Genomic DNA, 72,089 nt, shown 5'->3' with positions numbered 1-72,089 from the left:
TCAGGGTCCAGGGTTTAGACTTGTGTTTACTGGGTAGAGTTGTACAGTTCCTTTACACAACAACAGTAACCATAGAAAAGCAGTCTGACCTCATAAATAAAGAGTAGGAAAGCTGGGGTTAATATGCTTTACAGTATTAGAGGACCCAAACTTACCTTTTCTTTGTTCAAACTGAATGTCCCAATCCCTGGATAGCAAGACCAGGGTGCACAGTGATCCTAGTTCTCTCAAAAGGCAGCATAAAAAAAAAAACAAGTTTTGGCTGCAGTTTGAGTTTAATTCTGCATACGGAATATTTAGACTTGATTTCAAGGTGGGAATCGTGGCTGCTAACCCTGTGATACTGCCTACATATCAAATAACATGAATAAATTTTAGCAAATTAAATTACTTACAATAAATTGGATCTAAAAAATAACCATAGTTGTCCTGAGACACAGACTGAAACTTAACATTTATCTGAGAGTCCTCTTAAATTGTAGTTTAAACCAAATGAAGTTATTGGGAAGTGTAGAAAGGAAAAACTTTTCTTTGTGGCATAATGTGTCATTCCTTGTCATCTATTTATTTATTACTCATAGCAATGCATATATTTAAAATACACATAATAATAAGTGAATAGATAACTCAGAATATATCCACTTTAGACACACCAAGAAAGCCAAAATTATATTCAAGGTTTCTATTACCGACCACACACAGGAACCATGCTGTTCACACCAGCAAATATCTTTCTAGATGTGTTATTTTATTTTATTAGAAATGCAAATACCCTCATGCTGAGTAGCCAGTGGTGTTATAAATACTGTAAAACCAATTTATAGAGTACATTGCAACTTTGATACAAAATTAGGTAAGGAAATTTTCTCACAAATACTACTGAGGCTAACAAACTCTCATGCAAGGCTGGAGAGAAGGAAAATAGGAAAATAGGGAGGTGAGGCTACAGAAGGTTAGAAATGGAAGAAAAAGATCTTAGTCTAACTTACAGTTTTGAGAGATTTGGGGTTCTGAGTTATTGTAAACCATACATTTTTGAGAACTCCTGCCTGAGCTTCATGACTCTTTGTCATTCCACACTTCAAACCACTTTGGTAAATGAAGAGTTACTGACTTCACTAGTTCCTGGATTGTCACCTACATGCATTCCAAGGACACAAATGCTAAGTCATTGAGGTTGGGGGAGTGCCATATTGAGGTTGGGGGATATAGCCTATAGAAAACATGCAGTTTATTCCCTAAGAAATAGGGAAAAGTTTGGTTTTGGAAGCAATAATTTAATTTCTGATTAAGGATTTAAATTACCCCTTTCTGAACAACTTAACTGATATTTTTTGTTGCTGAATTGTATCCAAACATCACACTCTTCTGTTGTCTCTCATAATCAGGTTGTCTGCATTTCAGAGACTATTTTTCTAATCTGGAACCATCTGAAACAATTATGGCAACAGCTGTTGGTTGTGTTTAGTTATAAAACTCTCTCCAATGGGCTTTCGTGACTAAGACTTAGTTCAGTTCTTTCCTCTTCTTTTTATTCCTTTCAGCCAAATGAAAGTCAAATTTATACCAAGAAACATTTAATCACTTGCTCATCTCTGCTGTCTGGTCTTTGTCCAGTTATAAGCTGCTCCTTATCTTAAGAAGTGATCATTAAACCAACCACAATGCTGACTTACTATCCAAAGAGAGAAACAGGCTTCTGTTCCACAACACTGAAGTAGAACTTCAGTAACTGAGTGCAATTATTGACTCTCATCAATCTCCTGTGATAAATTACGTATCTGCATGACATAACTCTAGCAGTAAAAGTACTAAGACATTTATGAAGGGCAGTAGCTTTTGTATGTGTTTGCTACATGAAAAAAATGTTACTACCAGTAGACATTTAAAGAAATAATCCTTTCTTATTTATTTGGGCTATATTAAAATAATGTTTGTGATCCTCAAATTATGCTGGTCATAAACACTACATGGCTCCATAGAATCCTCACTGCACTCAAGAGAATCCCCACTGACATTTCCTTTCCATAGGAGTGCTCCTGGGACACCTGTGGAGAACAGCCTTTCAGACTTCTAGTGTTTGAAGCACACCCTCCAAGGTACAAGGACTTGTGCAGTGAATGGGTCTCAGATGATCATCTATTGTTTCTGCTTTTCCAGTGAAAAAGCTTCCAGAGCCAGAAATCTGACAGAGGTCCTGAGGTCTTCCTTAAAACTGCAGGCAGCTTCATCCCAAACTCAGGTGGCCAGGAGAGATGATACAGGAATGTGGGCAAAGCCTCTAAGGCTCCCAAGTACTCAAAGCATTCCTGGGATCCCCAAGAAAAGTGTGATCAAAATTCAAATATAATTAAAAAAAAATTATGATGTTGCACTAAAGATATACTGGATATCTTTCTACCATCTCCCTTCACCTCTTCTACCGTGGAAATTAATGCAGTTGAGTTGAATAACCGGAGACAAAATCAGAAGACTTGTCAGCACCTACTTTGTGTTAGACCCACAAAGTTGCAAAATTCATTGTCAGTCTGTCAAAAAACTTTATTTCCAGAAACAAAATGAAGTTATACAGTTAGATTATTGAAAATTTTGCAAGCAGAGTTGGTCATGGCTCCAGGGCTTATCTCTTGTCTGCCAAGCTCCTGCCTAGGGCAAAGACATATGCACAGAGAAAAAAGCCCCAAGGTTCATAATGACCCATCCTTAGCTATTGCACTGTGCATCACACTACTATTATCAGCTCAATGCTTTTCACTTATACCTGACAACATACCACTCAATGACAGCTGTTTTATTATTGCCTTTAATGGCCATAAAGCAGAAAATATTGCATAATGCAGAGGAAACATCCTGACAGTTCTGGCTGAGTGCGAGTATGTCAATTTTATAGCACCGTTTGGCTTCTGAGGGATTCCTTGACTAACAGGTGCATCATTATACACATCAGCAATTCACTAAGTAGAACAATAATACAATGCACATTATGATACTATAACTGACACCAAAATGAACTCTCTGAAGAACAATAGGTTGTCACTTTGCTTGTACAAGTGCTGCTTGAATTGACACTGTCTTTGAGGTTAGAATTTTTTTTTTTTATATCATTGTAAATATCTGTGGGCTGGTTTACCCTGATCAATGGCATAAAAGAAAGAAAAGAAGGAAGTGACAACCCTCTATTAAGACAAACCAACAAACAATGCTTGTCAGACATTTGTCCAATTTGGCCTCTGTTTTAATTTACTTTATACTATCACATGCTTTGTCAGGAAATGTCAAGGGACATCAATTTTACAAAGATACTTAATCAAGTCAATGCCTTTCCAATCTCAGTACTCTTTCTTCCAGTTAACAAGCAAGTCATACTGCCAGCTGAAAACAATAAACAGATGGACAAGTCTGCAAAGAAATACTACCTCCAAACCGCATCCTGGATCCAAATAAACAAATAAAAATAAAAATCTCCTGAACTTTTTAGGATTAGGCTATATTCTGGCAAAATTCTGACATTGGCAGGAGGGCAAAACACATCTTGGGGTGCATTACATGCAACATAACCAACCAGCCAAAGGAGTTGATTATCCTGCTGTATTTGGCATTGCTGCAGATTCACACTGAATAGTGTGTGCAGTTCTGGGCCCTACAAGTTAAGAAAAATCTGAAGGTCCTTGAATGCATCCAGAGGAGGACAACAAAGCTGATGAAAGGGCTGTTATGAATGTCGTATAATGGGTGGCTAAGGAATTTGGGTTTGCCTAGTTTGGAGGGTGAGGGGTGACCTCATTACTCTCTACAGCTTCCTGAGGAGGGGAAGTGGTTTGGGAAGTGCTGAGCTCTTCTCCTTGGGATCTAGGGGTGGGACACATGGGAATGGTTCAAACACATACTAGTGGAGGTTTAGACTGGTCACTAGGAAGCATTTCATTACTGAGAGGGTGGTGAAACCCTGGAACAGGCTTCCTAGATCAGTGGTCAATGCCAGTCAGCCCTGAACTGGTCTGGCAGTTGGATCAGATGATCAATGTCCGAAAGAATGCAGTGAGAGATAACATCAAAAGCCTTATTAAATTCCCAAGACTGTATCCACTCTCTTCTTTCCATCCACTATGAAGGGGACATTATTATAAAAACATATCAAATTATTTAAAAAGGGACTTTCCCTTTGTGAACCTATGTTCACTGTACCTGTTGATTGCATTACTCATTAATGCCTTTCAGTAATACCATGTATGATCTTCTCCATAATTTCTCCAGGAACTGTGGTTAGACTAACAAGTCATAGTGCTCTGGGTCTTCCCTTGAGCCTTTTTTGTAGACTGGAATAACATAGGATACCTTCCAGTCAACAGGGACCTCTCCAGACAACCAAGACCTTTGCTAGGCGATCAGAAGGGGTCCTGCCATACCATCCACTAAGTATGGCACTCCTTCAGCACTCTGGAACGAGTTCCATCAGGCCCCATGGGCTTGGGAACATTCAGCTGGTCCTTTACAATTTCAGTGTCTACAAGTGCAAAGTCACTGTTCCCACAGTTGTGGCCCTCCGACTCAGGGGACCAGGCAGCCAAATGTCTACCAGTATTATTAAAGACTGAGGCAAAAAAAAAATATCATTGAATGCCTCCACTTTCTTCATCCTTAAGTATTACTGGTATTCCTTTGCCTTTGTCTGTTTGCACAGGAGCAAACTTGGAGATAAGTGACTTGTAACATGAAGGCAGTAAAAAATTCTGGGTATTGGCATTCATGTCTTTACAATTTGGATGAGCAAAAATGACTCTACAAATTGTTCAGCTAAACATTCATCACCAGAAAGGCAGAAGACTTCATTTTCAGGTGTAGCAAATCTGGCTCTTATGAAGTACCCCAAAAGCAGCACTATGATCTGACTCAGTCTTGCAGACTATTGTGCTTCATTGTCCTTCCAACAAAAGTGACAGGAGAATCTTAATGCTTCTTGTAGTTCTGACCTTCCCATCTGGCCTCCAGTCAGGAAATGCACACATTACTGTTGGGACTGTGCAGCATGTTTCAGCCACAGATATTCCTCACTGACTCCCACCATAACACCATTGCTTACCCACCACTGTTCATGAATTACAGGTTCCACAGCCTATTATCCTATATGCTGGAGGCTAATATTAGTTATCAGGGAAAACCTGTTCGCTAGATGGAAAATAATAGCAAAATGTATTCAATGAAATGAACAAGGTCATCTCAGACACATGGAAAGACAGTAATTATGAACAGCATAAAAAATGTGAGCAAGAGGTCTAGAGCAGGTATCTGTACCTTTCTTGGGCTAATTCACCACTAAAAATTAATTTAAGAGATATGAGCAGCCTGCACACTGGAAAATCTACTTACATTTTGTCCAGAACTAAATTCTAGTACTACAAAGAACTCAAAACTAGAATAACAGTCCTTTACCTTTAAAATACACTTTCTAGATGACCGATCAGCCCAAAAGTTCTCTTGCATAGCAAAGCCCTATTCAATAATCCAGTAAGTTTTGACTGTGTCTATTTCACAGATGTGCAAGACATCTAACCTGGGTGGTAAAGCCACAAATAACACTCATATGTTCCAAGTACCTTGCCTGAACCTTTACTGTAACCACACACACACACTCATTAAAACAATATTTATCAAAGTCCAGAGCCATTTAATAAAGCAAAGAGCAGTTTATAGCCTAGTTAAAAAAGAATTTTTAGACCATATAAGATGTACTTAGAAATGGGAATGGTAAAGCTGCAGCAATAATGCGATTTGCAGAGGTTTACTAGAAACCTGACAATTATTTACATGTATTTCTGGTTTCTAAGAAGCTCAGCCAAGAGCCGGCAGACATGTGTGCTAGGCCCATAGCAACACACAACTGAGGCAGTTTGTTCCCAAAACTTTTAAAATCTAAATACGAGACAAGAACCAACAGATGAATACAGGCAGGCAAGGAGAAATAAAAGGAAACAAAAGGAAAACGAGCAGCAGTGGCTGTTTCTGTAAGTAACTGTTGGATTCAAGGAATACCCTGAAATATCCAAGATCCTCATATGTATGTTTTTTTACATAAACTCCAGACAGTCTGTGTGTCTATTGCTTACGTGACATTTGCATGACATAAGGAACCAAGACAGCTGTATTGTACTGAAACCATTAACAAACCTGTCTGGCAGCTGAAATGAAGAAAAGGCTAACTAGGTCTGCCTACAAATGCCGAGTATGCAAAACAATGATGAAGATGGCAAAGAACCTCACTGTCACCCAAGTATACATGCAAGCACGGAGATCGGTTGTGCAGCTTTGATGGAAGACTGCCAAATAAAAAGTGTAGGCTGTTATGCAGCCAAGGAAACGATCACTATTTCAAGTTATCAGCCTCTACCAGACTTGCTACTTTCTGCAAGGACACAAAGAGTTATCCTTCACAATGGAAAAAAAGATGTAAATTGTGGGGGATTTAACATAAAAAGGGAGCTCTTGTTAAGCTACAATAGAGAATGCCGCTCTAATGATAATTTTGAAATACCTGTGCCAGTTTCTCTTTTATCTAATAGCACACTTTGATCTTTTAATGAAAGATTGAGTAGACAAATTAAGGTATAAAAAGCCCTGGGTTTTAAGGCTTAGGTAAGTAGGCAAGACTAACACATTTGTTCAATATTCATGCCCCCTAGGAGACCATTACTTTGAAATCATTACCTTTATTTATTCTCTGGTCTCATGGATCCTGTAAACTTTTAATGAAATAATACATAAAAGTGGTTTCCATTCAGCTACAAATGCTCATTAATTGTTTGCTAATGCAACACATTTTTTTTCCTATTTGCTCTGCTGGCATTATTATAATGAAGAGCAATCGCTTCATAAAGAAAGTTGTGCAAATACTCCAAATCATGACTTCTCTACCATTCTACTAACCTGCCCTGCAGTGAATATTTTTTTTAATTTTTTGTTAGTTAACTTTCTACTCTTTGTCATTCCAACTTAATAGAGTAACGCAATTACTTAAAGTGTTACATGAAGAGCCTGCCGCCAAAAAACTAAAAACAACCAAAACCTAAATGCCTTTGAAAGCTTACAGAAAGAGCTACAAAAGTTAGTAAGAAAAAACCTCACTAATCCAAAACCCAGGAAATAATGAAAAAAAAAAAAAACCCAACAAAATGAAAACAAGCAGATAAAATCACCTGTCCTGTGTTCAGATCAGTCAGAAAGACCTGAATAAAGTTTATTATTGTTCACAGTAGAAGTACACAGTATTTGCTCTCCCAGCTTTCTGTCTAATTGCAGTGCTGATAAAGACAGGCATAAAAAAATTCTGGCATCTGTGGCAATTTATTGACTTCATTCTGCCAGTAAACTCTACACTGACCTCTCCACAAAACTCTTCTTTTGTGTTTCATACCAACATTCAAATTTTATTGTTAAGATCTACAGTAGACTGCTTTCAATAAATTCTAAGAACAGGCACGTACCTAAATTCAAATAACTTTAAGAGAATGTAATGCATATTTAAAGCACAGCATGCATCTGTTTGCGGTCATGAGTGGTAACTTCAATATTTTGGAGCTTAAAGTGGTTATCTAATTATCCAGCTAAACAAAACAAAGTATATTGACAAAATATTATGGAAAAAAAATACAGCTCATTAATTCAGAAATCAAAGGAGCACAAGTTTATCATTCTAACAAACAAACACCTGATTTATTTAAAATTTTGCCAGAATCTCACTTTTGACCTCCAGAGATAAAGCAACATAGCACATTCCTGAATTAGCTCAATTTTCTTACCAGTTAATTTCATTCAGAAAAGAGGAAATATTTTTTATAACACTTTACTGCTACATTTACAGGGAAATCCTATCACAAATGAATTATGGATTACAGTGCATGTGAATAAAACAAATAATCATGACCATCAAATTTATTACACAGTTGCCACAGTTTCCCCAAAGTCATGAACTTAGCAAAGGCATTGAAAAGCTGTCTTGGATGACTTAAAAGGATTTTTTTGCTTTCTTGCTTTCTTGCTTCAACAAAGCAATTAAGAAATTTTTGGTGTAACAAGGCACTATCTCTTTAAAAAATAATTCTGAGTACAGTGTCAGCAAAATAGAAAAATCAGATCATGTCAATAAGAAATCTCAATATGATGAATTTCATTTAAAAAAACTATCAGCTTGGATGCTTTCACACTAAAATACTTACCTTCTTTGGTTCTAAAGATTCTTTACAGGAATAAAGCCAAATGCTGACCCGTCCAATCTGGAGTTCCTAAAGAGCAGAGCTATACAGGTTATTACTGCTTCTGAATTAAAGAGAAAAAATGGACTACCTCCATTAAATTAAGTGTAGCGAGCCCATACCAACCACAGTGACAATGAATGTTGATTATTAATCATTGCAAATTTGATTTGCAATGAATTAGTAACCTGCAAAAAATACTGTCCTATTTTAGTAATAACAAGAGTGAGAATATGCAACACCCTTCAATTAATTTCCCAAAACCAGCCTTTACTTTGAAATTGATAGAAGATTTACTTGGTAAAGACTGACTAAATATGGAGGACCTTAGGATATAATTCATTAGAAGTATGCAACTGAAACACTGTAAGTGTTATTTCATTTAAAGTCTAATGCAATTGAAATGTTACCTTCACTCTAAGAATCACTTTTCAAAATGCATTATTAAATATGAAAGAGAGAACCAAGGTATAATTTTCCCTTCCATAATATGACTCAAGATCCCAGGAATAATAGCTACAAAAGAGCTTACACGGGAAGATGAATTAATTCTTGCTCAATCAGGTTCAGGTGGTAAGGCTGAAAACACCTGTACAGAGCAGCATCAAAAAAAGGTGGGTGAACATTTCATAACTGACAGCATGAAGGAACAGCTGAAGCTCAATTAAAATAAAGGAGTAGGAAAGGTGACATGAAGTTTGGGAAAGTGAAAAAAAAGGAATAGAATAAATGTGGGATGCAGGCTGGAACTAAGACTGAAACATCAGAAGCATTAACTAAAATCCTCAGATTGTGGGAAAGCATGAGTTCAAATTATTAATGCGTAAGAAAGTTTTCTTCAGTTCAGTCTTTCTTACATAAACATCTGTGTAACATCCAGAAATTTGCTATTAATAAAATATTATAATCACCATATTTCTCTGTACCAAGGAGAAGTGAGGTTCTGAAACATTAAGCATTTCCAGCATTAAGCTGTGAGAGCAAAAAACTTGCTCAAGAGATACAAGTCAAGTCCATGGTAGAAATTTTTGGGATTGTGATACTATATGACTGTGAAACTGAGATTATTCAATCAGTAATTTTTTGCATTATGAATGATATATTGAATTAATCTCATGCCTCAAGATTCCTCTGACATCCTAGAAGGAACAAGAAGGGACTTTTACTTTTCTTAGTGCATTTTAATACATCTCTGGGTGTCAGCTGTGTTGTGTAGTTTTTCATTTTCCACCAGTGCATGAATGGGTGCCACAGGACATAACGCTTACTGGTTGGCCCAGCAACTTTAAATTCTTGGAAACGCAGCTGAGATTTTTTTCTTCACGTATGACTTTAAAGTAACATCACTCAGTATCCAGCAGAAATATTTCATTCATGACATTATTAGGTATTGTAAAATAACGCATGGCTTGCTTCCTTAGGTCCTCTGCGTTTTTTTAATAGAAATACCTTCCAGGGATCTGACTCCTGGGTTTCTTCCTGACACATAAAATAGTCATGGCTTGGGGAAGGGTGACAGTATAAGTCAAAAGTTTATTTATTTGAAGATCTTGGGCCATCTGGAATAGTTCTATAAATCCATTCTAGGTGGACATTTATTGGGTTTCCTGCTCTAGCAGAGGAGTAGATTCAGTGGCACAGACCCTTACAGGCCTCGAGCCGCCTTTGACTCACCTTTCCTTAAAACAAGGATCATGGTTCAATTGGAACTATTGCAAGTATTTCATTCAAACAGAAATATATTATTAGGAACTAAAAGAAACAAAGAATCTCAACCAACACATGTTTAGTCAAAAGTTATGGAGAATAATAGAAAGTTCATTGGTTAAATTGAAGCTCTGTACACAATTTTTTTCTTGTACTGTAGAAATAATGAAAGATAACTGAATTACTTTTAAAATAATGTAGGATTTCATTTAAGCACTCAAAATCTCAGTCCTTCCTCCGAGATCCCCAAACCAAATTCTTTGAAACTGCTTCATTATAAGATTCCCTGTCACTAAGAAGATTTAGTATGTTAGAGAGAAACTTAATTTTCAGAGCTTGAAGGTCTGGCTTTTAAGGAAAGATTCTTAGACCTAAAAGCATACTCCAAAAACCGAAAAAGTCAGTAAAAAGATTTGTGCTGACTCAGGCAAAGATGATAGAAAAGATGATACATACATGAGCTAAAAAGAAAAGTGAGATATTATCTAACAAAGGATAAGAACCAAAAGGATAACTTCAGGAAGCTGATAGATGTCAAGCTATAAAGGATAATCCACATAGTACCACAAAAAAAATCCCAACCAAAACAAACCAAAATACTGTTTGATTGTTTGTTTGTTTAAGTGAATAATACAGTAGCAATCTACATGAGAACAGGCAATCTTAACACAGATTTTTGGAGATTCAGGTGTTGTTCCAATGACTGTTTGCCTCACTGACAGAAATCATGTCAAAAGGAGACATAATAGACATTTCTGACATTTTACAATGGAATTACACTCATTGCAAGTCTAAAGCAATGGGACAAAGCTCTGATGCTTCAGTAGAGGAATACTACTTTCTGGACTACATTTGTAGATTATATTAGAACTGATTTTGAAATGTGATTTCTATTAAATTTCCTGATAGCTTCTGCATCATTCTAAAATGTGTTCATTTGTACTTCTCAAAGTTATTTGATCTGTAACTGCTGAAGCAAAAAAATTTCTCTTAAAAGAGAGAAGCTTGTGGGAAGCCATTGACTTTGGACTACTGGAAAAATATTTTGTGGCCCATATTTACATCCGAGCCTAAGGACATTCCCTTCCTCTGAACTCTGTATCCAAATGTGAAAGGAAAGCAAATAAGAGCAAAGAAGTCCTGAAAAAATAAAAGGTAGCATAAATGGGCAGAGAGTGGAAAAAAATTCTCCTTATTTGAAATCTGTGCATAAATGTTGGACTACAGAAGAGACCATTTTTCTGTTTTATTCTATTCATTTAAATTACTTTGTGCAAGTCATGCTTTCTTACTTCTATTTTTCATAGTGTGAAATGCACCCATAAAGTCTTGTAAAGACTCTATAAAACAGATGACAAATCTTCAGCTTCAGGTCCTCAAGAAAATTGAAACATATGTAAGTTCTTAAAATAGCAATGAAATGTAGGGAGTTTTAACAACTTATTTTATTCTACTTACAGGTAAGAATATATAAAGCTTTACAAAATTATTCAAAGACCATAAGTTCCCTCAGCACTGGTCCCTGTCCAGCTCGAGTGACTGCTGGACAACTGACATGCCAGTGATAGTATTGTTTATTTCAATAAATTTCATGTAACAGTACAAGGAAGCAATAAAAAAAGCAAAAACAAGGGGTATATTTCCCAATGCATTAGTATCCATGAATTTACTGATATTTAAAATAGGATCATAGGATAACTGAATTGGAAAAGACCTCCTGAGATCCCAAGTGCAACTTCCTGCTCAGATCAGGGTCAGTTATGAGATTAGACAAAGTTGTTCAAGGCTTTATCCAGTCTGGTCTTGAAAACCACTTAGAATGGATAGACTAAAATGTCCCTAGGCAACTTCCTCCAATGTTTCACACTCTTAATATTGAAAAAAATAATTTCTTTTTATCCATTCAGAGTCTCCCTTGTTTCAATGTACAGCCTCAATGAATTTCCAAGATGGTTGATAGCCCATTCTTCTAGCCTGTCTGGCTCAATCTGGATGGCAGCCCAGCCCTCTATAATGCAGAATACAGTCACTAACTGCAGCTATACAAGGAGGAAGGACAAAGTGCTATCTAAAAGTCCTTCTGTAATAAAATACATAAATAAACAAATAAAAGACATTGGTGCTGATGATCCATATATTCTGTGGCTCTTTCTACTCCATTTCATGGCTCACAAAGGGACAAACATTGCTCCATTTGTCTCTGGCTTCATTAGAAGAGTAATTGCAAAACTCTTGCATCCTGCCTTTCAACATGAAGAGTCTGGTAAAGTTCTGGAAACAAACACATCATGTTCAGTACCTACTTGGGGAATAGTAGCAATCCCTTATTGAATACAGTGTCAAAGATGATACTTCACATACTGCAAAAGAGACAGCATATTTTCATCCAAAACACACATACCTTGCATGACACAATTTTTTTGCTCTTTTCAACTAGCCGTTTTCTGGCAAAATGTCAGGAGCTAAGGAGACAGACATAGGAGTAAAATTATGCATCCCCTTTAATAATTATTTTCATTTGAACAACAAAGTGCTTCCTTGTAAACTAATCAGACCTTTCAAAAACGCCTATAAATAATCCGGTCCACATAATCTGCTAGTCATGGACACACCCCACAACATCAACCTGACAAGGCCAATTCGACAGTAATGAATCATTAAAAAGAACTGAAGATGTGCCTTTTATTTTTTCTTTTAACATAGATATTTCATTTTTGAGCTTGATGGGCCTATTTTTCATAAAAGGCAGTGAGAGAAAACAGAGGGCTTTTTTCTAAAAATTATGGCAAATGCACTGATGGTGTTCATTACACTCCATTTGCTGCCATCTCAGATGGATGGGGAGACTCACGACAAAACACCTAAACTCACCATTAATAAAGAGGAATCTAAGTTGGAGGATGAGTGCAGCGAAACCTGTCCTGGTTGCATGACAAATGTAGGAGATTGATTTGGGAAATATTAGTATGTAGCCCAAATGAAAGGCAAACCTACATCTGAAGTCTCTCTGAAAGGTAAGCTTTCAGTTCAGTTCTTCACTGATGCATAATTTCAGCACACAGAATTGCTTAATTTTTACAATTAAAGTAGTGCTTGCATCAGTCAGTGGCTAGCCAAAAGATGATCAATAGTCAAAACACAGGGGTGGGTGCACCCATGTCAATAGATACTCAATCTTACCAGAGCAGAACAGGGTCAGAAGCTCAAGTGATTAGTCATTCTGCCTACCACAAGCTCTATTAAGCCTACATTTAATACCTGGAGGCAGTGAAACATAAACAGGGGTTATACAAGAATCATGGATCACAGCACAGTTTTCCTGAGGAGAAAGGAAAGTCAATCTCACTTACATTGCCCTGATAACTGATTATTGTACTCTTTAACAGTAGCTTTAGATAAATATTTATCCTCTCTACTTCTTTTAAAGAATCTTAACTGATTAGCAACTTGAAGAAAAAGCAGTCTACAATATATCATCTTATTCCTTAAACACAATTCTTACTGCTCCAAATGTAAAATTATACTCCATAGCTTTGCACATTTTTAGCATGTCCTAGAGACTAATCTTTGTAAATCAGAAATAGAATCAGGGAAGGCTGTTTTTATTAATACTACAGACCACAGTGGCATGTCAAAGATTTGTAAGATGGTTTCTCCTAGAAGGTGCAAGTTGTCACAATATGGTTCAATGAGGTTTTATGACTTTCATTATTCTCACTCTATGCTCAGTTGTATGTTAAAATGCCTTGGATTTCACAAACCTACTGATTTTTGAGAAATTCTTTCTCCCATTTGCAGCTCAGAGCTGTTTAACTAAATCATTAAAACATATCTTAAAAAGCAGGAGAGCTCAGATGGTATTTCTCCTTTGACTCCGGAAAAGGTGGATGTTTCCTTACCTCTCCACTAAAGCTGCACAACCAGGCAAAAGCCCTGGCTTCTACAGCATGATTCTCTATGCCAAAGCAGGGCAGAAAACTGTGCGACAGTCCAGAGTACTTTGGGGAAGTAAGAAAGGCACCCATACAGATTCAGTGGTACAGAGCACCCTGACAAACTGCTGTGCAAGATATACACCTGCATTCCTAACTCACAGAAGTTGCCTGTATGTTGCCTATGGAAAGACATTGAATAGATCTGGCCACCAGGTCATCTTCTAGAAATAGGACTGTAAAACAAAGCATCGAAATTATAAAATAAAAGAGTATTTTTATTTTATTGCAAGGGCTCACAAATGATGGGATTATAAAGTACAAAATAGTCTTGCAAAATGGTTGCATCACAGTTTTCCTGAGACTTTTGTGACACACCTTACAAATCTGTATCCATTATTTAAAGCGCATTGCCAAAATAGTCTTGTTTAAACTTTGATCTTTCCAGTTCCCATATACCCACAAAAAATATAAGGGGAAAAAATCCAAGATCCTTCACTGTCTGTTAAACTGTTTTAAGGTATTTCTATGTAATCACAGTTGTTGGGGAACTTTGAAATATCCATCACTTGTGAATAGGTTAAATAGGGCTTCAATCTGATGTTGCTCAGGAGCAACCCCACAGCAGACTACACAAGTCAGAAGGCAGGGGTCTCTCTTTCCATTTATTAAAGCCATGTTGGTGTGAATGATACTGCGTTGTATGTATCTTCCATTGCTACCCTTGAGTTATCACACATTCATAACAGTTAGTATTTACAGGTCGCAGGACAAATATGGAAGCTGCACTGTCATTCACAAGCAAGCATATGAAACTATCCTATTATTATGAGTAATCGTAACACTCTTCCTGTGTTGCATTTTTTGCATTCTTATGTTGTTTTCCTCTCCTTTTTTCCCCTTTACTAAACTGACAAAAAGGGGATAGAAAATCTCCGGATTATAGCTCTAGAGAGCTATAATCTGCTGAAAAGCCTTCTCAGCTCTTTTGGTTTTCCCCACAGAACAAAAATAGATCTGAGTTTAGTTAATTTAACTTTTTCATGAGAATATTAGACTTTGAAGGCATGATTTTTTATTTTACTCTACTGGGAGAAGAGGCTGTAGAATGTGAAAAGCATCATTATCACTGACTTTCCATTCTTCATGAAATTTCAGAATAATAGAAAGATACTGCAACACCAAGTTATTTCACTTACTTTTTTCTTCAGTGGATTTAAAGGGAAAGAACATTAAGATTTCCTGCTCTATTAAGAAAACGGAGAAAATTCCAGAAGAATCATCAAGTAAACCTAAATAGTAAACCAGTCCAACCAAATCAAACCAATATAATCTGAAATTCTAGTTAATTTTTTTGTCTTGGCTTCTGACAGCAAAGATTTGACTTTTTTTTTTTCTTTTTTTTTTTTTCCCCAATAGTGCTATTATATGTTTCTGGTCCCATTCACAAGTGCTTATTTCAAAAAGGGGATCTTTTTCTCATAGTTCAGTCTCTCAATATTGGTCACAGGAAATATAATGTCAATCTTTTGACATCATAATCATTCCTCTGCTACTTGATAGTAGTGTCAGAAATACAGCTTTATATATATATATATATATATATATATATATACAACAGATTTGTGTATTTGAATTCTCCAGACTACATAAAATTAGGTCATAGAAACAGCCTTTATGAATTGTCCTTAGCCTTCCATATATACAAAAATTTACATTTATTAACCAAGAAGATGGATGAGTGAGGTTCAGGAAGCAGCATGACAGACCTGCAGACCAATCCCTTATAAACACAGACATCCAGTTCCTACAATTAGATCCTTCAAACCCCCAATGTTCATTCCTGTACAATGATTTAAATCATCTAATGCCAGCCTCCATACTATAGTATGTCCAGGGGTAGTACTGGTTTATTACATACACACTTAAAATTCAACTACATTTTGTGCAGACCTCTGTCTTTAGGATGGCTTATTATTAACCAGATCAGTTTCCATTGGAAAGCCCAGCTCTGTGAAGGGTTTTGCCAAACCAAGCAACAGACTAAATGCTGGTGTCAAGCAGAAGTGAGCAATAGGCATAGGAAACGAAACACTTCAGCTAGAATCATCACACCACATGAAACCGACTTCGTAGAGATAAGTTCACACGAAAGCTACCTCAAGCAATTAATCACATGCTTCAGTGACAATAATTTCATACTCATATACAGGTATCACCTTGCAGGCAGATTTAAGATCAGAAGCTCCAGGGAGTGGCAAGACTAAGTTATAGAATCGTAACAGTTTGGGTTGGATGGGACCTTGAAGATCATCTAGTTCCAAACCACTTACCATGGGCAGAGACACTTTACACTAGACCTAATTGCTCAAAGCCCTATCCAAACTGATCTTGAACACTTCCAGGATGGGGCATCCATGACTTCTCTGGGAAATCTGTTCCAGTGCCTCACCACCCTCACGGTAAAGAATTTCTTCCTTATATCTAATCTAAATCTACCCTCTTTCAGTTTAAAGCCATTGCCCCTTATCCTATCACTACATCCCCCTGTGGAAAGTCCCTCATTGGCCTTCTTGTAGACCCCTTTGTAGATCCAGTACCTCATAGGCACTGGAAGGCTGCTCTAAGGTCTCCTCAGAGCATTTTCTGCTTCAGGTTGAACAAGCCCAACTCTCTCAGCCTGTCTCCATAACAGAGGTGCTCCAGCCCTCTGATCAACTTTGTGGCCCTCCTCTGGACTCAATTCAACAGGTCCATATCCCTCTTGTGTTGGGGGCCCCATGTTTATGGCATTATTCAAGCCAATATACCACTTCAAATAAAAATGTATCTTGTATAAATTCAAGTACTGAAAACATGCTTTTCAAACAGCAATAGAACAGAGCTTTTATTTCTGAAACAGTGTGTGTATTTCCTTTCCAGTACTTGTGTCTGTAATAGCATTGCCTACTTCTGACTTTAAGAAATAAACTCCCAGTCTTCCCTGTGGCACATAAGATTCCAGGATAACCAATATAGGAATATCCAATCCTTACAGCAGTGGAAACTCTTAAAGAGGAGGATGCTAAGCATTTCTAGATTTCCAGTATCCCAATTCACTTCTGTAAGGTTACAAAAAAATTGTAGGATGAACCCTCACACAGGTGCACAGATATTTGCAAACATATATCTGCACTTTAGCAGATATATAAAAGAAACACCTCTTGACCCCTGCAAACCAGATAGGCTCTCCTATGGTAGCCCATTGCTGCACACAACTGAAGTGCACTCAAAGTATCTAAAGCCATAAGGGTATTTAACTTTAACATTTGGTTCCACTTTCTATGTCTCCTGTAGGGAGTAAGGCACCAAGTCAAGCTTTCAATCCCATTAGGCACACAGGAGTCTTAAAGTTAGATACTTTGGGTTTTACGCCACATTTTAGTTACCACGCTTTTCAGAAATCTTATATTGTCTTTACACAAGCCCTGATATTTGATATATTTCCATTTACCTTAGAAGATCAATTTCTTCACTTGTTCTAAAGGCCTCCAAGTTTTGTTTTTGACAGTACAATATAATAGTGATACAGTAGTCTCGAGAACGTAGTTTCTACCACTTACAGAACACCTGTATTCATGGGGGAAGAACCATCTGAATTCATATTACATAAAGCTATAAATTCAAGTCTCAGGACTGTTTCCTATGGGTTTCGGGAATAAGTTTCATGAGGAGATGCTTATAAAATATTGAGATAGCTCAGTACATGTCTGGAAAACTTCACAGTTCTGCAAATCTATTACAGAAAATACACTGCATTCACCCAGCTGACCAGAGTACTCATGTATAAGGCTCAAGCCTCAACGCAAGTCTGGTAGCACTGTTCATTCAAGGAATAGTGTAGTAAGAACTACTAAATCTGAGTTAGTAGTATAAGAATTATCTTTCTACAGCACAATTTAAGTTCAGCTTATCATTGTTTAAGAATTGGGTGTTCCAGGATGTGGAATATGCCTTCACCCTCACAGAGTGCTTAGAAATCCACATGAAGAGCTTCAGTTCTCTAGCTGTTTTACAACACAACCAGTAAACATCCATCTCTGTTATGATGGAGCTGATAATTTGAAACCGCAAGTGAAAGCTGTGATAAACACAGAAGTGCTGCTGACAGTTAATGGAAAGTAATTTTCAAAAGTACCCAAGAATATAAGGAATTCCAGAGACTGATGGCCTTGCTAAGATGCTCAAGTGTCTGGCCTAGCATCAAATGGAGCTTTCAACAGCTTTGAGAGTTGAACTCAGATTTCCCAAGATCCCTTTGCTGGTACTTTAACAACAACATCCTGTCTCGATATTACTGCTTCAGGCTGTCATGTCTTCTGCTTATGTTATGAGACATTTTGAGCAAGGTATGTCCCAAAACATGTGTTTTCACTAGATTAATTGGCATCAGTATGTGTATTACAAATACTGTATATGTAAAGATATGGAATTAGAGAAAAAGGTTTATAACATATAGCAAATACATAAAGATAAATATTCCATTTCCCTTCTCTCCCATACAGGCATTCTTTCATTTCAACACTGACCTCATGCACTTATCCACAGGTCCATCACTTAATATGCAATTTTAAGACACACTTCATTATTCATTTGATTCACTTGACTGTCCTCTTGAAAACTGAGTCGTTAGCATTTGAGTATTAATTCCATTTCCAAGTGTTCTACCTCTGTTTTCTTCCCCCTTGTGTCTACTTAGGGAGACCATTAATTAACGAATGGCTATGGATAATAGGTTTATATTTAAGTACTCGGTGGTGCAAATGCCTGATTCTATTCATTAGGAAAGGCTACTTTTTCATTCACTGAATATGCACAAAAAAGGTCAGTATTGATTTTATCACTTTGAATTTATTTCCATTCATTCTTAAGAAGTATAAAACATCTGGCTAGGCAGCAGGCTTATGGAACAATGGTGCAGTTACAAGGGCCACAATATACTTTTTACTTTTAAATTCATAATTTTGGAAGTAGTAAATAGTTTTAAGCAAGACAGAAGATACTTTATCAGAAGAAACACTTTAAGTGACTACCCCTGGAACACTAAGAGTTTTAGCTCTCCCACTGTTCACACAATGAGAAGAATCAGGCCCTGTATCTCAGAATTAGGCCTGCCAAGTCAAAACGCTATTTGTTCCTTAGAACATTTTACTTTGCAAAGTCTCTAAAGAGCAGCATCTCTCAAAATCTGTTATTCACAACTTCAAAGGAAAATGAAATACTGAAAGTTTCGGATTATTGATATTATTTCACTGGCAATGAAAGCAAGCTGGCATATTCAATGTCAATCAAAAAAAAAAAAAAAAAGAAAACAATTAGATAAAAACTAGGGCTTGTTTGGAACTCTGTGTGAACTATTCCAAGGCAGCAAAGTCTTATATCAGTTAGAGGTTACAGAAGAACTGATTAGATATTCAAATTGCAGACTGGAGGCTGAAAAATAGAACAATTAATGCTTCATTTTCTCTTTACTAAATGCAGTCATGGCTTGCCAATCTTAATTTCAAGCCCAAATGATTTTAGAACCATAACAGAAGAGTCTATAATGTGTTTGATTTGTTTATACTTTTAACAGTTCAATGGTTTTTATTATTATTTTCAACAGATTACTTAAAATTATTTTGCTGATATTTTGGCAAAGATGAAGAAATATTTAGAATAACAAGCTGTTCTAGCAAAGAAGGGTCAGTTCCATTTCCTCATACTGCATGTAAACAAATTGCCGAAGGTAAAACCTGCGGGCTTGGCTTTCAAGTTTGGTTTGGTTAGGTGGTTGGTTTGTTTGCTTAGTTTTGGTTTGGTTGGGTTTTGTGGTTTTTTTGTTGGTTGGTTGGGTTTTTGATGATTCTTTTGGTGCAACCAATGGATTAGTAACACATGACACTAAAAAAAAAGCAAAACAGTAAGCAGTAATCCAGAGACTGTAGTAAATATCTTTGGTATTTTACTGCTTAAACCAGATTTCACCCAGGTGCTGGGCAGCAACTAGTACTGCTAGAGATGTACAGGTCCTGAAGTAGCTCTAAATCCTCCTGTCTCCCAGGTCAGTAAGCAGCATATAGTACCCTCTTTTGTATTCAGAGTTCCAGTTCAGTTTGAGGTTGCGAGACACAGGATGTCCTGGTCACATCCTCTTGGCTGTGCGCACAGCCTCTACACTGATAGGATGGGTGGGGAGGGACAGAGAACAAGAGTCCCAGGCCACCCCACAATAATTAAAGGCTATAAGAAGACCTGTAGAAAAAACATAAGTTCAATCCTAAACAATGCACAAAAATGGGTGTGCCACAGGACTACATTGCCCAAATATTTCAGAGGACCTGGAAGCACTGTAGTTTCTAGACAGAAATGTTTTTCCTTTGCCATTGGTTTACTATTTTGGTTCGTTACAACTACATTTTCAATTTTGCATCACCAAAACGAAAACGTCTAGGGGTATTTACCAAATACCCCTATATATATATATATATATATATATATATATATATATATATAAACCAAATACTGCTGTATCATTCATATAGAATATAATCTGATAAAAATTAAACAAATATTTATACAAAGCAGAATGGCGTTAAGCTGTCAGCTCCTCCTGATCATGAGGAGACAATTGTTGTTTATGAGAAAGGTAAAAGAAAACCTCCACCTTTGTTTTCCCTCTCCAGAATACTGTTTTCATTAATCTCTCTGTACAATACCATTTTTTTAACAACTGAAATAAACCACACACACACAAAGGTAGTATTATTGCTTGACAGATTCCTTTCTATTCCCTCAAACACAAGCTTAGGTATATGTGGAATTTATTACAGTAATATAAGGAACATTTAATTTTGCTACTCCTTTCATCGCATCTTCCTGGGCACAAGAGTATAAGAAGGAAATGGATTCAGAACACAGAAGAATAATTTTATTTATCAAATCTTCATTTCACATTTACTCATGTGAAACTTTCACTGACATGAGAAGTTCTGCTTAACCAGGCTATGTAACAGCCAAGAATAGGTTTCAATATTCTGTCTTGGATGAAAGACATTACCTATAAGGGGCACACTATAATTCAAGTCAATTTACCTAGTAGCCAACTTCTGCTGCATACTTCACAGGCAAATATGTGACTTTGGCCCTGAGCCACACAGCTTGAAATTTAACCAAAGACAATATGAATGAAGATAAATGCCCCAAAAGCTTATGAAGGGAGCGAAATTGTAAGAGTCTGCTCTATGTGTGACTCAAAGATGCTGATTTCCACACCCGTGTCAAATAGTAGCTATGCGTAGCATAACACTTAAAATATTCCTATTTTCCTTTACTTTTTCTCTCCCTTGCTTTTTATGAAAGCTTTATGGCAATGTGCTCACTGTTAGTGAGAAGGATTTGTGCTTTTGTGCCAGCAATATTCAATAAAATTGTCTGTTAAGTGTGAGCTTTTAACAAATTTTAAAAGAACTCTTGTAATCAATGATATCTTGACCAATGTGACTGTAAAAAGCTCCATTTCAAGAAAGAAGAGCTGGGTCATTTTGACATTTCATTTCCTACTCAGTGTCACCACTCATTTTTTAAAACATCCAGATAGTTCCTGTTTATCACTCTGCTCAGATGTTCATAGTGATTAACTGCAAACCTGAAAAAAGAGAAAACTGCAGGAAGGGCTCTGTGTTCCCAGTGTTTTTAATGAGCAATTATGATATAAAAGTTCTTCTAGAAATATGAAAAATTTGTCACTAACAGAAAAAAAGTCTTGCGCTTCCTTTAATCTCTTTTCCTTTCCCTCAAAAAAAAAAAAAAAAAAAAAAAGATTAAAGTGATCTAATGCTATACTTTTATTTTAAGAAAATTTTCAGTTACAGATACCTGACATGTTAGGGACAGATTTCGAAGAAGGTCATAAGGGCCCAAAACCACTTTGCGTTCTAAAACCCATCATTTAGGAAACTTGGCTTTTTAAAGTCTACCATATCTTTCCCTTTTACAGTCCCAGTATTATCAGTACATCAGCCGCAGAGTAGAACCAAGTACTTAGTAATTCCTCAGGTTCTATGGGATGCTTAGTAGAGTACCACAGTTCAAATCACATATTAACCCACCTGACAAAGACATGCCTTCTTTCACATTCAGAAACCTAACTATTTAAGTCTTCACCTGGCACATAGGGGGCCAACATACTAATTCTTTTTTCTGCTTGATCTGTGGCAGAAGTCTGAACTTAGGTCTGTGCTTAATTATGAGTCTGGGTGATGTACTTAGGAAAAACTCTCTTGTGGTCTACCTATGGAGCTGTTCTGCTTTTTAAGAAACACTTAGCTGCTCAAGGAGAAATAGAGAAGGCAAAAAGAGAATTCTGCAGACCACTTGTTAGGGCATTCACCAGAGAGACTCAAACCCTAATCCCTATTCTGATAAATATTTAAGGATCTTCTCTCTCTTGTTGAAGCTTCTCTATTTCATATAAAATCCTTAAATATTCATTTGAACTGGGATAAGTATCCAAGTATCTCAAGTGGCCTTATTTCTGACTGCAGAACTATTATCTCTTCAGGCCAGTAAGTAGCTGACTGCTTACCCAAAGCAAAATATCCCCAACAAGAAGAGCTTCTAAAGCTTTCATGGTCAAAAAATCTACAACAGTTTAAGAAAACAGATGCTTAACCCCTCTGTTGTGATCTCTGTTGTGATATCCTACAACATATGTGAATGTTTGAGTTAGATAAGAAAGGCAGTTTTCTCCTTTTTTTTTTTTTTTTTTCCCCAGGAAAAGACCACCTTGATTTAAGTATTATTGATACTAGTTAAAAAATACACAACCCTTAATATGGGAGAAGTGGCATTCATTTAATTTAACTTTATTCAGTAAAAGGAGGCCAGAGTCACATCTTGTCTCAGTCTTTTGTGACAGATTCCTAAATCTATACTTATACATGCTGCCTATAATTCTGCCTGCTGGAAATGCAATTGTCTGGGCAATAACACCCGTTCATGCTTGACCAACCTGATAACCTTCTACTGCAATAACTGGCATGGTAGCTAAAGGGAGAGTTGTGGACATTATCTACCTCAGTTTCAGTAAGGCTTCTGACACTGTCTCCCATTACATCCACACAGAAAAGCAGATGAAGCATGGGCTGGAGGAGCCCATACTGAGCAAGGCAGATTGGAAACTGGCTGAATGTCTGGGCCTAGAGGGTGATGATCAGTGGCATGAATTCTGTTTGGAGGCCAGTAACTATCAGTGTACCCTAGGGGTCAATACTGGGCCTGATCCCATTGAAGATCTTCATTCATTATCTGGATGATGAGGCAGACTGTACTTTAGAAGTAGAAGGTTTATTGGTGATGTAAAACTTGAAGGGGTGGCTGATATATCAGAGGGTTGTGCCACCATCCAGAGGGATCTCAACAGGCTGAAGAAATGGGCTGGCAGCTACCTCGTGAAATTCAACAAGAAGTGCAGAGTCCTGCACCTGGGAATGAACAACCCCATGCACAGTACATGCTGGGGGGCACTCAGCTGCAAAGCAGTTTTGCAGTAAATGACCTGGGGTTCATGGTGGACACAGCTGAAAAGGAGTCAGCAATGTGCCATCAAGGCCAAGAAGGCTGACAGTATCCTGGGATGCATTGATGATGAGTGTTGCCAGCAGGCTGAGTGGGGTGAGAGGTGACACTAGTCAGCACTGGTGAGGCCACACCTAAGTACTGGGTCCAATTCTGTGCTCCCCAGTACAAGAAAGATATGGGTCTACTGAGAGCTGGAGTCGATGATGTTTATGAGTCCCTTCCAACTAGAGATATTCTAAGATTCTATGATACTGGAAAGGGTCCAAAAAAAGGGCCACAAAGATGGTAAAGTTATATCTCTTGTAAGTAAAGGCTGAAGTGCCACGTACAGCATATTATTCTGAGATGCTGGGATGTCTAAATTGTTCCTATGGATTTCTAAGTTGAGTATAACCACAATCTAGCCAAATGAGTTATCTTGCAGTGGTTCAAAGCCCTGTGTGTTCTTTTGGTTTTTATTTATGAATTTCAACCGTACTTACAGATCTGGGAACTGAAGTTACAATTGACACAGAAATATCTGTTCTTTTAACACTGCCAGTTTGCTAGCTGAGAAACACTATTGTCACTAGAGGACCTAAGGTCTTGTGAGTATCTAGCTCAGTGTCAAAGACCATCTGTGACAATCTGACCAAGAGTATCTGTAAGAAAAATACCCCTTAAAATGTATGAAAAGAGCATGATGTCTGAAATATACCTACCTGGAAGAATAATTCTTAAAAATGAAAGATTTGAAAGAACAGAGACCTACTAGAGTTGCTGAAGCATGCTTGCCAGTGGAGGTTCAAAGCCAAATTCAAGCTGATTCTGAAGATCCAAATAATCAATCTTTATCTGCATGAAGTAATGTCTTCATTCCATCAGCCCTAATAAAATGAATAGGACATCTTGGATGGTGAGGCCATGGCCAGGCAGGAAGCAAGTACACTCTGCTTAGAAATACTCAAAATCGTTATTCTACCTTCTACATTAACTTCATGTCCTTTTCTGTGTATATGCACTGCTGAAGAGATCACACGTGCATTTCCTAATCCTTCTGCTTTTGGCTATCTCAACTATGCATGTTGGTGACATGGACAGTGGGATTGAGTGCGCCCTCAGCAAGTTTGCCGATGACACCAAGCTGTGCTGTTAGGTTGATACGCTGGAGGGAAAGAATGCCATCCAGAGGGACCTCGACACGCTTGTGAGGTGGGCTGATGCCAGCCTGATGAAGTTTAACCATAACAAGTGCAAGGTCCTACACCTGGTTCAGGGTAATCCCAGGCACAACAACAGGTTGGGCAGAGAAGAGATTCAGAGCAGCCCAGTGGAGAAGGACTTTGGGGTGCTGGTCAATGAGAAAATGAACATGAGCCGGCAGTGTGCACTCGCAGCCCAGAAAGCCAACTGTATCCTGGGCTGCATCAAAAGGAGCGTGACCAGCAGGTCGAAGGAGGTGATCCTGCCCCTCTACTCTGTTTCTTGTGAGACCACACCTGGAGTATTGTGTGCAGTTCTGGTGTCCTCAACATAAAAAGGACATGGAACTGTTGGAACAAGCCCAGAGGAGGGCCACGAGGATGATCAGGGGACTGGAGCACCTCCCCTGTGAAGACAGGCTGAGGAAGTTGGGTCTGTTGGGCCTGGAGAAGAGAAGGCTGCGTGGAGACCTCGTAGCAGCCTTCCAATACCTGAAGGGGGCCTATGTGGATGCTAGGGAGGGACTCTTCATCAGGGACTGTAGTGACAGGACAAGGGATAATGGGTTCAAACTTAAACAGGGGAAGTTTAAATTGGATATAAGGAAGAAATTCTTTTCTGTTAGGGTGGTGAGACACTGGAATCGGTTGCCCAGGGAAGCTGTGAATGCTCCATCCCTGGCAGTGTTCAAGACCACGTTGGATGAAGCCTTGGGTGGCATGGTTTAATGTGAGGTGTCCCTGCCCATGGCAGGGGGGTTGGAACTAGATGATCTTGAGGTCCTTTCCAACCCTAACTATTCTATGATTCTACCTATGTCACAAAACGGATTGTAAGGTTATATTTAAACCTGCATCCTTCCTATCTAGCCTTGACTTCAGACTTCAGCTCCAAGAACCAACCCTGGTGCATTTCTATTGCTCTGTGGGGAAATCTTGAGTCTGAGCTAGGTCACATTCTTTTGCAATTTCCCAGGCTGGAGAGTCTGTCAGCAGTGAGAACAGAGTATGAGGCCAACAGTAAGTGTGGTAGATCATTAGGTAGAGTGGGAGCACTCTAGCTCTTTGCATACAGGACATATCTTTAAAACTCTGATTAGTCTACAGCAAGGGGATTCATATTCCAATGAGTCTAGATCATGGCAAGGAAGAGAAGCAAGAAAACAGGAAATAAAGCAGACTCTCTCACAGAGAGGAACAGAGAAATAGAAAGAGAATTAACTATAATGAAGTTTTATATCCTTAGATTTGCAGATTTTAGTTTACAGAAAGAGACATAATAGTTTTAAAGGGTCTTAAAACTTATTTGTTGTTAAGCAGAGAATGTTTTTATGAAGATGGGTATTGCAGATGCAGCTTTAAGTTTGCTAAGTATATTTTCCCTCAATAATGTTCCTATGGCAAGAGGCGAAGTGAGGGGTTAGAGGGGAATCTGACAAATGTAATGTGATGGCATTGGTGAGATCTAATTGTGCCTGATGAGGTTGCTGTCATTAACATATTTTTAATGAGCACCTGGATAGCTTCAGCCCTAGCTTGGACAAAATAATTTTGCTGTCATTTCCATACCACATGTCTTTCAGCATGGAGCAACATTTCTCTACATTTTCCTATCTTGGTAGAAGTTTCTAGTAATGATCAATTCAAGTTTACAAATACGTTCTCTTTGGTCTTTATGTTTCAGCGCTGGACGGAATACTACCTAGGTCATGGAAATGTCAAGGAGCAGTCAAGGACAAGGAAGTACAAGAACCACACTAAAGCTATTTCTGTGGATACCTTAAGTTGTTACTGCTAAGGCAGCAAGAAGATCCAGGCAGAAATTGCAGCCATGTTGAGAAGTCTATGTGAAAGTAAACAGGGAGTACAGTTTTGGACCCTAACAATCTGCAAAAATACCTTTTTTTTTCCCTTCCTTTTATTTCTTTTTCTTAAGCAAAAAGGGAATCACCTGCAAGAAGAGGGTTGCAGGTCTTCAGATTTCCATTTACAAGTCTGTGCTAGTTATTTTATATTGACTGCTTAAGTAGGAATTTTAACCCTTTTAAATAGTTCACTGCCTGGATAAACTGACAGTGAGACACAGATATTTTTCAGTTTCTTTCTCCATTTCCCTCTTCATTCTCTTCTCGTATTAACAAATACAAATAAAGAGATAAATCAAAATCTAATTTGTTACTTGCGATCAAAAGACCAAATAGGAGAAATTTATTAGGGAAAATACCGTATGTAAATGAATTAATACTACAGTCATTAGCCTTGTCTAAGAAATTGACTCATGGAAGCTGTTCCTAAATTTTCAAAAGCAACTGTAATAAATGACTTAAAAGTTAATGCCAGTAATCTAGGGGAAAATTAATTTATCCTTAATAGAAAAAAAGCAGAAGTTTCATTGTAATTCTAGGCAAGGTAAAGAATGAATGCTCGTGAAATTGAAGTGATTATGAATCATTTGCCACAATGTTTAAATGAGAACTGTAATGGACTTTAAGAGAAAAAAAAGGAATTGACTGAAACTGCTTCATCAGTGAAATGCCTCTAAGATTTATGCATTAGAAATAAATATTTATCTGAAATAGGATTGTTTTTCTATGAAACAAATAAGAATCTTTAAAAGCTTTTCATAAAAGCAGCAGTAATGTGTCTACCCCTACCTGTTGCTCATTACCATCATGAAACTAAAAGTATAATGGGCTCACTGAGGGGTTGTCCCAAACACTGGACAAGCATTTCAGGCAGACATCACACATAGTTCAACACCTCAGATCAAATTCAGCAAAGCACTGGAGCCCAGATTTATTTTGAACGTTCACATCAGTATCTACCAATTTGGCAGAGCACACCTAATTCCACTTTGACTCATTCTGTTTCTTTGTCTGATTCCAGCCTAAATCCATTTTGCCTACTACGCCTTCGCAGGGTGGTTATGTGCATATTTATGACCTATATAAAGGTTTAAAAGAAATTCATCTTTTCAGGTTCCAAGATACATATTTACATTTTAAAAAAGACAGCTATTTAAAAGCTCAAGCCATTTGCACAAAAGCATAGCAGATCATTTGGAAATTAAGTATATTCGCTTTTCTTTCTGTTATAGTTCTGCTAGAATTACATAACTGAGAATAGCAATATAGTTAATGCACATGATAATTATCATGATTACAACTAGTAGGATCCAGAGACATATTGCTCTAATTTCCTGGAATTTTTCATGTTTAGTGATTCTCTGAGAAATTCTTAAAATGGCACTGCAGATTTCTATCTAATTTCCAGAACAATATTTTATCTGCTTATGAAATATGCATTTTCATATATGTATTTACTTAACGTCTTAAACTTATTTCACTTTCTCACTTGTAGAACACATTCACAGACTTACGACACTTCTACAAATCCTAAAATCAATTACACTGAAAGAAAAATAATTGCTATTATCATTCTACTTATTCTAATAGAAGCAGCATTTAATCTAATAAAAGTAGAACAACATCAAACAATTTCAAAGAAGGTCCTAAATTCTTCCCAGAAATCCCATCCTGTAGTGGTCTTCTGCAGTGTGACATTAAGATCTTCACATTGAGGATCTTTTAAGTTAAAGTAGGAATGACTCCCAGAGACAACAAATCCATATTGTGATGGCTCTACTCTCACTTCCCGTATTCAGAGAGCAATCCAACTCAAACTGCTCTGTTTGTTTCATCTGTGACATAATACATGGGAATTCTGAAAGTAAATCACTACCACATTCAAAACCTTACCTACTAAAATTATTGCCCCAAAATCTCAGCTACTCCAATACTTCAAATATTTTATTTCTTTGACTCATACATTCTACTGTGTCAGAAATACTTTGCCGTCTTGTAGACAGGACAGCTAATTCTGGGATATGAAGTCCTTTACAGCTGAAATGTGCGAAACCACCATCTGTCAGACAGCCAATAACCTGTATATAAGCCAATATCCTATCTTTCTAAAATTCTCTCCCCAGTTTGTAATTTCACTTCCTTAAAGGCTGCTTGTCCAGCTAGAAGCGAATTGACAGAGCAATGGATATTCTGCCCAGAAAAAAAAAAAAAAATACATTCTTCTTAATCATTCAGCAAACCAAATAAGAATTCTATGATTTTCTAGTGAAAAGTGATAGGAGATGATCTATTTGCATTCAAATAGATAAATTCTTGCAGGAAAGTAGAGGCAGATTAAAACCAACTATATGCAACTTGCTGCACATTGAAATGACACTAAAAATTACATAAACATATTTGTTGCTTCATCAGGAAAAACATCTTAACAATTACCACAAAAGTATGAGGGTATACATAAGAAAACCTTAAGGCCATACTAAAAGATGCTTAGAGATTGTTTCTGTAATTGACATAACAACTGGCATTTCACACATATGCAAAATACAGTATTTCATAGTGTGACTGGAACAGCTTATAGTCTGGGGAGGTTTTTGTCTCCTGCATTTAAAAGAAAAATTCTTACAGCATACTTACCATTTGCTTCAGTCCTCCTTGATGTCTCAACTCTACTCTACACGTCCTTCAATACAGCTTATGTATTACAGAGTCATAGAATTGTTAGGGTTGGAAAGGACCTTAAGATCATCTAGTTCCAATCCCCTGCCACGGGCAGGGATGCCTCGCACTAAACCATGTCACACAAGGCTCTCTCCAACCTGGCCTTGAACACCACCAGAGATGAAGCATTCACAACTTCCCTGGGCAACCCACTCCAGTGCCTCACCACCCTCACAGTAAAGAACTTCTTCCTTATATCTAATCTAAACTTCCCCTGTTTAAGTTTTAACCCGTTACGCCTTGTCCTACCACTACAGTCCCTAATGAAGAGTCCCTCCCCAGAATCCTTATGGGTCCAATCACCGTTCTTGTTGCTGTTCCTTATGAACTGTTGGTTAAATGTCACTGGGGCCTCACTGATTTATAGATACTTTAAATTATTGAAGCATTCTTTTACTTTCTTGAGTCTGTTTCCTTATATTCATGGACCTTCGTTCACATTTATCTCGCTTAGCTGACTCCCATCTTCTTTCTCTTCTCCTTTTGTTGAAGACTGAAACAAAGTAGATGCTGAGAATGTCATCTATCTTCATGAAATCTATTATTTAGATTCTTCATTTTAAAGAGACTGCATGACTCAGGGATTTTTAGTTGGATGTAACTGTCCCTGCTTGGTTGATAGGACATGTCCATTATAGGTCACCAATGACTGAAATCTCTCCTCTGCACAGCAGGTCAATGATTTCAGGTGTTTACAAAGAGATGACGGAGGAATAACTTTTATTATGCCACCAACCTAGATTTTGCACAGTTCAGTGAAGATTAAAAGTGTTCTGCTCAGTCAGACCTCTCACTGAAAGTCTGAGCTGAATATTAATCAAACCAAGATCAGCTGAATAAAAACTTGACAAATTGAGTTAATTGTATTTTAACATACAAAATTTTTTACCCATAGTCCTTCCTTGAAGGAGAGAATTCACTTGCTAAATGGAAAACTACACAAATTTGCAAAACAGAATAAAGGATATTCAGATACTTACATGAATGGTTAAACTAGTATCATTCATATTGCATGATACATATATATACATAAAGAATTTTATTTACAACAGCTGAAAGTCTGGAATCTATGCCCTAACCCTTTTGTATTAATTTTTATTGCGGGTATAACAGCTCTGAATGCAACACTATGCAACACCATGGCAACGATGAATGCCAAAGTCCTTTGTACACCTAGAACTATATAAAGAGACCACCAGATAAAGTTGGGGGAATAATTACAGGTAAGCAGATGCTGTGAGAAAGGATCATGAGAAGGGATCACTCTGCAGGAGAACACATACTGAGCTTGGACAGAGGCAGAATCCAGAAAACCTGTTCTCAAATCTGCTTCTATGTACGCAACTATTTCCATGATAATGGAAATTCAGCTTTGCACCCCTGAATTTTCAGCTAAATACCATCCCTGTCAAGAATTATAGCACTGAAATACGAATATATTTCTTCTTTAACCGTTATATTATATTATCTTTGTTTCCCATACAAATAACAGTGTGCTTTTACTTTTCTTTACCATTTGAAAGCAGAGTAGAAGCAGGCTTAACCACATTTGTTTAAAAATACAGAATCAGTGACCAAACCTCAATCATACAAAAACCTGAGAGCTACATTGCTTTTCTGAGACGAAGTAATCTTCATGAGTATCAATACATTATATTTTTTTTATGTCTGCAAATTTCCATCAGCAAAAGGAAACTGTATGTATTTTTCAAAAATACACAGAATTAATCATATTACAGAGTTTTGGGAGGAGAGCAGTTTCCTGGACAACAGCTAAACAAATTACTTATTTTGCAATATTAACATTTTGTCAGTTTTATCATTTATGCAGAATCTATTTTCTCACTTAAGGTGTTAAAAGTGATTTTTGGAGTATTCTGTAACCTTTTCATAAAAAGAACACATTTTGAATATACAGTTGAAAATGAAAGCTGGTATTATAAAAAATGACACTACAAAATTTAAATCTCTCTACTTTCTTCTTTCATTATTCGATAAATTCACAATGAGAAATAGCTCTGTTGGGTCAACAGATCAAATAGTGGCCAAACTGCTAACATTATAAATGAGTGTACTATCATTGTTATCATTAGTATACCTTTCTTAAGATAGGAAGTAGAGGAAACAAATATTTTTTTTACTATTTGAACTGAGGTCTGATCCTTACAAATTTCATATAGGTTACTGTTAAAGAAATATTGCATTACTTCTGCTGGTAAAATATCTAGACTTTAACAGCTTGTTCCTATACACTGCTTTCATATTAATGTTTTCTCAAAGTATGTTACAAAGACCATTATCTTTATAGCCATTCTAAAGACAAGAGAGCAAGGTATAAAAAGATGAACCTCTATAGCCATTGTCACCCAGTGGTCATAGAATAATAAAAGCCCCCTAGACCTGTGCTGTCTCCACTAAACAGCACTTCTCCGTTAGAACCATTGTTAGTTTCATACCTACCAATTTGAAAAATACCAGCAAGATGGTGATTTTTAAATGTGCCTTATAGGAAAAAAAACCCTCTCAGAACAGGAACGTAAATATACACAAAAGTTAGCCTACAGCAGTGAATCCGTCACCCATGCAAAATGTCAAATTGAGAAGGCAGCAGTAACACTTTTCTAGATCTAGCTACCAGACATTTCTCCCCTAGAAAATCAGTCTCCAGTACTTGTCCTGCTTCACAGGATATTATGATAACATCAGGAGGGTGCCTTCTCTGTTTGTCTGAGAAAAAAACAAGAAATGGAAGCTTTCAATTACCTCAGTCTTTGTAAAATTAGAAGATTTTACAAGGTTTAAAGAAAATAAAAGTAGAAAGGAATTGGGTAAAATCAGAGGCAGTAGCAGAGTGAAAATGTGAAACCAAGGCAGTGACCAGTTCTAGTTGTCACACTTCCTGTGACATTCTTTGTCTCATAATCCTGGCCAAAGTTTTAATTTAGATAATTACAATCTTTTCAGCTAAAATTCTCCCTCCAGTTTCCATTAGCTGGGATATTTTTCTTTCTGTCTTTCTAATGCAAACCACATGCAGACTTAAACTGGGCAGTGTTAAGCAGCTGCTGCCTTTCATTCCAGGCAGCTTGCCATAGATAGATCATGTTGTATGACATTGAGGGCCACCGAACTGAGAATCAGGTTGAGTACCCAGAGTGAATGTCTAACCCCAGCAAATCAGTTGTGAAACTTCCTACAAGTTAAGGTCAGGTTTCACAGCTTTGCTATTGCTATGTACCTTGAGAAAGCCCCAGAACCCCTGTTTGCCTTTCTTACCTTCTTCACTTAATTCTTCTGGTACAGAAACTTCTGCTTATGTTGTGGTAAATATCCTAATACATCCAAGTCGTGCTCTCATATGAACATCAAGGCACAAACGGATTATGCATATGGTACTAAATTACCAAGCCCACAGAAATTCTTAACTTTATATGTACTTGCATACTATCACGAACTGAATATATTGCTAGAGAAGTAACCCATCAGGATTCTCAGCCTTGCTTCTGGAACTTCAGAAAGACAGAAACACACATAGTCAGTTGCTACTAACAGCTGCTTGAAGTTAACTGACAAGACCCCACCAAAACCAAAGTGATCCAGAGACAGAATTGCTGCAAAAGAGGCTTCTACTGCCAGGAGAAATCAAAGGGAACTACATCTGTTTGACTGCACCTGCCAAATGGAGAATGTCCACTTTCTAAAGACTGTGCCCTTTGGCCAGAGAGCAAGCAGCACATCAAGAGGCAAACCACACAGGATACAGCTGGATGATATAATCAAATGGGCAGCGGGCAGCTAAAGAAGCTGCCCTGCAATGCAAAAGAGAAAAGCATAAGACAAAGACAGCCATTAGGCTACATAAGACGGGAAGCAACACAAGAAGAAAATAGGCATATTTAGACCCTTATTTAGCATTTAACAATAGTGGGATGCTATTTCAGGGAGCTTTAATCGCCACTGAAAGAAGTTGGTAATCGCAGAGGGTCTTGGCTATCTTGAGTGCTTGGCACTCCTCAAAAAAATTTTCCTGTTTTTGCAATGAAAAGAAGCTCAGAGATGGAAGACAAAATCTCCTGTGCTAAGACTAAATGCCCTAGGGTTGTAAACAACAACCAGGTTTCAAATTATCCATTTCACAAATTATAAGCAGTTCCAAACATAAAAGGTGTTTCACCTTAGGCATAGGTGAAACACCAATTCCCAGGCTCTTAATTTCTGCTATTAACAAAACAGCTTCACTGACCAGGCTCAGCTGAGAAAAGGTAGAAAGAAATGTATAAACACATTTAAAAAAGACTGGAGATGAATGTAAAAGCACTGTTTCATCTGGTTTGAAGTCCAACAGACGTTTAAACTCATTTATCTTCTTCCCCTCTCACTCCCCCCTTTCAGGCTCTACATTGCAGTTACTGCTGCAATTGACTGCTTAAAAAGCAAGCTTTCTGAATTAGCTTAGATTGCTAATTTTATACTTTACTTTTTCCTTCTTTGATTTCCTTCTGTGCTCCTTATTTATAAACCTTTTATCCCAGACTAAAGTGTTTCAATTTCGGCTAAGAACAATACATGCACCTTTCGGCCTTACTATATGAGTACATTTGGAAACATCGTGTATTTGCATGCCTGTATTTGATTTTAGTGCCTACTTACCTCACTGCACCCATACTGTAAATTTGGTTTGTTATTTGTAAAGGAATTTCATTTAAAGAAAAAACATATCATAAAAAATGTGGAAAGCTATTCTGATGATCAAGTATTAATGTAGTTATCCAAGGAAGAATTAAATAAGCAAGAATGCACCAGCTTCACAAAAAAATTATTTTGTGGAATTTTGTAAAAGATATTATTTTAGCTATACTAAATATACATAGTGAACAGTCTCTGGTGTCAAATGTGTCATTTGGCAAATGAAATACAGTTGAAAAGACACTTTCCCTTAGGCTATTATATGAAGAAAAACAAGAAACAAAAGCTTTCTTGCTTCCAGGTGTTTAAATGAGCTCAAAATTAGCCTAAGCACCATATGCTGTCTTCCTCAGAGTCCAAGTTAGTTATATAGCTCTGTGAGACACTAATTACTATGCCAAAAATCATCACTAATGACAGCCAGATGTACTATACCATGTAGAATATCAGATAGTGCTTCAGAGTTTGTTTCATCTTTCAGTCAGAGAGGGCTCTCTTTTTGGAGAAGAAATTACAGGTGGAACTTTTCTAAACCACAGTTACCTGGAATGGCCTAGGCACTGCTACTGCTTGTGCGGAATATCCCTTCATACAGAGGCTTCCAGACCTAGGAGACCACGGGGAGGTGGAGAGTCCCTGAATGGTTACTGCAGGGCATGGCCAGATTTGTACAGTCCCTTACACAACCTTCAAGATAACTCCAAAATATTTTCCATAGTTCATCCGGAGCTGCTCATATTTTTTTACAACAGTGTGGATTGTTTTTCATCTGCCCCAAACATGAAGACTGCTTTGTTCAATGTGATCTCTGCCATTTGCAAGGACTTCAGGAGCCATTAACTAGAGTCACTAAGGAGTTACTAGAGTCACTCCTTAATGACTCATACAGCTATATCACAATATGTGGGTCTGAATTTACAACATCCCCAATGTCCTGTTGGTTTTACCTGTATTTTCCTTCCATTCATTGCAGGGAAAAAGAACCAGGTTTAAATCTCATCTAAGAACTATTTGGAGATAAAAGCTACGGTTTTAGCTCAGTTCCACCTAAAATTGTGAAAAATTCCAGTCTTAATGATTGGCAAGTCCATTCAGAAAAGCTGCAGCATCCAAATGAATCTTTGTATGGTTTGTGTCTCTTGTTTGTGTACCAGGAATTTGTGTTATGATTCGATTTACGGGCAGTCTTCCAAATCACCTAGCCTTAAATCCCAGAACTTCTGGAAGTTTTGAAAATGAGTTGGCAACAGTTTTCTAGGAAAACTTCGAGGAGGAAAAGGTAATTATTTTCATACTTCTCTGGGTGATCAGCAGAAGCCCAGGAGCATGAGGCTAGCACAATATGCTGCCAAAATCTATCATTATCAAATAGTGACTAAATATTTTACTTTTCATTATGCCATAAACAGGATTTTTTGGCCCACTTCTTGCCATAGAAAATATTGCAAAAAGCAAAGATTGATGTCCCACACAGGTAATGTCCATGGATAATGTACTGTCCAAAGGCAAAAGGAAAATGCAGAAGTCAAAATGCTAAGACTGACTGAAAGCTGTAGGATACCATGTTTTGGCTATGCTTGCATTAATTTAACTGGAAAAACATAGCCTGAGACTGTATCAGTGTTCTTATTGGTCAACTGTGCATTAAGAAAGCTGGGGAAAAACTGAAATTTTCCATAGTTCTTGCTATAATAAAAGCTAGGGAAAAAGAAAGCCTTGGAGCAATGCAGCTAACAAAGCAGCCCTGTGTCTTCAACAGATGCCCATAGCTGATGTAGTTAACTTTGTGCAGTCAAGGCAATATCCATCTTCAACTGGAAACTCAGTCTGAAAGTGAAGTAAATTTTACAGCTTGCTTCCTATCTGTCATTATTCTCCCTGTCTCCTTAAAGACAACCTTTAAAAGCATTATAAAGACCAGTCTGTCCTTATGTCTTTATTAAAATGTTTTATGTACATGTGTGTGTATTTAAGAACAATACATTTTTGCATTCATCACCAACATCACAGAATCCCATAGTCCTTACATACCAAAAAAAAATAAAAAATAAAAAAAACACAACCAAAACCCCACCAAAACAAAACAAAAAGCCCCCACAGACAAACAAAAAACTACCACCAATAATGAACCCAAATCAAAACCAAAACAAAATGCACATCCCACATCCCCCAGGGACATTTATCCCCGATTTAGCAGGTAATTAATTTGGACTGTGAATGTAGTGAATACTAATGTCAAAAAGGGGGTACTAGTACCACTATTTTCAATAATACGTAATTACATCTATAGTGCTACCAGATTTTCCCATGGAGTTTCAACAGTGTTTTTAGATTCAGAGGGATTACTCACTGCTATTGTACCCTGAATTTAATGAGCTATTGGGCTATTCAATAAAAAAAAAGAAATAAAAAATACAAACATAGTGCTTTAAAGCTTCATATTGTTATTTTAAGATTTAAAAATCTTTCCTTCTTAATTTGATTCAATTCATTTGAATTATAATAAACTATTTATTTTTTCAGCCAAGGAGCAGTTCTTCACGAATGTTTAAGGCTACAGTCTTCACCATCAGAACTGTTTTTTTCTCCCTGACAAGTCTAAAAGATAAGCCTTCAGAAGATTCTAGTTGAAAGAATACAGGGGGTGTAAAATCTGCACCTAATTATTCATATAGGATTATGAAATAAAAGAAAAAAGAAACAACAGTTTCTGACACCACAGTTCTGACTTGTCGAGAAAAAAAAAAAAAAAAGAATGCAAAACAATTATTCTTATCAGAAAATTAAATTGAAAGAATTTAGTAAAATAATTGTGAATTCCAGATGCTAATGACAAAACACTCTCTTCTCCTTATCTTCATGGAGATGTTCAAATGGTCTATATTGTTTCATCTGATGATGATTTTTGCTGTTAAGCAATGACACATACCTTTTGAGGAGCTATGACATGGAGAATATGTCACTGTTACTTCCTATATTACATTCCACTGCTGCTAATCACGGTGTCTTTTCCTTTTTGGTAGACCACCAAGGTGTAATATGCACAACATTGCCAGGTTTTAAGAACATAGTTCGCTCACTTCAAAATCGACATGATTTAATTTTGGACATTTTTATATTTGCCTGTACAGATACTCGCAAGCCCTACATGTTAAAATTCTGCTTAAAGACTCTTAATGGACTGATATTAAACCATAACACTAATAAAGTCTTGGATACAATTTAGTAAAGTCAAAAGTCTTTCTTAAATTGCTTCATAATTTAGAACAGGAACTTCATTAATCAGAAACATATCAGTGTAAGATCAATCAAAGAGAACGTTATGCTGGTAGCAATAATTTGCTGCGACAGAAATTTACTCCCTGATAGATATTTTGCCTAAATTTTACCACTGTATTTGAGCAGTACAGAAAGAAAGTATGCAGGAAAACTTGGCAGCAGCCAAGTAGACATAGGCATAGGTAGACACTGAAATTCACACATCTATTCCTGATGTTTGTGAACCTTACGCTTCAAAAAGCTAATTTTTTATGATATCAAAAATATCTGGTTATGTATTGTGCCAATATTCACTCCCATTTACTGAAACAGTCCATCATATTTATCAGTTTTATAAACATTATTCTAACATGTAAAAAGAAGAGATAAACAAAACATTATCAAGTCTATACTACATTTGATTGAGAAAGAGCAACACAGCAGTGAAAATGAGATTAAATATCAATAACAAATAAAATTTCATCTTTAAATTAGTTAAATCATTAGCATGAAGAATAAATATTATTGGGATTTCATAAACAGGTCTAAAAAGAGGGCCATCTGATTGGTCATAAACCCTAATGAAGATGTAGCACACTTAATGAAATACAGAGCTTGAGAAAGATCAAATATTTTTTACCTTAGAATAAAATAACATGTAGCATTTAAATCATTTGAGCTATACTGTCAACAGCTCACTCTAGTTGCATCTGCCCTGTACTTTGGGCAGAGTGTTAGTCATTCCATGTGATTTTACTACTAAACATCCACAGACTTTGACACCCACAATATCAAAAACCCTAATTATCTGGGAGGCAACATGGACCGACAACCTTCGAGAAAACAAGTAATTTAGAAGTCCAAATTCAATCTAAAAAACTGGTCAACTCAAATAATTCTCATTTTTCTCACAATGTGAAGTCTTTGACACAATGGGATTGACAGCTATACAGGAAAACATTGCTTTCAAAGTATGGGATCTACTGTTATGCCTTTTTATGCAAGAACATGCTGAAAGTATCTGTGAAAGGAGGAGATGCGTCTCATGATTTTAGAGCTCTGGCTGATGAATTTTGCTTCATATTTTAGATGTGTTTAGTTTGCACTTACATGGCTTCCTGCCTCTTTGGCCCTCAGTTGTGGCTAGGATGACTCACCAGAAATTTAGCAGCAAAGTTCTAAAAGTTTATATAACTCCAAGCTAGACTGTAAGCAAGCTGAGAAGATGAAATTGAGAGAAATAGGGAGTTGAAAAACCCCACAATGCTGTCTGAATCATCTGTTGCCTAACAGCTTACAGGTGCATATAAGGAAAATGCAGACCTACAGTAAATATCCACCTACATAAACAGTTTTTTGGGAGAGATTTTTCACCCCTTCTAATATTCAAAAAATATTACAGAATCTTTCTTTTCTTTAACATGTTTGAAATAGATTGGGTTTTTTTCTTGCAACAATTATCATCTCTGCACAGCATCAACTGTTTAAGTTAAGGGACAAAACCCTCACTGATGGCTAAAAACATTCATTTATTTCATAATGAATTAATACAATTAATTACAATTAACTGAATACAGGGACAAAAGTAGAGCCTAATTCTGTATTGATTTATGACCATTGTTAAACATAAGAATATGTGAGCAGCCTTAATTAAGTCATGATTGTTACTCACTTTAAGGTAATTGAGATTACATCATACATGTAAAATTTAGAAACCTGTCTAAGTTTTTCCATGATTGAGTAATACTACTGATGTTTCTGCTTCAGATGTCAAGTTTCGCTGATGAAGAATGCCTATTTCTTAAAATAAAATCTCATAAGCAGATTGTTCATAGACACTGAGCAATAAGTTGCACATTACAACGGCACGCCTGATCCAGTAAAAATCCTTACCCAGGAATGCCATACAGCAAAAAAATAACATGCAAATGAAATGGAAACTGATGCAGTCTTCTTTTCCTTTAGCCCGATATTGATCAATGTTTTGTTTTCTAACTAGAACAAAACTGTTCATTTCCATGAATGAAGGATAAGAGGCATAGATATCATGTCCCTATAAATAAAATAGTCCAAGAGGCAAGTAGATAATTTATCTTCATTATTGTGTACCGTAAGAGCCTTGTGGTTTATCTTGCTCTGCATGACTCAGAGAAACTTGGTGGGTTTGCCACCTCATAAGAAGGTAATATTAACTTCTGAGGTCTTTCCTGGGTTTTTGTGGCTAGGTGCATTACATCTCAGTAATACCAGTTATTTTACTTTGAACAAGGAAGATACTTTTTAGAAAGGATAAAGATTCTTTTACACTATGCTACTCTTTCAGATTTAAAAAATAAACCCTCACTGTGCAAGATTTTACTTCATGTGTGCCCTGAGCTCATTTTTTTGTGGCAAATGCTTGCCATGCATTGAAGAGTCAGTACTTTTCTAGGTAGAATACAGGTCATTCTCAGCAAAGAACCAAAATCCCAACCAAGATTTAGGACGGAGAAGGCCTACATAGATACACAGGTTCACAAGGCATAGATTTTGTTTATCTTAGTTGAGGGAGCAGGGGGTGAAAGGAATTTCTGGCAGAATTCTTTTGACTGGTTGTTCAGCAAAAGCCTCAAAAGGTTTACTTTCTCATGGAGTGAAGAACTACACAACAACAAATACAGCAAGTAGGAAGGGCTTCTCCAGTTTGTCCCTGCAATAATGATTAATATCAATATCATAAGTAAGAGATCCTCTAGCCGTCCTGTCCCCTACAGTCACTAGTTTTGTTAATGACTGATTTTAGGAGAAATAACACTGCTATTTGACCTAAATCCATGACATCACTGCCTATGAGCTCTTGAAACGCTTAAGAAGTCCCATCCTAACCTCTCCATGTTCACTCTTCAGCTTTGAAGCGGATGGTCCTCCAATACAAGGCTGTGAACCAAAGCCACTATAGGAACATTAGTGGCTGAGTGTCTTGTGGTTTTCCTCTGAAATTGCTTATGATTAACAGCTGTAACACGTGTGAGTGCCAAAGTCACAGACAGCAAACAATTTTTATGCTAAGAAAGAATAAACAGTGAAGCAGATAGGATGCTTCAGGTGCTTTCCTTGACCTTTTCTGAATTTCTGTTTGATCCAGCAGCTTATCATCACAAAGGTGAAGGAAATGCTGTGCAGCACATTACATAGAAAAACAGAGGCATAATGCTGCAGTTCAGCAAATCTGATGAGAACATTTTCATTTTGTTTTGTCTTGTTTTTATGTTAGCATTGAAATGCTACCATATATTGCAAAGCAGCCAGAGTACTGAGGTAGCTTTATATTGCATAGCATAAATCATACAATTGTAACCTCAAATTAAAAACAGACAGCAGACAATACAGAATGCACATGACTGAAAAACATCATTATGTGACTATATAGGGTCAGGTACCAAGACCTATGCATAACACTCACCTCAGGAAAATTCCCAGCAAAATCTTTGATGTTATATCAGCTATTTATAAAGTTTAGTATGAATCCCATGATTTTTGCAGCCGTGTTAGATATTTAGGTCTGCAAATACTAGCTTTTTCTTACTGTCTCTGTATAAAACCCCACAACTCTATTTATGCAAGTATTTAAAACACTTCTAAGTTTTCGGATGTGCAATTAAGTTGTAAGCAGGAGAATCATTTATTGCCACAATAAAAATTCATTATAAATAACTATGTCTGAAATTGGAAAAAAAGTAATTTGATATCAAGGACTAAGAAAACCACAATACAGAGTGTCAAAGCCATTAACAGGTAAAGGTAAGTTGTCTTTCAAAAGAGATGATCCTAGTTCATGATACACTGCAGTTCTGTTCCTCGTGCAGCTACTGCTGCACATCAAAAAACACACAAAAAAAGATTATTCTAGTTCAACAGCTGCTTGTAAATCCAGATATTCAGAGCATATGAGACAGCATGGGATAAAGCATAAATACAGTTCAAGGTGACAGTAAATGGATGCCGGAGAATCAGTAGTAGAATGGATACGCAAGTCCAGACAAGAACTCTTATGTTAGAAGAAACAGGTTTGCAACATGATGGCCTTGAGTACAAAGACGAAATATTACAACCAGATGCCAGGAGACAATTGCTTCTCAGTTTACTTTGGTGCAAACGCTGTTACAAGGTTCACTGTGCTAGGCGTTACTATTTTCCAGGCTAAACTCAAAGTCCTGGTGCCCATTCTAAACTAGGAGTATCCCTTTCACATGGAAAACTCATAACGAATCCTAATGTTGTAGGGCAAGTTATGTTATTGGATGCAGAGAGACAAGGTTTCTTTGAGAAATAAGATGAAACTTGAAGAATATTGCTTCATCATGTTCAAAATGGAATATAAAAAGCACTTCTGGAATCAAGCATTTCTACTGTTAACTCTCAGCTACAAAGGACACTGTGGAAGGAGAAACAGCTTTAATCAAGCAGGTGTGTCATTAGAGTAATGAACATTGCTTGGAAGTGAAGTGTATACAGAAAGGGAAGGAGTCAAAGGAGACATCAGGTCAGGGAGTATGGACAGTACACCATTTCTGCGCACTGAGAAGTGAACTCTTCGGAACATAAAAGGGCTAGGAGTTATTACTTTGTGCAAAATATTTCAAATAATCTTCTGACACGCCCAGCTCTCTCACATTGTAACGTTTCACCTCAAGCCTTGGAAGAGAGTCCTATATACACCTCTCCCAGCACTACATCTCTCCAGTAGTATATGGGAGAGAGCTTGTAACAGAAGCAGCAAAATTCAACTCCCTTAGGGAAACAGTCACAGGAAATTCCAGCAGCAGATTGACACCACCTTCTGTAACATTTGGAGTTTCTATGTTTAATAAATCTGTTACTGATTTCCTTATATTCTATTTACTTGATGATATAGAAATAGTATATTATATCTAACACTACATTATCATACTTACTTTTTGCTTTTTATTTTTTCAAGACTTTCTTTGACTTCCTTATTTCAGTCTTACATCTAGGGACCAAGAAAGCTAATGTGCCCTTAGTATTTTCACAAGAAAACTGCTGAACCCTGCTTCTGGGTCCATAAAAATGAAAAGTACTCTTCTACAATCTAAGCTGCTGTAGAACATGCCCTTTTTTTCTTTTCAAGGCAACAATAATTAGTAAGAGATAATCAGCTGCTTTTGTCATGATCTTGGCTACCTTACTAACAGTTTTCATAATGAATCATGAAGGAAAGCTATTTCTGTTTCAACAACCCTAATAAAATTCCCTGAAGAACTAATTCTGTAAAACAATAATTCCCTGTTATTTAAGTTGGAAATTTAGATTCTTAGTATCAAGGCATCACTATATTCCATGATAGGTTTTCTGTAAACACAAATTACTTAGAAGCACAGACTTCTGAAGAAAGTCACTCAACTGAAAGTTAAAAGTCATCATAAGAGACTGAACTGCTTTAATCATTAATTTATGTCCAAAATTATGCCTAAGATTATGATGCATCTGTTTTCCAACAAAATTGTGTTTTTACACTAGAGCTTTGTTGAGAAAGGTAAATCCATTTTATGGAGGATTTTGATATTTCACAATTTGATTTTATCCCCATTAGTTTAAACCATTTGTCAGCATAACTGGCAGGGAACCTGTAGAGGGAATTGTTATCAAAACCCAGTGACTCTCTGAAGCCATCCTAGGAAAAATGTGAAATCATGTCTTTCAAACGAACAGAAAAAGTTATTCCAGCCAAGCAGTTTTGTTAAGCTAAAACAGATACAGAACAAAAAAAGAATTAAAAAAAAAATAATAATTCTCAGAGAACCAGAAAAAAAAAAAAAGGTTAGTAGACAATACAAATAAAAATAAACCTATGTGACTAATAAAGGACGTTAATGAAATCGCTGAAATATCAGTGTTCAACAAATCCAAGTTAAAAGGCATTTTTAAAATTATTAGGAACAACAAAAATTCTGTTTTGGTCATGTGTAGGTCAGCTCTTTGGAGCAAATGGTAGCAGTTTCAATAGTTCAGGAACAGCCAAAATACGTGCATTACCTAGTTCTGTTTTGGGCTTGGAGAAAAGTAGGAGCCTGTAGTCAGCTCATACGCCATCATGGACAGGACAATAAAATTGCTACCTGTAACTGTACTTGACAGGAAATATTTTAAATATCAAAATGACATTTTTTTTGGCAGAAAGACTGCAAAAATCAACAGACTTGGATAATTTGTCATTAATAGATATAATGGTTGTAGCTAAGAAGCTTTGTATACCAGTAATATTTTACTTTAAGGAATCCTGGAAAAGTAAGGTACTTCCAGAGAACTGGAGGACTGTCATTCTTAAAAAGTGTAAGAATATTAGTAAGCAATGAAGATCAGTTATTGTTGTCTCTCAGAAATAAATCCAATCAAATATTGGTGGCTTTTGTTAAGGATTACTAAACAAAGGATTACTGATTTGTTAACTTACTTAATAATCCGCCTATCAACAAAGATTATTATAAACCATTAGATTTAACATCACATGAATCTTGATTTTAAAGACTTGTGTTATATGGAGTTAACAGACTATCTACTAAAACAAAACTTACTAATGGGATGAGATTGATGAACAAAAATACTTGGAGCATAACCTTAGAGGCTATATCTGTACCACCTGCGTTTCTGCTGAAGTGTGCATATCACAAAGTGCACACAATTTTGTCCACCTTGATTCCTTAGTACCTTTTCTTTTTTTCCAGGAGCACACTCTATCACTTTAGCTACCTCACATACCACCGTGCCTCACCCCAGACTCTTCTTACATACATATTTCCAACCATGTTACTTTCTGTTGTTGCTGCTGAGTTCAGTGAGGAGTTTCATTTGCCCATATGTACCTCTGAGAAATGACTAGATGAACTAGAAGGAAGTGGTCTAAGCAAAATCCACCTTCAACAATGGAGGAAATTACAGCCACCTTGAATTCCCTTAGATATCAAACTAGGCTGCAGCAGTTGCAGCATTTTATCATGGAAGGTAACTGTTCTGGAGAAGGTAAATTAGAAGCTACTGTTGAGCCATTTTAGTTACCAGATATGGGATAAGAAATAGAGACTCTAAGTGTTCTCTGAATAAAGAATATGCCTTTCAAAACAAGTACTACAATCTGATACTTTTCTTCCAGCAGGAGCACTCTTGCTACAAGGCATTTGCTCAAGAGGACATTATTGGCTGCTCACAGCTCTTATACATCACAAGAAGATCAGGTTGAAAATAAAGTAATTATTATGATTATTATGAACAGTAGAGTATCCCATAGTGCTAAGTGCCACAGACGCTTCCTATGCCCTCAGCAAATTTGTATGACACACTGTCTGTTTCTGTAATGATTGTAGAGTAAATTAATATTTCCTTAGATCCTCATCTTTAAGGACCTGCACTATAAAACTTCTTAAATCACTGAATTTGGTGTATCAATAAACCATTAGATACTTTTCTTTTTTGACAACTTTAAACTATTTGAAGAGGGGACACACAAGCACGGTCTCCTCACCAATGACAGCAACCTTAATAGTAATTGAGAGTCATATACATCATGAATAATGACACCTACATCCTCTTGATATCCTCCAAATCACTAATCAGGAGTAATACAACACTAAAGTCCTATGGACAGTCTACAGGTATACAATTCTACCACTTAACCTAACAGTCTCAACACTGTTGCATATCTAGCAGGCATACCTAGTTTTGCATATTTAGCATGTCAGGATGTATCTAATATACCTTCTGTCTGGGACTTGCCTAGCTAAAATTCCTCTCCTAGGAATTCACAAGAGTGTGAACTTGATAGAACTGTATGACAGAACATAATGACAGAACATAGTTCCTACCTGGCTTGGATGTCTAAACACTAAAAATGATGAAAAAGCAAAAGGGAGACCCAAAACATGTCCCAGAAAATTTTAAAACAGGTTCCAAGATCTAATTGGTTGATTGACTGGTGGTTGAGAGGTCTACATGGGAACTTCCACATGGAGAAAATACTTAACGGTTTGAAAAAGGAGAGAAAACAAGACATTTGTTTTCTTGGGCAAGAGCCCAAATAGGGTGAAACAGAAGTTGCATATGTCTCTCCCTTGCTTGTTTCCCACTTCTAATATTAACACATTTATGTGACACAGTTCTCAACCCTCAGAAACTTAGGGCATCAGAATAGCTAAATGCAAAATGTGCGATGAAAAAACCCAAGATACACAGGAAAACTGGTCATCCCTTGAGAAAATTAAATTTTACTGAAGTCTCCAAGCAACAAAGACACAGGTCTTTGGATCTGCATCTTTCCACATACCACTTTAGTTTCTAATTACACTAACATTAAATGAAAAGAGAATCAGACTCTAAAATATTATTTTTTTTCTGCCAGACTCAACTGTGTTCAACATTAAAGGTATTTTTCTATTATTGTAACCTTGAAATATCATTCTGTTACAGTAAAAGCATTATTAGAAGGGAACCATTACCAATATTCAAATTCAGATGATTGAATTTGTGTTTCTGTCAGAAATCCCAACTTTCAATAGTCCCTGGGACATTTCAGACTGCATCAAGCTCTGATACATGATACCCAAGGAGCTCTCAGAAACAAATTCAGGTCTGTTTTTCTTTTTCATAGGGTTTCTTTTTTCATTTCGTGTTGTTCGCTGTAAGTGACTGAAATCTGAGAGGTCACTTGAGAGTGCGAAGGTTTAAGCAAATATCAGTTGGACATGGTCTCAGGGGCTATTCTGACAGAAAAAAAAATGAGGAAGGAACATGTGAAAGGAAAAAAAGATTTCTTATGTATAGTAAGATGAAAAAGCATCTTCTAAAGTGACCCAGATATATTCAGATATATTCACTGATTTTATTCACTATATATTCACTATTCTATGATTCTATTATTTGTATGCAATTCGGTACATTCTTCTTATTTTTTTTATTACTTTATTATCAGATTTATATTTCTAAATATTACACTTTTTTAAGCATTTTCTTTGTAATGGTCAAAGATAAAAGCATGGTAAAAGACAAATTCAACTTCTTCTAAGCTATGTAGTTAAACATGTTGAAACAAACATTCAGCTTGTACTTATGAATATCTACAATCCAAAGGGTCAAACCTCCTAACGGCTATGATTTATCATAATATTCAAAGCAATAGATATTCACAGCAGGTCTACAAAAGACTGAGATAATTTATACTGGTAAGAAAAGCCTATCCTGACTGAACTTCCATTTCTTTATGCATAGCTGCATTTTCCACCGTTTAAAGCTAATTATGTCTTTCTTTTGAGATCTAATAAGAAATACCAGCTCACCCCTTTCCCTGAGAGCAGTGATATGGACAGATATGAGAGAGAATTCCAAAAGGTCTTTGCAAAGGTGGATGCCTGAAAAGAGGTAGGAATGACATTTGTACATAATCCTAGAGAGGAAATTCACAACAGAAAATTACATGCAGTAGGGTCTATAAAGAAGGAGTTTACTGTTACGAGACCTTTAGGAAAAGAAGTATCCATAAGAGATACCCTAACTTGAGACTACAGGAGAAGAGAGGTTCAAAAGCATAAAATTTAACAGCATGAATCTCCATCAAGTTTGTACGTGGGAAGAGCAAGGGACTCTGAACCTAGCTTTTTCTTAAGCCTCCCGCTAATAAAATACTGGCTCTGATTTGTATGAAAATAGTTCTAAAAATAACTGAAAGCAATTCTATAGCACAAGGGGAAAGAGCTGGCACCCAAAACGTTATGTCTCAAGCTGACTGAAATGACTAGGTAGATGTGTCAGCTGAAAAATGTTCTTTTTTAAGTAGATTAGAAGTAAAAAAGCAGCATAAATTCCTATATTTTGTGCCTAATAAAATCCTGCAGGTACAAAAGCCATTGTGCTGCTGATAAATAGCACTGCCTAGCACAGAAGATCCTTCCATTTTGAAGGAGCACTTGATGAAGGAAGCCAAACCCTTGTAACCAGAAAGGCCACTCCACAATAATCACTTTGCCCATCAAATAAAAAGCTGTCAGCTGCACTGAGGATCACCTGCAGCCTGATTGAACTCAGCTAGCATTTGCCTTCTTGTAATTGTCTGTCATTTTGGTTGCTTTAAACCCATTGTTGAATTTTTTTTCCCCAATTCATCCTGCTGTTGAGATGTTAAGACAGAACAAAAAGTATTTGTGAAACATACCAGAGCTTTGGCAGATTGCACTCTCTCCTTATGTTAAAGAAAACTTAAAATATTCATTTTATTTTGCCAAAAGTTCACAGCATCTACCATTGGGATGACAGGTGTTAAGAAAGACCAGTGTATGTATTCCTTGTTTGCTTTAGTAGCTTTTCCAACAGAAGATGCATAATAATATATTTTATAATAAGTGAAATATTGTGACAGCAAGTATTTTTTCCTAACTGCAGTTTATTTTACCTGGGAAAAGTTCTTCACCATCAAAAAAGGTACAATGTTTCAGCGTCAATCAGACCAGCTGGGCAAATCAATAAGAACATATTGGCACAGATTCGAAAAAACACAAGTTTGGTGAAACCAGCGCCAGAAGATTGCTCTCATCACTACTTTTACTTCACAAAGTAAATACATAAAAAAAACCAACAAATCAAAACCCATAAAAAAATTCTTGCCACTAGGATGAGAGCACTCCATAGTGGACATAAGCAAGTCTCTTTTGCTTCAATATGCTTAATTACTTCTTGATTATGACCATGGGATTTTTTTCTTAGTGCATTTGGAGAAACCACAATTCACCAGGTAAAATAAATTAAAAAACGTCAGTCTATTTATTATGCTAATTAATTGTGTTTGAATGTTAAATCATCTGGTTAATAGTAAGCTAAATACCCATATGAGATGTAAAATCATGACACTGAGCACTTACAGTCATTAAAGATCCAGAGCTGCTTTGTGGGTAGACAAGTAGCTAAATTACATTCTTCCTACCTGAAGTTCTCCTGCAGTTTCAGCTGAATTCATCTGTTAGTGAAACACAAAGCATATGCTTAAATGCAAGTTGACAAGTAGAGCTGTAATCACTCAAATATCTACCGATATGTACATCTTTCTGTATTAGAACATTTCTTCTTTTTGAAAAATTGTCATATAATTGCCTTAATACACTGGTTAGCATTTCCACAGTGACTGACTGATGCCGAGTAGAACATCCCACTAAATGTGATGTGCTAGAAAACAAATATCCGGTCCAATGTGAAAGTATCTCTTGTGGAGTATTAACATGTTTTCTGTCTGAGCTTATACTGAGCAACAGTATCTGCCATAAGAGTTGTACACAGACTAATAAGCTCCGTGTCTATAGAGCAAAGGTCTATATTATGAGATATTTTGGAAAAGAAACATAAGGAATATCCCATGCTGACGCTACAGGAAAAGAGAGGATCCAAAACATAGATTATTAACAGCATGAGTCTCCATCAAGTTTGTGTGTGGGAAGAGCAAGGGACCCTAAACCTAGCTCTTGACACAAAAAGTGATCTGATACCTATTAGAAAAGGGTGAGTCAAGGATAGTTTTGGTCAGGTGTTGAGATTATTGTAGAAAATACATATGCATTTTGCCAGTAATGAATAAAGCATAGAAAAGGTTATTTTGGGGTCTTTTTTTCCTCCCACATACACAGGAGTATTTTGTATTCTATACTTCCGTGCTTTCACATGGAAAAAAAGGAATGATTTAGCAAACTGAAAAGCTGGATAAGTGTCACTAAATGAAAAAGTTGACCAGTAAGAGACACATAGGCAACACACCAGGCATTATGTAATTCTCCCTCAAAATACTTTTCAATACAATTTTCATCTCTAGCACATGGATTTCTCAGGGTTGAGCTGATGCCCTTGTCCTAAACAGACCTTAATAGCTTTTTCTTCTACAAATCTGCCAAGTCACTTTTAGATGTATGTCATATTTCAGTATTCACAGTCCCTGCTGGCAAATAATTACCTCTCCATGTAGCAGGAACTGCATATTACTTTTTTTTTCTTTTTTTTTTTCCTCCCCTTAACCCTACCAGCTGCTAGTTTCACTGATAATACTAGGGTTTTGTATTGGAAGAGACAGAGAACAATCATTCCCAATTTCTCCAATTTCATAAGCCTTCACATCCCCTCAATCATTTCTTTCTGAGCCTAAGGCACACTAGTTTATTTAATTAATCCTCAAACAGAAGACATTTTACATCTTTGATCATTCTTATTTCCTTCCGCATAACTTTTTTTTTTTTTAATAGAGAAATTAATGTTATACACTTTTCTGAAAACATGAGGGATGCAGACTGACTCAATTTTTTTTCTTTATTCCTTTCCCAGAAAATCCTAAAGTTTGATCTAACAATTTTTAGACTAAAATACTTTTTCTTCTTTCAGCACCAATGCATATGAATTAAACAACATCTGACTCAGACACCAATGTAGAGTACATAAGAACCCATGACAAAGTTAAAGCTAGTAGAAGCAGAAGTTTACACGGAACTTAGTCAGTACAGCTCACCAACACTGAATTTTGTCCAGAGCATCTAAGGGATTTTTTTTTTCTTGTTATCACTTCTAATAGAACCTGAGGATGAGCGACATATCTTACATATAGAACAGATGCAGTGTATTGATCATTTCCGGGAGTATTCTTGTTTCCATTAGCATGCAATTTTCACAAGTGTTTTATTATTGACGCGACTTCTACATTTCATTTACTCGAGACTCATCACAGATTTTGAGGGAAAGCTGATAATATTAAGCAGATGCAACAAGTACAGCACAACTCAAACATAAAAAACTTGTGACACTCTTAAGTCCCCATACTGAAAAACAAATTTTAATCTGACATATGATTTAAATAAAACTGCTAATTTTACCCTTCTTTTCTAGTAAAATGAGCAGCTGAGCACAGCAGAATCACTCTTAAGTAACACTAATATAAAGGTAAGGAACAATGTTATGGATGTTATGAGGTATGCCTTCAGCAAAAGCGCAATTACTTGCCCAAATGAAAATCCAAGTGTTTCTTAATGTGCCAGGTGGAATACATGGTCTCACCCCAGCCTAATGATCCCAAAGGGAGAGGGAAAGAGTTCTTCTGGAAGCGACCATAGAAACAATCTGTCACTGTGCACCATGTGTCCACATGCCTCAGGTGTACACCAGTGTCTGTTCAGATCTGAACTGAGGTACTAACACAAGGTAGTATCAGAAAGTAAAGGATCATTCCCCATTACACAGAGAGAACAGTCATGGAATGAGAGGAAATAGTATCTGAAGTGATCTCTACAGCTTCCTAAAGCAGACAGCACTGACAGTAACAGCTTGACTCATATTTGTATCACTGGGAGGCAGAGGGATATTTCTAAGTTACTTTTCATCTAAGGTTTACTTTTCATCTTTCTAGAAAGAAAAACAGTGAAATCTGTGTTTAGTAGACTAGTGAACCTCCAGACACCATACAACACGACCCACAAATCACTCACCTTAGGAAAAATGCAGCAGTGAAGGTTTTTCAAAAGGCTGTCAGAGTGCTAGCATCAAGCTACAAGTCATCTGCACAGTTAAGTTGACTGGATTAACATACAGCCATGTAAGAACATTGCTTCTTACCACCAAACTGTATGAAATAACACCACCTGCCTTCAGATTCTCTGCAACAGTAATGGACAACCATAAAATGGTTGCATAAAAGCATGTATTTAAATATGCAGCCAAAAAAAAAGAAATCATTTAATGATCAATAAATGCATCGTGGAAAATGCATAGCCTGTAAAAGCAGAAAGGAAGCTTTTTACTGCTGTAGAAGGAGCTAAATGAAGGAGCTAAAAACATCACAAGTCAGCAACACAGAGTTTTATTGTTTACTTTAAGCTTGAACAAAGTGACCAGATGTGTATATTGCCATGGAAAATGAGGAAGGCACTTGCAGTTCAGTACGAAGTGAATACAGTGACAGGGCTGCCAGTTCTTAAAATGTGTTACAAGAAAGATACTTCAGCTACAAGCCATTAAAACAGGAATTTGAAAATCCATCTGTTAAGATCTAAAACAAAGTCAGTAGAAGCTGATAAAATCACCCACAGAATAATAATTTAAAAATAAACAAACAAATAATAAATTGACTTCACCTTAACACTGCAAAAGTGGGTTTTTTTCATTGCAGGAATAAAATCGCCTATTGGAGCAATACAAAAAACCCCTGTCATTATACACTGGAGGGATAGCAGTTAGCCTAATCAACTTGCATGCACATCTTCCCTTTTGTGTCATGCCCACCAAAGTGGTACTTCAGAATATTTTGTTCCTGAGCTTACATACTTGCACCCTAAAACTACTTTTAGTGAGTATTCCTTTCTGTCATGGAAGTTCATAAACACAACAAGAAAAAAAACATGTGCTTCGAGAACACTCAAGAGCAAGGTGACTAACAGGCACAGAATTAAGTGGTCCACCCAGGTCATACTGTATATGTCAAAATTAGAACTGAACTTCAACCCTCTTCATACCAAACTAGTAGCTTAACCAGACCACCACCCTATCTATCAAATAATGTAAAAGTCTGGCTGATTATCTCAGCTAAGAAATTATACAATTCATATGTTGAAGTGGAAATGACTGCCAGTGGCAAAATACATAGACACTGCTTTAAAAAGCATGCTAAATGGTTAAGCATCACAAGAATTTGTAATTCTTACAGTTCTGCAAGTGACTTGTTACTTACTGGTCATCTAGCGACTCTATTGTACTTTTGTTACAGAAAACAATTATGAAATGTGGTGAGAGGCAACCATTAGTACAAAAAAAAAAAAAAAAAAAAGAAAGAAAAAGTGTCGAAGGTTCTTCACTTGTTCAAAAAATGACCCAAACCAAATACACAAAACATTAAGCAGTTTGCAAGAGTTACTGAAGGGAGAATTTATATTCAACGCAAGGGAAAACACACCCTTAAAGAGTGCTATTACTTGGAAAGCTATAACCTATTGGAGGCTTGCAGTAGGTATTGTGGACTATCAGCAGCTGATAGGTCATGAAATATTTCCATAAGTAAATACTTCAATTTTATTATATTTTTCGTCAGTTAAACCCATCACCAATTTTGCCCCCACTTAGAAAAAGAAAGAAAACCCCCCAAAAGCTCTCTTTAGGTTTCATCTGTGAAAAATCTCTATTTAGCATTATATCCCTGAAAAAAAAAGTCTGCAGTGAAGTCATAGTCCCTGCAAAACCAACGGCTAGATTTAGAATTACTTTTTTGATGGCAGGCTTTCAGTGAACTATCACTGAAATGCAAACACAATATTCCTTTAGGAATGTTATCTTCCATCTTCAATTCTGGGTGCAAGGGGCTTTCTTCAAACCTTTCTTGAGTATGCACCAGTTCATTTTATTATATAGTTGCATACTAACAAGTGGTATTGAGCCCAGTACTAGGTTTGCATTGCTCCAGCCGTTGCTCAGACATCAAGAATGAATGATTGTTAGAGAAGACACCGAGTCCTGGAATTCTAAGTAAAGATTGAAGCTCTGCTCAGCACCCAGGACCCTGCTAAGGACCAAGATCCTTGGAAGCGACTAATCTTGCACCTAGGCAAACAGTCAAATCACTGAAGACCCCTTCAATTCAAATTCAATCAACACTGGATCACAGCCCAAGCTACCATTAGTCAACTGGATTCTTTCTCACATCCAATTGTTTTTCAATACTGTTTCCAAAGTAGACTTTTTTGTAAAGTAGCACAGTCTCCACGTTTATATTAACATCACTATGGACAAGTGTTAGATTTTACTTCAGTGCAATTTATGATTACTGGCACTATAAAAATGCTATAAATCCATCAGACAAAGCTGCTTATCATTTATCTCTATCCACTATGATGTTTTGCAGGTAACAGGTTAAGACAGTAAAAGGTAAACATGAACATGTATGAGAACTATTGTGCTACAGAAAAACTGCTTTAAATTTTGGGCATGTGGTTTGGTTGAAATTTAGTTTCTATAGCAAATGTCCTCAAATTAATGGAAAGTTATTTACACTACAGCTACATCAGTAGTTTTGAAGGGGGTTTTGTTATGGGGGTTTTTTTCAATGACGTGTATTATTTTCACTTGTCTCAGGGTTAATGTCAGGAACGGGACATTGACTTCTTTGGCTCCTTCTATTTAGTCACAGATTATACCATCATAATCCCATTCAGAGTTAACTAATGAAGTTTTTCAAAAATAAAACAACCAAACAATGCTTCTATTCATCCCCCATGTTTGACATTAACAGTGCCAACATACAATCTTTGTCAGAGTCGGTGTCAGGCCTATACAGGAAGAAATACCAGGCTTAAAGGACAATAAAGACTGTGAAGTCTTTTTATCATTCTGCTTTTCTACCAACATTGTTAATGATAGTGCAGAATATAGTGGTGGTTTTATAAACGCATAAAGCTGTTAGATAGCAAACTGAGACCATCCTGTAACCCAGGCCCTAAAATGGGACAGTATTCAGTTGAATTGATTCAGACTGAGCCAGATTAAAGGGGAACATAACAAAAATCATTAGCACATATATTTCCAGTCCACAAAATGAGCCCTTGTTTCCAGCCCTCCATTTGCTATCTATTTTGACTCTGTGACTAATATTTGACACTAATATTTGTGGCTTGTATTAGCCATGAGAAACTCTGTCAAGTGAACAAGTTCCAGCTACTCTTCACACAAGGTTTATGCTTCATTTTTAAGGGGATAATTATATTTCAAAGCTTTTATGCCATAATTCTCTTCCTGATTTTGCAGAGAAATGTACTTACAAACTTTGTATTAAATTTTTAATAAGTTTATTTTCCATATGTAATGGAATGATTGGAATCATTTCTGAACTAATTACAGACAGCAAGGATAGTACATCTTTCATCCCAGTAGTTTTCAGATGCCAACGAAGAGAGCAAAATAAAAGTTTCAATAAAACTCAGCAAGGCAAGAGACTGTAAATAATGCAGGTAGAAAAGGCTTGAAATGTCAATATGTTTTGTTATGAATTTTCCAATTCGTAACACATTCATTCACAGCCTTTCTGTGGTAAGTAAATTATAAAGGGCATCAAGACGATGCTGAAAATATGATTACCCTTTTGAGCTTGTCCCACCTGTTATATGAATGAGTTACCATTGGGGAAATGGCACTGCTCAATTACATCAGTAGCTCTCTAAATCCTGTATGTGCCTAGACACATATGTATTTATAAATACGGTAGTCAGTGCTTTCCTTAGCAAAGTTAGAAAATTTACACCTAATCAGTACTCTATTTCCCTTTGGGATTAAACCATGGAGGGGAGAGGCAGCCCGTGTCTATTCACACTGTTTGAATGGCAGCAGAAGGATACGGCTAGTTGTAGGCCAGCTGGTTCAATCTGGCTCATGTCCAGTGCCCCAGGGCTCTGAAGTGGAGCAACTGCACAATGTTTGCACCAATTCTCTTCTGGGCCTTTGAGACATATATTTTTTTGTTCATTTTCCACTTCAAGGTACCCAAAATAATGAAATAGTACCTCAAACCTGTTCTGGTAGGGTGTAAGGGTTTTTAATAGTAATTTGATACTAAGGATGTTTGTTTCGTGCCCCAAAGCAAGACATGTAATGCACACTATTATTCAGCTTGTTAGCCCTTATTTGCAGAGTGTCATGGTTTAAGCCCAGCCGGTAACTCAGAACCATGCAACCGCTTGCTCACCACCCACCCTTCTTCCCCCCCTGCTCCCAGAGGGATGGGGAGGAGAATCAAAAGAATGCAACTCGCACGGGTTGAGATAAGAACAGTCCAGTAACAAAGGTATAACACAAAACCACTACTGATACCACCAACAATAATAATGATAGGGGAAACAACAAGGGAACAGAATACAACCACTCACCACCCGCCAACAGGTAAGCAGCCTGACCCTAGTGATCTAACCATTCCGGATAACTGCCCCAGTTTATATACTGGGCATGACATGCTGTGGTATGGAATACCCCTTTGGCTAGTTTGGGTCAGGCATCCTGTCTCTGCTTCCTCCTGGCTTCCCCTCCTCCCTGGCAGAGCATAAGACTCAGAAAGTCCTTGGTCAGAGTAAACATTACTGAGCAGCAACTGAAAACATCGGTGTTATCAGCGCTGTTCCCAGGCTGAAAGTCAAAAACACAGCACTGCACCAGCTACTAAGAAAAAGTGACTGCTACTGCTGAACCCAGGACAGAAATCCACTTGACAGGCTGAGAGAGCTGGAGTTGTTCAGCATGTAGAAAACAAGGCTCCAGGGAGATCTTAAAGCAGCTTTCCAGTGCCTAAATGAGTATGTGCCTACAGGAATGATGGAGGGGGATTTTCTATAAGAGCAAGTAGTGATATGACAAGGTGTAATGGTTTCAAAGTGAAAGAGGGTAAATTTAGATTACATATTAGGAAGAAATCCTTTACGGTGAAGGTGGTGAGGCACTGGAAAAGGATTCCCAGAGAAGCTGTGGCTGCCCCATCCTGGCAGCGTTCAAGGCCAGGTTGGATGGGACTTTGAGAAACCTGGTCTAGTTGATGTCATTGCCCATAGCAAGGGGCTGGAATTAGATCACATTTAAAGGACTTTCCAACCCAAAATATTCTGTGTTTCTATTCTATGATTCTATCATTAACAAGCCTTCAGGAATTATCGCAATTGATCAAGTGAGATCAACTGACCCTAAGTAATTTTTAAAGTTCAGTTAAGCTTATATGGTTTCCATTAGGTCATGGTTCTAATACAGCACTGTTGACCCAGACAGGTAAAAGACAGTGCCCTCTGGTAATGTCAAAAAGCAATACAGTATTATTCCATATGAAGAAAAGAAGGAAAAAAAAAAAATCACCAAAGGTAGCACAAAGGAAAGAATTTAAAGTAGAGATGTAAACAGTTAGTTTGGATCAGCTCCTCCTTCTGGTTCTACTGTATGTTAATGTACAGAATAGACTCCAAGATTGCTGCTCATTACTTGACAGCAAATCCAGTTTTCTTGAACACCGTTTTCGCTCCTCTATTTGCCAGGACAAACCTTTTTCAGATCTCTTCCTAGGGAGTGACTGCACTGACTGCTAGCCACATTATAATATAGGGGTTCACAGTCTTTTGTACCATAAGTGCTTCCAGTCTAAGAAACTATCTCCAGCAATGGACAACAATAGCTACATCAGGACAGAACAAGTTTTATAAGGGGCAACTATCTAACACAGAGCTCAAAGCGTGGTAAGACAAGAATCATTTCCATTCATTTATCTGGGAGACTGCATGTCATGTGGCTTGGAAACTATTAAAAATCTCCCTGAAAGGAGATAGATTATGCAGCAGCATGGAGTTTTGATGATAGATACCACAAAAAACCCAAAAAAATCCATTTTTATGAAATAAACCCAGTATAAAAAGTTTCTGAGTCATAAGGTACACAACACAGGAAATGTTTTGGTTTTAATATACTCAGCGGAATTATTCTGTGACATGTCACTGTATATCACTAGGCAAGAAAGCAAGCAAGGTAAAGTGGTAACATGTCGAGGTTTTCTGCAAATAACACTCTGTTGGCAGAATTGAATGGTATTTGTTTGACATTTAATTAAAACTCAGGGCCACTAAACTCAAAGGCCTAATGATGTCACAGCACTTAATTTGTTAGAAAATACACTTCTAGCTGCTCTTTACTTAGACAGTTTAGAAGAAAGAGGGAAAATAAAAGGTCAACAGAAGGATTTTTTTAGATGCTTCTAACTTCTTGCCTTATCAATAAAAATAGCCATTCAGCTTTCTAAAATGGAATGCATGAAAAGCCATGGGCATGAAAATGCAATTACTATCCTGTAAATTGGTAGCACATTAGTATGCTGGAAAGGAGAAGGAAAGTATAGCTTGGGCTTGGAGAGCCATGAGATTGATAGCCACCAGGAAAATGGTTTCTTTAATTAATTTTCTTCTGAAAATGATCAAGACCATTAAAACTTCTTAAATACTTTCATGCAGTGAGAGTTGATTCTACTTTGTGAAAAGCTGCTGAAAGATACAAGACAACACACAGCAAGAAATTCTGAAAGACAAACATTGTCAGATTTTTCAGAACTTTCTTATTAATAAATAATCATTTTCTTTTTTTTTTCCCTTCACTTGAGATTTAGGGTTGCAGCATAACTACAGTCTAAGTCACTTTTCATTTTTGATGGAGCATTTTAGTATGTTCTGTCATTGTGTCATAAATGAACAAGGAAATAAAAATATTAAATATTGACGCACTAGCATACAAAAGTGAGAATTTTAAGAACAATAATGGAATTCATAGTTATGCAGGCTAAAATGACAATTAAAAAAACATGGCTGCATATGAACTGATTCCTATTGAGAAGGGAGGGTGTTAGTCAATCACTTTCTTGCATTATAGTTGCTCAAGATGGGAGGAAACAGGGACCTTAATGACAAGAATTACAACAGGTAGCAACACGATCAGAATTTAGAACTGCTTAAGTGAGACAGTTGATAATTACTTCACTATAGAAATTTTGGTCTTAAACACAGAAAAAAAAAAAACACCCCTGTAACAGGTTAAATTGGAAGATGTGTCAAAATCATAAGTAGACTTGCCATGTTTCTGTGCCTTAACAATAATACACCTGGTGTAAGTTACAGGGAAACATCTGCAATTGCTCTGATTCATACCTAGCTCTATTTAGACCTTTTCTATCTTTTCAATCTTCCTTCTTGTAATTTCAACAGATTTCTATGCAGACCTGAAGCTGGCCATAGAGTATATGGAGAATTCTATTACATCAAGCACTCCTGAAAATGTAGGCAGAATAGCTGATCTCTGAATCTCCCGTCAGGCTTTGGTATGATCAGGAGCTGACAACTCTTAGTATGCACATAGGAAAATTTCATTTTGATAAGGAAATGTTTAGCTGCCTCCAGTATCAACTGAGTGGGAGTTTCCAAAGGGTAGGTTTTGACACACTGGAGGAAAGCAATGCCAACCAGAGGGGCCTTGACACACTTGAGAGGTGGGCCGGTGCCAACCTTATGAAGTTCAACAAAGCAAAGGTCCTACACCTGGGTCAGGGTAATCCCAAGCACAAATACAGGCTGGGTGTAGAATGGTTTGAGAGCAGCCCTGAGAAGATGACTTGAAGGTGTTAGTCGATGAGAAGTTCAACCTGTGACCTGGCAATGCACACTCACAGCTCAGAAAGCAAACCATGCCCTGAACTGAGCATGACCAGTCAAGGGAGACTGTTCTCCCCTCCACTCTGCTCTCTTGAGATCCCACGTCTAGTACTGCCTTCAGCTCTGGCACCCCCAGCACAAGGGGGATGTGGACTTTCTTGAGTGAGTCCCAAGGAAAGTAATAGAATCATAGAATCATAGAATAGTTAGGGTTGGAAAGGACCTCATCATCTAGTTCCAACCCCCCCCCCCCCCCCCCCCCCGCCATAGGCAGGGACACCTCACATTAACCATCCTACCCAAGGCTTCATCCAACCTGGCCTTGAACACTGCCAGGGATGGAGCACTCACAACCTCCCTGGGCAACCCATTCTAGTGCCTCACCACCCTAACAGGAAAGAATTTCCTCCTTATATCCAATCTAAACTTCCCCTGTTTAAGTTTTAACCCGTTACCCCTTGTCCTGTCACTACAGTCCCTGACAAAGAGTCCCTCCCCAGCATCCCTATAGGTCCCCTTCAGGTACTGGAAGGCTGCTATTAGGTCTCCACGCAGCCTTCTCTTCTCCAGGCTGAACAGCCCCAACTTCCTCAGCCTGTCTTCATACGGGAGGTGCTCCAGTCCCCTGATCATCCTCGTGGCCCTCCTCTGGACTTGTTCCAGCAGTTCCATGTCCTTTTTATGTTGAGGACACCAGAACTGCACACAATACTCCAGGTCAGGTCTCACAAGAGCAGAGTAGAGGGGCAGGATCACCTCCTTCGACCTGCTGGTCACGCTCCTTTTGATGCAGCCCAGGATACGGTTGGCTTTCTGGGCTGCGAGTGCACACTGCCGGCTCATGTTCATTTTCTCATCGACCAGCACCCACCCCCAAGTCCTTCTCTGCAGGGCTGCTCTGAATCTCTTCTCTGCTCAATCTGTAGCTGTGCCTGGGATTGCTCCAACCCAGGTGTAGGACCTTGCACTTTTCATGGTTGAACTTCATAAGGTTGGCATCAGCCCACCTCACAAGCGTGTCAAGGTCCCTCTAGATGGCATCCCTTCCCTCCAGCATAACAATCGGACCACACAGCTTGGTGTCATCGGCAAACTTGCTGAGGGCGCACTCAATCCCACTGTCCATGTCACCAACAAAGATGTTAAACAAGACCAGTCCCAACACCGATCCCTGAGGGACACCACTCGTTACCGGTCTCCAGCCAGACATCGAGCCATTGACCACAACTCTTTGTGTGTGGCCATCCAGCCAGTTCTTTATCCACCGATTGGTCCATCCATCAAATTGATATCTCTCCAATTTAGAGAGAAGGATGTCGTGTGGGACAGTATCAAACACTTTGCACAAGTCCAGGTAGATGACATCAATTGCTTTACCCTTGTCCATCAGTTCTGTAGCCCCATCATAGAAGGCCACCAAATTGGTTTGGTCAGGCAGGATTTCCCCTTAGTGAAGCCATGCTGGCTGTCACCAAGCACCTTGTTATTCATGTGCCTTAGCATGCTGTCCAGGAAAATGTGCTCCAAGATTTTACCAGGCACAGAGGTGAAACTGACTGGTCTGTAAATGAAGATGATCAGAGGACTGGAGCATCTCTGCTATGGAGACAGGCTGAGAGAGGTGGGGTTGTTCAGCCTGGAGAAAAGAAGACTCTGGAGAGACCATATAACAGCCTTCCAGTGCCTAAAGGGGACCTACAAGAAAGCTGAAGAAGGACATTTTACAAGGGCATGTAGTGATCAGACAAGGGAGAATGGCTTTAAGCTGAAAGAGGGTAAATTTAGATTAGACATTAGGAAGAAATTCTTCACTCTGATGGTGGTGAGGCACCAGAACAGGTTATGCAGAGAAGCTATGGCTCCCCTTTCCTGGCAGTGTTCAAGGCCAGGTTGAATGGGGCTTTGAACAACCTGTTCTAGTGGAAGGTGCTCCTGCCCATGGTAGGGGGGTGGAAGTGGATGATTTTTCAGGTCCCTTCTAACCCGAACCATTTTATGATTGTATGATTTTATGAAACTTAAAATGAATGTAAATAGCAGTGTTCTTACTCAAGCCTTGGAGTGACTATAGTATATTTTCCCACACCACAAACCAGAAATAATTTACAAAATATAATTTACTCTATTCAAATTATATTTTAAGATCACTCATATATACCTGCTTTCACTTCAGAAGTGTCAATATTTTTAGCTTTAATCCTAAAAAGGGAAACAAAAATGGCACACCACAGGGAAACAGTCAAAAAATACTATACCAAGCACTGATAAATTGATCTTACAAATTAATAAGAAAAAGATGATCCCATTCATGTTCTAGTCCATCTGAGACCTCCCCCCTGTATGATATTTTCAGTTTCTAAAACGTGTCTTGTTTCATATGACCCAGGTAGGAAACTTCTCAGACTGGGGTCTGGACTATACTTCCTGTAATATGATAACGTATTTTCTGAAGATGCACAAGTTCAATTAGAACTGGCATGGAAATATGATCATACAAATACAGCCCAGCAGTTCTGGGTATCTCTGGTTTTGGTATCACATACTGCCTTGGAAAATAAACCAGAAAGAAAATATTGAGCAAAATAAGATTGCATATACTTTCCAGGGCTAGAGGCAGCACCCAAGATCTCCAGCAAGGCATTAACGTTGCTGCATTTGGGCAGGGGGAGCCATTATTCTTTTAAAGCAAAATAGAACTAGCATTTCCGTATATAAAAGACTCAGAGGGATGCCAGGCTGCAGATGACCTCTTTTTAAAAAATACCACTACAAAGGATTTTCCTGTTTGCAAGTTTTTGAACACAGCAGATGGCCTAGTTCAAAGATAATACATAAAAGGAAATCTGTCTTCCTTACAAAATCAAGTTAGACATTTACTTTGCCTTATTCCTTGTGCTACTAAACATGCCTGGTTTGAAAGGCAGAGCAGAGAGAAGCACAGGAGCAATATGAGGCGGAAGTTTGTGGCTGGATGAAGTACAGCAACCCCTGTCTTTTGTTCTCCACTGCAGTATGAGTCTTCAGGTCTGAAAAAAGATACATGAATAAGTAGTCTGAGAAAGCATAAAGCAAGCTGCTGAGATCAGCTTGGCACTCATCCAGAAAATCAGTGGTTTGCCATAGTACAAGATGAAGATTTCCTCATGTCGCACAAAGATGCTGAAGAGGGCAAGCTGCCTAACAGATACAAACCAGAACCTGCCTGTTTCAACCTGTCATGATTTAAACCCAGCTGGCAACTAAGTACCACACAGCAGCTTACTCATTCCTGCCCTGCCCTTCCCTTCCTGCACACCTCCCCCCACCCTCGGTGGGATGGGGATGAGAATCGGAAGAATGTAAAACCCACAGGCTGAGTGAGATAAGAACAGCTTGATAATTGAACTTAAATAAAATATAGTGATAGTAGAAATAATGACAAAAAAAACCCAAAATTGATAATAATAGGAACAGCAAAAATGCAGAAATGAAAATTCAGGCAGCACAAGTGATGCACAATACAATGGCTTAACACTGATATCCAGCCCAACCCAAGCAGCTATCTGTCCCTTCCAGATAGGTCCTCTAGTTTATACACCAGGCATGACATCTTGTGATATGGAATATGCCTTTGTCTAGTTTGGGCCAGCTGTACTCCTTCCTGACTTCTTGCACTCCTTCTCACTGACAGAGCATGAAAGACTGAAAAGTCCTTCATCAGGGTAAGCACTGCTGAGCAACAATTAAAACATCGGTGTATTATCAGGGTTGTTCTCACACTGAAGCCAAAATTCAGCCTTGTACCAGCCACTAGGAATTAAAATAACTCTATCCCAGCTTAAATCAGGACACAAATGGAGTGAAATTTTCAATCTAAGTGGCAAATCAGATGAAGAGATGGAGAAGGTCAGATTCCAAATACTGACTTGCCTAAAAAAATAATTTTCAATAATTCTATTTATATCCAAAAAAGTATTTTCATTAAAAGTCCAGTTTTATTCTCTAACAAATGCGAAACATAACAACAAAATTATGTATTATGTATCTTTCTAAGAATAAACATTTAAAGACTTGATGTAGTAATAGCAAAGGAAACATGACTGCAGTGCTTCAGATAAACCACCAGCATCTAAAAAACAGCTTTCTGAAACATTTCTTTGTGGCAGTAGAAAAGGCACTGAAACCGTAATTTTCAAGACTTAGCCATTCTTAGTGTATTACTTTGTGAGCAGAGCTGAAAATGTTCAAGACAAAGAAGGGTTCCATGTATAATAGCATAGCAAAAAATGTCTGCCAGAAGCCTACTTTTGAATGGCAGTGACCATCACGGCAGGTTAGGAGAAAAAGGCAATCACTGGCTTTATGATCTAAAACAGGATTTTAGAAAATTCCTTGCATTTGCTGGAAGCCTAAAGGATAAAAAATCTGTACCACTGTACCACTGTAATATTAATATTTTTAATATTAAATACAAATATCTTTAATATTAAACCAGATACATATTGGTATTAGTGATACACTAGAGGTCTGTCTAATTCTCTGTTTTAAGCCCTTCTTTGCAGTTTCTCACAACTTTTCAAAACTGTTTGAACTCAATATTTCTCATCCTTTCTCTGTACCTTAGGTCATATTGCTTAATTTGAGTCAGCATGATTCAGCTGATAGAGAACATTATTAGAGAAACAGTACTGCATTGGAGACTTCGTTGTGGAAAATATATTAGGCAGTCCTAGAGTACATGAACATTAGCTTTTTGGTTCAAATCCATAGTTGCCTTTTTTAAATTAATCCCCTACAGTTAGTACTTTTATTTGCATCATGAAAAGGTCTGTAAAAACTGCACTTGTTTGAGATGAAAGTAAATACAAAAAATCCCAGTTTCCAACAGCATACCTAATGCATTCCAACTGCTTTCAGTACAGTGCATCCAGACAGGAATAATCTAATACAAAACTACTGAAACACATAAAGTTCCTCAGCACTACCTGTTTGACTCTCCAGATCCCTTCTGTCATTCCACGCTAACAAGTGATGAGGGCACAGCCCAACAGAGTGACTTCATGAACAAACAAACTGCCAAACTTGGCCAAGGCAATGCGACAGAAAGTACTGTCTCGGACCTTCTCGGTGGTTTTCTTAGAAGGTTACAAGTGAGCTCTAGAGTCTAGGCCACTAAGCCTGCACACTGACCTTCCTAGGTTCTTGGCTCTCCCACAATGCATCATGCAGGACACCAGGTAAACACTATTGCAGCCAAAAAATAAATGAATCTTGGGTTCTGACAGGATTCTGCTGAAATCCCATTTTCATGTGTCATTTCTATTTCCATGTAGAAGCATGTTCCAGTGAAGAAAACTTCCTTTGCACTGTAATGACTAAGTCAGCTCTCATGGCTTCAGCTGCTGAAACATGACATACAAAAATAGTTAACCCAACCACAAGAGACACGAGTGTAACGCAATATGCACACCTCGACCAGCAGAAGCATCTATGTGGCATGATGAGCTAAGCTAAAGAACCTCCAAGATAGACTGAGTCTACTTGCATGGGAAATGTAAGTTAGTGCCATGAGGAGGAGAGAGCAAAAACTCCCACAGAGTATAACTTTGGTAATATTGAGCTCAAGTAAGGAGGTAGAGGAGATTTTTATAGGTGAGAAATCATCTAATAGAAGCAAAGTAATGCTCTTTAATTTGATTTTCTCCAACATAAAAACTTAATTGATTAAAGTTTTTTGAGTATTGTTTGGTGATTGTTTTTTGGTTGGTTTTTTTTTTGGGGGGGGGGTTGTGGACTTGGGGGATTCTTTTGAAGGGGGGGAGGGGTGTTGTGATTTTGCCTTTGGGTTTTGTTTTTTTTGTTTGTTTGTTTGGGATTTTTTACAAAAAAGGCGAAGGCAAAAATTCAGAACACCAACTTTCAATCCAAACAGTTAAAGCTCAACAATAGTTAAAATGAACAGAAAAAAAAAAAAAAAAAAAGAAAAAAGAAAAATCAGAAGCTGAAATGTTAATACCACAAAACGGCGTTCACTTCATTTACCTTCTGTAGTGACAGTTTAAAATATGTCTATTAGGCTGTACTTGCATAGGGTTTTTACCAGCTTTACCTGAACAAAGCTCAGGTTATCCACTTCAGAAAAATACTTCCTAATTACACTGAATACAGAGTGTTCTTAATCCATAAAAGATGTTTTTTCTTTTGTGTCCTGGAGGATACAAATGAACTACAATAATAATGGGGCACCTTTTCTTCAGGTTATTCCAAAAGAGGCTTTTTTTATAATTTCTTTTTTACCCAATTCATACTTATCATTCTTCTCTGACAATTATTTATAAAATTACAGCTATTTTTTTTAATAAATAATAATAATAGGTTAACCCAATAGCATTAATCTTTTTGTTTTGTTGTATGCGCATAAGTGGGCAAAGCTATAAAAATGGTGGAAATTTGCACATGTACATTTGAATAGCACTTTCAAATGCTCTTCCAGATATCTGCCTCCTCCAAAATTGCAACCCTCTAATAACCTGCATCAATTGATGTCACAGTCACATTCATTATTGAGAAAGAAGGCATACTGCAGGCACACAGAATTGAGGATAAAACAGAGATAAAGGGTGCAGGAGTGATGCAGCATCTTTTCTATTCCCCAAAGTCCATATCCAGCTGAACGAATTGGCCAGATTGCATGTAGATGTGAGTCTGATGACACAGCCACACAGCCTGACAAAAAGTCCATGAAGCACTTCTAATCTTTCAGTCAGTTCCTCTGTGTCCCAAGAATGTCTTCATGCCCTAGAGCACCCCTATAATGCTGTCTGAATGGATTTTTTTTTCAATGCTTCTCAAAAAGGAACAAGATCAATTTTACCTTTTGAAACCAAAGCTAAACTTGCCTTGCATGTGCAGCATACAGATGCAATCCTGCATACAAACAGCATCTTGAGATGACATTAGAAAAAAGGTTAGTATGCACCCTAGTGTAGTCCATCTGCCCTATAGCATCAACACTTATGCATGACCCTTTACTAGAAATGTCTCAACATAATCCATGGCAAAACCAGAAAGTATGTGTAGGTGTTCCAAGTTCGCTGTGGATGTCAGCAGCTAAGTTATAGGCAGACTATTAAGAGCAATATGGACACGAAAAGATGAATGAGAGAGCACACTAACCTTGATCCCACTCTCTGACCAGGCAATTTAAGTTAAACTGTGTAAATCTGCTAGATGTTGAAGATTTAAGTGCAAGTGATAATGCACAGCTCCATGTATTCATCAACACAGGCTCAACAACCCACACAGCTACCAGTGCCCTGATGGAATTAATTCACAAATGAATAGCTGAAACCAAGCAAGACAGAGACAAATTTAGTGATCAGAGAAAAGCTTGTGCAAGGGCACCCACAGTACAATCTCCTTTGCTAAAAACCATATGTCTATAATTAGTCACTTTGAATCCCTGCTGACAGTAAGCTCTCCTGCTTCTGCGTCTGGTAACAATACCTTTCACCGTTTCAATCCCACAGTGGTAGAAAAAGACAGGTCACCATTTCTGTAACTTCACCACCTTCTGGCTGGATAATCACAACCTATTAGAGATTATGTTGAAATATCCATGTCTACAAAACAGGAATGCGGAAATCCCAACCATAACAGAAATCTGAAACCCATCTCTTTATACCACAGATAATACCAAGAGCTTTAGACTATTCCTTCACTCTAAAACAGCAAAAATAAGAGAACAAACATGCAGTAAATGTTAGCTACACTTAACACACTGTTGAGATACACTTAACACACTAGATATTACTAGATAATATGCCTGGTATAAGAAAACAAATTCCATTCAAGGTACCACCAGTGCAGAAATATAAAATATTCTCACCTAGAGCTGTCTGAATCTAAATTATGTGGAATCCATCTTTTAAGCAGCTGTGATACCAAGTAGACTATGATGTATTATATGTCTAACATCATCTCTGAAATCTAATGTGACAAAAATGGGTTCTGTAGCATATACTGTATTACCCTTGGAAGGCACTGGATATTTAAGATAAAGTTTACAGCATGGACAAATTGTGGTGCTCCACACTTATGATTTAAAGCATGGTTGGTATTATACTGAACATATTTCTTTTGCTCTTCCTGCTAATAAGCTTTCTGCAACAGTGGGTATCAAGTACACAGAGCTAATACAGAGTGCATGACAGATCTCATTTGCACAACAGATCCACAGTTCAAACAAAAGCAAAAAGTTCTTCTCCATTCTATAAAGAAGGAAGGATTCACTAGGTTCATATATACCAGAGAGGTGTCTGCGTTAACAAAAAGTGAATATACTTATCCTTGTCTTTTCTCATTCCACTGCTAAATACTTTCAGAATTCCACATCTCATTGGTCATTTATAAAAGGACCAATGCAACTCTGTTCATCTGCACCCCATTAAGAATGCAAGTCTAGTTTCCAGGAAGACAGGAAGGACTGCTTTGAGAAATATGTTCATGTGACAAAAAGGAAAACAGGGTAGACATGGGGGGAAAAAGTATCCAGACAGAGAGGAACAGATAGTTCATTAGACACAGAACAAAATGCAGAAGAAAATCACAAAAAAAATTAAGGATTAAGAAAACATGAAAGGCACTTGTTGCTCTAACAAGAAGGAATCTGTTCATGAAAACAACCTAGTAAGCAGCATTGCTCATACTGTAAAGGAACTAGGGAATCTTGAAGTATCTTCACAGATAAGGTTGAACGTGAATACCATCTAGTCTGATTTCCACTCAAACACAGGCCAGAATTAATTCCTTGTTAAATTAAAACATTACTTAAAAAAGGAATTTTAAATAATTATGGAAACATACTTTTTCAGTAGTTAACTAACCTACCCACCCTCTAAATTGTTTCCAAACTGGATTTTTCTAAGTTCTAGCTCTAGTACTTCTGGTTTACGCTGATATACTTTGTTATTGATTTTCTCTTTGACATGTAACTAATTCTGTTACTAATACTGTCACGGTATCATCTTACTCTAGGTGACAACCCTAAACCAGAGTAAATTAAGAGGTGATAGAACAGCCAGACACTAAACCTTACAGAAAAATTACATACCTTCCACTACACTGATAACTAGAGAAACACAGTAAAGGCATTTATAAGGGTTCTAAGATAGAGCTTACAGATAATTCAGCTTCCTCTCCTCATCTAAACTGACTACCATCATACCTAAACTCAGCAGCAGTCAGTAATGTGAAGCAGACATTAATCTCAAATATGCATCTATGACTTCATATTCCCCAGCCTATCCCAAAACCCCACCCTCTCTCTAAGTGACTGCAAGTCACTCTAGAGTTTAGGCATTTATTACAGAAGTCATCACCTGATTCTGTTTTATCACCTCAGCAGGAGAGAGACCATAAACAAAGTACATGGATATTTAAACAGTAGAGAGCAGACATAGGTCTAGTGGAAATAAGCCTAAAACTTCCTTCTGGAGGAATTAATTATTAAGAAAATTGGGCAACAGGGGACAGGGAAGGGAGGGTTAGAGAGATAGAATAAAAAATGAGGAAGACAAAACATTTCCATCTATTTCTAAGAATGTATTTCTATTTGGAATATAAAAGAAAGCAGGAGCCACCAGATCCACTTTTCAGTGAATCTAGCAGGCAGAAATACAGTTGCACAAGAACTACACAAACCAGCTTGCTGTGATCACCTAACAGCTTCTCAGCCTGACCACAAGGAGAGGAATTATTTTAATTTTCTTTTCACTTTTACTGACCTGTTTTAATAAACTTTATAATAATTCTGTTGCCACAACATCCAAAGACGGACTTCTGTTAAGGATAATTTCAGGGTACTGGTGAACTGCAAATGCAATTTTCTTAAGGTATTATAATATTTTTCCAGGATCTAACAACCAAGTGTTCTTCCTTCTAATTTTTAAAGGTTAATATATGTCATGCTTGGATTAACAAGCTTTTTTGAAGAAATCTTATCTAAAGAGGGGTTTCCAAGGGTCAATTCTCGTGAAGAAGAGTCCCCAACAGGTTGCATGCTAGCCCAAAATATGTCTAAACCATGACTACATGGAGGGCATAGATAACAATATTATACTAGAGGTCTCAGTATCATAACAATACACTACCAGTGACATGCTAGCAAAAAAAGCTGTTCTCAAAGTTTGTATATATAGAGAGTGAAAGATAAAAATCATAGCAGCAACATTACTGATGCCCAAAACTCTATTCGTTTGGCAATAAATCTTGCCTTTTATCATGGAACATGTATAGGCTAAGCAAAAGTTCTTCAAACTTGCAGCTTATTCCCATGATAAATATAGACTAGAAACATTAGTAGACCATAAAGACAGGTAGATAACAAGATAATAACTATTTTAAATGCTTTTGATTCTTAGACCTTATTCTTCGTAGGGGTGTCAGCAAAAATAGTAGTACAATTAAACACAGTGAATGAAAAAAAACCCACACAGTTGAAATTTTTCTACCCCACATGCAAAGATTACTATCAGACAATTCTATAGCTCAAAGAAAGTGTGATGAATGAGGAGAAAGGTGAATTTTACAGCTCAGTATGAGATGTGCTATACGACATATGAAGGAATGATGTTGTGTTACTAATAGGAGATTTAAATGGGTTATGTACAATGTCTAGAGAGCTGCTGACTGGTTACTCAATATTTGCAATAGTGCATGAAAAGATGAATAAGTATCAAATAACTGGGAAAAAAGGACTTGATTGTCAAACTGCCAGAAAGCAGTTCTGCCAGGTTGTAATAAGGAAGTTATTGGGACCTGATGATTTAAGAATGTCTAGTTTAGTAGCTGCTACTTAATCCTCTTAATTACAGTTGGAAAGCAAAGCATATTACATCATCTAGCTCCTCCCTGCCCCCCTTCCCCAAATACAAATATTTATTAAACATGTCTGCCTTTCTGCATTCACATGATCAATTCCACTGTTGCCACCCGGCAACATAGTGATAAAATCGTTAGGATTCATCTTGTTCTTTGCATATTTAATCCTCTTATTTTTCTTAATTCTGCTGACTAGAAATTTCACCTTCTGTCCTTGCCTTATCAGTTCTTTACAATTTCTAGTTTTTGATTTACATTATTAAATTCTTCTTTCATCCATTTGTTATATACATTTATTATTCATAGTAGTGTTCATGTTCCCTCAGAGTCACCTTCTAATCAGTGACTCACACTCCACTGTAACTTTCAGGGCATTTAGTGAAGTGAATATTTTCCTATTGCCATTCTCATTTCCAGTCATAGCTGTTTTCTGTTTTGTGGCAACTGACCTTTCCAGGGCACGAAGACATAGGCATTTAGTATTCAGTCCATTTGAAAGCAACCAAAATGAAATCAAGTTCATTTGCACCAAGGCTTCCAAGGGATTCTAAGACTGTGATCAATTCTATGATATGTCAAGGGAAGCCTCAGACTTTGAATTTAAGAAATCGCAATTATGTTTTTCTCAAATCAATGTTTCGTCTTGCAAACATTGCAAAATAAAACTAGATGTTTCTTAACCCAGAGTGTTTCACAAAGACTTCAGGGTTGACAGGATGATCTATCTGCACTAATTCAGATGCAAGTCAATCACCATAATTCAGGTAAGACATCACACAGTACTTTGCGACATACAGAAAAGTAGACTATAGAAAATAACTAAGCAACCAAGCTTTTCTTTCTGTCCACATTTTTCCTGATCCCTAGGAACAGCTTCAACTCCAGTGAAGCAGCAGTATTTTAATTTTAAATCCAATTAGACATGGCCGTTTACAGAAACCAAAGTTTTAGGTACCTCACGGGGAGGTATCTTTACTAAGCTGTCTCCTTAGCTTCTCATAGGAATACTACAGCACTGTCCTCTGGGCTGGTGTTTTAATAACACTGCCTTGCCGACTCTTGCAGGATTATTGGTCTCATACATCCCAGTTATGACCAAGTCCTGAGACATTACATCTGACAGACCTTGTAGGTATAACTTAGCCACATCTTTTTCATTATTCAATAGTCCCCTTTTATATACTTCCCCCAGTAAATTTTATCCTCTCCATTGCAATCTTATATCAAGCTTTTGTTACTGTAATCATTGCTTCTTTCCCCTACCTATGTAACAGGGCATTTGTAGATACCTTCGTATCATGTTCAGAAAACAAAGGAAAATTCCAACTATCTAAAAATCTCAAAATGTAACAACCTAAACAAATTAAACTTTCTGAGACAGCCAGAAAAGTACAAATAGGAGGTTTCTTCCCATGTTGATATTTCTGAACCTTGCAGCAGTGGGCATAAGTGTGTATCATACAAAGCAGAAGAGAGAAACCAGATCAACAAAACCTTTTCTAGGATGATAAACTTATTTCATCAAAAGGAAAATACTCTTGTTCCTCAACATATTCAGCCAAAGTTTTTGTTCTACAACTTTTGTGACCAAATATTTAGAGTTTTGATATGCTGAAGAAATGTTAATAATTATTTTCAGTCACACCAGGTTCTGAAATAACTTTTTCCAGAGATAAAATATAATGAAATATTCCTAAGTTGCCTTTTTCTGTCAACATATATTAAACAAGTTAATTAAAATAAACATATAGTAATAAGTCACACTGTGAATTCACAATAAATTATATAGACTCAACCTAATAAATTATTGTAATTTAAACCACTAAGGAAAGATAATGATGGACTAATCAAACCCTCTGCATACTCAGGTCTTAGGACCAACAAGTAGCTTGCAAGAGGTAGTGGTATGGTTTGGTACTATCAACATGATTACAAGTAGATTACTGTCCTCCACCTCTCCCTTAAAATCATAACAATAAAAATGTGGCATTTACCTATTATAAGACATCGAAGAAGAAAAGTAATAAATAGCAGTACAGATATTTGTCATCTCTTATGTTCATAGAAAGTCACTCTAGATTTCTCTATAGTATCCTGACAAATATTTCATAACTGCTATGCAGCAGCAAAGTCTAAAAGAAAGAAATGAGACAATTTTAACTTGTAGAGCTTAACTTTGCATTTCAAGGAATTGTATTACTGTCTAGGAAGAGGAGAAGGCAACACAACCCAGATAAGATGTGGGACAAGATATGGATAAAGGAAATCAAGCAGCTTCAGAAGTCAGAAATTGAAAGCTCTGAGGCTCGAGAGTTTTGAAAGAGACAAAAATAGTGCTGCAGCAGAGTAAAGAAAGTCAGCATACCATTGCATAGCTAGACTTGGGATTCAAAGGAGGAAAATTAGAGGGTGTATTTATATATGTATGTTTATTTTTTTATATGCACACACAGCATGAAATTTTACCTAACTTAAACATGGTTATACCATTCTTTATAGCCATGTTAAACCTCTGTAGAGCACAGCATATTACATAAATATACTGGATCTAAGCAGACTCAAGACTTTGAATGCACAATGTGGTTCACCCAAGAGGACTGCTTTTCAGTGTTGTACCATTCACAACCTGAATCATTCTAAAACTATGTTTCTGAACAAAAACAACACACTTTTATAGTTTTATCATTAGTCTTATTAATCTCCTAAGAATCCATAAATTGAAGAGGAAATGTTTTGCCTCTTCCTTCAAAAGTACTGTGGTTAAGGTTCTTTAAAGTCAGCTAGATACTTGAAGAAACATCATACAAACCAGAAGGTAACATTATTGACACTGCTG

This window comes from Lathamus discolor, chromosome 6 (assembly GCF_037157495.1).
Source record: "Lathamus discolor isolate bLatDis1 chromosome 6, bLatDis1.hap1, whole genome shotgun sequence".
Lineage (NCBI taxonomy): Eukaryota > Metazoa > Chordata > Aves > Psittaciformes > Psittacidae > Lathamus > Lathamus discolor.
The sequence above is the reverse complement of the archived record's forward strand: the minus strand, read 5'-3'. Positions refer to the sequence as shown.